Source organism: Coregonus lavaretus (genome assembly GCF_964263955.1).
Source record: "Coregonus lavaretus genome assembly, chromosome: 26".
Taxonomy (NCBI): Eukaryota; Metazoa; Chordata; class Actinopteri; order Salmoniformes; family Salmonidae; genus Coregonus; species Coregonus lavaretus.
Genome location: NC_140013.1, coordinates 23055464 through 23108617, shown reverse-complemented (window position 1 = coordinate 23108617; position 53154 = coordinate 23055464). Strand labels below are relative to the sequence as shown.

The window sequence follows — 53154 nt, the reverse complement described above, 5'->3', positions numbered from 1 at the left end:
AGGCATTGACGAGATTTGTCAGATATCTCCTACAAACACTTTCAATTGTTCAGTTTAACAATGACAAGATGAAACTATTAGAAATCCTTACTATGTATTAATCATGAATGTATTATTAATTATTAATTACAAATAGATCCAGACAACCCAGTGAGGTAGGGCCATGGATTTAGAGCTCATCAGTGTTCATTCTAAAGGGGAATGGACAGATGAGTCGAAGGCAGGCTCGAAGAGAGGATAGAATCACACTCGGTCAACTGCTCACTGAGAAAGAATGACTTTATTCCACCCCTGCTTAAATTGAATTACTTCAAGGTCAGTCTCTCTCTCGATTGAACTTCAATCTTTAACTATATGACTATGGAGGATTCTGTGATTTCTGTGGTCGGTTTCCGAAACATCCATGATTGTGTTTCAATAGAAGTCGTTGTACCAAATGGTTTTGGAATGAACACAGAGAGAGGGTTCCATGATGGACAAATATAACTGCTTTGATGCTGCTTGGGCTATTCATCACCCATCACATTCTGCCTCCATTTTTATTGAGTTTCAAATGGCCATGAACTCGGTCTGTCATTCATATTTTTCTCTCGCTCTCTCTTCCTCACCTCTCTCTCCCACCATTTTTTCCTCCACAGTGCTCTCTTGCCACAGCAATTGATTACTGTGCCAGGGCATTAATTCAGTGTTAATATTCCTCACTAACTAGCACGACTGCCCTTGGTGACGGTTACCAAGGTTACTGTAGTTTTCATTTGCTGTCAAGGTATTGTCATATAAAGTGCACCCCCCCTCCTGTGTGAGGCTTGATTGCTTTAGAAAATCATGTCCCTTTTAGGCAGCTTTCTCTTATGTCGTCAATGGTGTGACAAGCGTGATTATTATTTGTCAGAATATTGTGGCTATGCTCTCCGTCTGTACCTTGTTATTAAATAGAAAAGCATTATATATAATAGGAAAAAACTGAATGAGCTGCTTTAATTAAAAGTAGGCATAAAAGGCAGAATCGAACCGCACCTGTTATACAGATGTAGGATCTTAATTTGATCACTTTTGTTGAATTTTCTTGCACAGCAGGAAACGCAAACTTGTAGTGTATTCAAGTGCTAGCTGTGCCACTAGAGATCCTGGTTCGAATCCAGGCTCTGGGGCGGCGCACAATTGGCCCAGCGTCATCCAGGGTAGGGGAGCGAATGGCCGGCAGGGATGTAGCTCAGTTGGTAGAGCATGGCATTTGCAACGGCAGGGTTGTGGGTTCGATTCCCACGGGGGGCCAGTATGAAAAATAAAAAAATTATGTATGCACTCACTAACTGTAAGTCGCTCTGGATAAGAGCGTCTGCTAAAATATATAAATAGGTGTCTTCATCTGTTTCTGCTGCTAAAGCCACTTTCTACCACTCTAAATTCCAAGCATCTACCTCTAACCCTAGGAAGCTCTTTGCCACCTTCTCCTCCCTGTCTCCGCACCACATGCTCTCACCACTGGTGTCCCCCAGGGCTCAGTTCTAGGCCCTTTCCTATTCTCGCTATACACCAAGTCACTTGGCTCTGTCATATCCTCACATGGCCTCTCCTATCATTGCTACGCAGACGACACGCAACTAATCTTCTCCTTTCCCCCTTCTGATAACCAGGTGGCGAATCGCATCTCTGCATGTCTGGCAGACATATCAGTGTGGATGACGGATCACCACCTCGAGCTGAACCTCGGCAAGACGGAGCTGCTCTTCCTCCCGGGGAAGGACTGCCCGTTCCATGATCTCGCCATCACGGTTGACAACTCCGTTGTGTCCTCCTCCGAGAGTGCGAAGAGCCTTGGCGTGACCCTGGACAACACCCTGTCGTTCTCCGCTAACATCAAGGCGGTGACCCGATCCTGTAGGTTCATGCTCTACAACATTCGGAGAGTACGACCCTGCCTTACACAGGAAGCGGCACAGGTCCTAATCCAGGCACTTGTCATCTCCCGTCTGGATTACTGCAACTCGCTGTTGGCTGGGCTTCCTGCCTGTGCCATTAAACCCCTACAACTCATCCAGAATGCCGCAGCCCGTCTGGCGTTCAACCTTCCCAAGTTCTCTCACGTCACCCCGCTCCTCCGCACACTCCACTGGCTTCCAGTTGAAGCTTGCATCTGCTACAAGACCATGGTGCTTGCCTACGGAGCTGTGAGGGGAACGGCACCTCCGTACCTTCAGGCTCTGATCAGTCCCTACACCCAAACGAGGGCATTGCGTTCATCCACCTCTGGCCTGCTGGCCCCCCTACCTCTGCGGAAGCACAGTTCCCGCTCAGCCCAGTCAAAACTGTTCGCTGCTCTGGCACCCCAATGGTGGAACAAGCTCCCTCACGACGCCAGGACAGCGGAGTCACTCACCACCTTCCGGAGACACTTGAAACCCCACCTCTTTAAGGAATACCTGGGATAGGATAAAGTAATCCTTCTACCCCCCCCCTTACCCCACCAAAAAAAAAAAAAAAAATACATATTGTAAAGTGGTTATCCCACTGGCTATAAGGTGAATGCACCAATTTGTAAGTCGCTCTGGATAAGAGCGTCTGCTAAATGACGTAAATGTAAAATGTAAATGACTAAAATCTAAAATGTAAAAATGTTCAAGGTTTTAAAAGGCTTCTAGTTTGTAATTTCCACACTGCCCTAATGTAAAATGTATCAACCTCTACAAAAAAATTACAATCCACATAATTAATTCACATTTCCTGTTGCTGCATGACTATTTTCCTGCTGTAACAAACTGGTTCAAAGTAAGATCCCACATCTGTAGTGTTCAGGGCATCAATTCAAGTTCAAGGCTGCTGGAATAGGAACACTTTCCTTTTTTCCAGAGAGGCGATGCATCATAACATTACTACTATTACTACTATGTTAGTGTCATGAGAAATATTATTTGCTTGTTCACATCATTTGCATTTGATCATATTCCAATTTAAAATGGAGGATCTTCTAAGAGACAAACCTTCCAAGCTCTGCAGAGCGTAATAATCTGCAGTCAGGCAGGTTGTTGTGAGCCCATTTGCCAGTCACATCTCCTTCCTACAGCCTAATGACATCTCATCCAAGTTTATCAGAGCAGTTTGTTCTGAATGGCATGCACCACGGCACTGTTGCCCAGTCTACTGCCTCCGATGTTCAGGGTGATGTAGATTGCTCTGCTTACTGGTTTCCTGATTAATGGTCATATTCTGCTGCTGCTGCTGAAAGATGTGTTTACTCTAGGATGGCTAACTATTCCCTGAGAATCAGCGAGAGAGAGACATACACACACACATACACAGAGCGTCAATCCATTGGGGGAAGCAAGCTGGTACAGAAACGTATCATTTGGGTCCATCACTCCTGCATCTTCATCATGCCTGGCCTGTCATCTGATGGAGCCAGTGTGTCTGTGTGGTTAATGGTGTTTATTGTGTAAGCCATTCTGGAGATCCCTCAGTAGAATGGGCCACAAGGCATAGTCCCCATCACTGTCTGTCTGGTTCTCTGTGGCCATGCCAAATGAAAATGAATGATATGTTGTTGTGATATCTGAAGACTTCTCTGGGGCAAATGGTTGTGAGTAACATCAATAGTCTGCGTCCCAAATCAAATGACACCCTATTCCCTTTATAGAGCACTACTTGCGACCAGACACCATAGGGCTCTGGTCAAACGAAGTGCACTATATAAGGAAAAGGTGTTCCTAATGTTTGGTATACTCAGTGTATATATATTTTTTATATATACACGCTAGATCTGGATCCGTTTTGTTACTCTGCTTCAGTACTATTCCATATTTAAAGGACAAAGTATAAATTGACAATAATGTATATCAGTAATTTATTTTATTTTGTCATACATTTTCAACACAAACAGTTGCATGAGCTAACCCATTACATTAGCTTGTTTATCATTCATTGCCTTAGTTTCATACCCTAAGGGCTCTATTCAATCCGTATCGCAGAGGTTCAGCATTACAGCGTGATTAAAATGTAAAGGCTGCATAACTGGAAATTACCTTTACATTTCTATCGCACAACCTGTAATGCTTCAGCGATAGATTGAATAGAGCCCTAAATTCATGGAAGCTTGGCTTTCTGCTTATGCCTGTGACAAGGGCATTGTTCATTTCTACAGTAATATTTGCATTTTATTTAAAAGCTTTTCGTGTATAGAGTATACACTTTTTCCAAACCACAAAAAAGAGGAAGGTTTATCAATGAGAGTACACCAGTTAAGCTAAGGACTGTCTGGTTGTATTCTTTCTAGGACCTCTTTTCACTTAAACACCAATACGAGGCAAAAAGAGGTAAATAGAAAGTGTGTTTCTCCCAAGCCCCTAACACAGTACTGTCTTCCTCTAAACAGAGGGTGGTGACATTCTAGAACAGCATAATATTGTACAATATTAGTACCAGTACAGTATATTCTGCATGATCATCCCCATAGTAAATAGGGACTTTATACACTAAGCCTTAGATGTCTTGATTACAAATGTGTATACACTAACAGCTTTAAATATGAATTGTGCACCATATCTTTTCTTTTCTTGATTTCAATTATCTCCCAAGAGCATAATTACATTTGTGGAAAAAAATGTCTGTACAGTTTTAAACAGAGCAGGACTGCTGCTAGTTCTCACATTAAAGACAACAGCAAAACTGGCACAATAGCATCACATGACGTTACGTCGGGACTGGACTTCAGTGAGTCACACCGCTGCCTGTCAATTGCTGAGTCTAAAGCACCGCCTACACCTTCCCAGAATGCTCCTGTTCTTTGGAGTCTGGGGAGTCAAGCTAGACTCCAAAGTGACAGTCTGGGTCTGGCCATTTCAGCTGATCTGTGGTCTGGCTTGGTCGTGGTTCTGTTTCTCCTTTGGTCCTGAGGATTCCAGACTTGAGGTGGCCTTGCTCCCTCTCAGAGACAGACAGACGGGGGTTGATGCAGTGTAGTGTAGCATCACCCACCAGTAACCAGTTTGCATTGTAGTGACTGATTACTAAGACTCCCTCCATCTCAATGCATTCATTAATTAAGCTTCACATAGACAGACAGTCACACGCTTCATCTCACTCTGCATCACTGGCTGGGGGAACATGCATGAACCGGCAGCCCTGGAGGACTGGAGGGGAGAAGGACTGGAATGCAACAGAGTCGGTCATCCGCCCTGCTCACGCTCCTCTCCGTCTCCTTCCCTCCCCCCTTGGCGAGGCCCCAGCCCTCCTCTACAGGCCCCAGTAGGGTGCCAGATTCCTGCGCTCCCGCTCGTAGACGTCAGGTATCACCCCGTAGGGTGTCTGCACCATTTTCACAGAGTTCCTGCCAAACAGCTTCCTCTCGTAGTCGATGAGCTGACGCCAGAAGCCCCCGTTAGGCCGGATGACTGGCCGCCGGGCCTTGACCCAAGCATGGGCCTCGGCCAGAGACACGCGGTGGTACTTCATCAGGTAGGCCAGGCACAGGGAGGCTGAGCGGCTCACCCCTGCAGCACAGTGCACCAGCACGGCACCCCGCTTTCTCCCCACACTGTGGATCTTATCAGCTATGCTGTCGAAGTACAGGGAGAGGGGGGAGTGGGGCATGTCCGCAAGGGGCACCTTCACATACTCCACGTGGGGCCAGTTGAAGTTGGGCAGCTCGATAGTGGCGTTGACCACGCAGGTGATGCCCTTGGACAGCAGCAGGCTGCGGTTGGACGCAACGTTGCCCCGGCTCAGGAAGAGGTTGGGGGTGATCTGGGCGATGCCCCCTAGCAGACTGCCATTCTCTGTCAGAAGCCTGGGCACGGCCGTGGGCACCACCGAGCTGTGGTGGTGGTGGTGAAGGTGGAAAAAGCCACCTTGACTGCGAGAACCCATTGGAGAATAGAGTAGGAGTGACAGGAGAGTGGTACAGAGAGCAGGAGGAGGAATAACAGGAAGGTCTTCAGTAGCCTGAGCTCATGTTGGAACAGCAGAACCAGACAGCAGGAGATTCACCTTGAAACAACAAAGGTACACATCTCAATTTCAGACCAAATTGGGCAACAGTTTTTTCCATTTATAAAAAAAAATCTAATGTTTTCATTCAGACTGGCAAACATACAGGTAACTGTCAAACTAAAGGAAACACCAACATATTGTGTCTTAATAGGGCGTTGGGCCACCACGAGCCAGAACAGCTTCAATGCACCTTGGCATTGATTCTACAAGTGTCTGGAACTCTATTGGAGGGATGCGACACCATTCTTCCGCAATACATTCTATCATTTGGTGTTTTGTTGGTGGTGGAAAAACTTTGTCTCAGGCGCCACTCCAGAATCTCCCATACGTGTTCAATTGGGTTGAGATCTGGTGACAGACGGCCATGACATATGGTTTACATCGTTTTCATGCTCATCAAACCATTCAGTGACCACTCATGCCCTGTGGATGGGGGCATTGTCATCCTATGGGGGCATAGCCATGGTAGCCAAAATAATGGCCTGCCCAGCATTTTTTATACATGACCCTAAGCATGATTGGATGTTAATTGCCTAATTAACTCAGGAACCACACCTGTGTGAAAGAACCTGCTTTCAATATACTTTGTATCCCTCATTTACTTGTGTTTCCATTATTTTGGCAGTTACCCACACAAATACATCAGCAGGGTGCCATTAAAGCTATTTGCAATGACTAATCAAATGAGGTATTAGGGTCTTTTTGGATGACATTGCGCTGTGACAGAACAGTTCTGTGTCTGGCAAATGTTGCGCCAAGTCATCCCTCGCTCTGCCAGCAGAGAGAGACGGGTGTGTGGCTCGCAGTGCCAGTACCAGTACCAGGCAGGGTCTATTTACCCCCTCGGGGAAGGTATGGTGGTGGCTCAGTGGCTGTAAAATGCCTCTAAGGCATCTATGGAGGGGAGCCAGAGAGACCGATGCCCCATCACAGCATAGGAGAGGCTAACAAGAACAAACTGAACAACACAAAAAAAAGTATATTACACTGGGCTAGGGACTTTTTCCTGTAACAGGTCACACAGTGGCTTCCAGTAAGTGGAACCAGAATGGTTGTCTGAAATGTGCCAACCTGCTCAATGTGACTCCCTCCCTTCACTGCACTGGAGCTCCAGAGAGAGACAACACTGTTCCCCTGCACAGTAACAACAGTTACTGAAGCTACTGTCTTACGGAGCCAATCTGAGGAATGTGGCACTCATGCTGTCCCACCGCACCCCACCTAAGCTCCCTCCTTGGACCCACAGCATGCTGAGTCTGACTCCCCTGTCTCCCTCTGTCTGCCTCTGTCTATCTCTCCCTGTCTCCCTATGTCTTCCTGTCCTACTCCCTGTCTCCCTCTCTCTTTCTCCCATTGTCTTCCTGTCTCCCTCTGTCTTCCTGTCTCCCTCTGTCTTCCTGTCTCCCTCTGTCTTCCTGTCTCCCTCTGTCTTCCTGTCTCCCTCTGTCTTCCTGTCTCCCTCTGTCTTCCTGTCTCCCTTTGTCTTCCTGTCTCCCTCTGTCTCCCTCTGTCTTCCTGTCTCCCTCTGTCTTCCTGTCTCCCTCTGTCTTCCTGTCTCCCTCTGTCTTCCTGTCTCCCTCTGTCTAACACAGGCTCCCTCTATCTCCACCTGTCTCCCTATGTCTTCCTGTCTGTCTCCCTCTGTCTGTCTCCCTCTGTCTTTCTCCCTCTGTCTGTCTCCCTCTGTCTGTCTCCCTCTGTCTGTCTCCCTCTGTCTCTCTCTGTCTCCCTCTCTCTGCCTCCCTGTCTCCCTCCGTCTCCCTCTCTCTCTGTCTGCCTCTGTCTACCTCCCTCTGTCTGTCTCCCTGTCTGTCTCCCCTGTCTCCCTCTGCCTGTCTCCCCTGTCTCCCTCTGCCTGTCTCCCTCTGTCAGTCACCCTCTGTCAGTCACCCTGTCTCCGCCTCCCTCTGTCTACCTGTCTCCCTCTGTCTACCTGTCTCCCTCTGTCTACCTGTCTCCCTCTGTCTACCTGTCTCCCTCTGTCTACCTGTCTCCCTCTGTCTACCTGTCTCCCTCTGTCTCCCTCTGTCTGTTTCCCTCTGTCTGTTTCCCTCTGTCTCACCTTGTCTCCCTCTGTCTTCCTGTCTGTCTCCCGCTGTCTGTCTCCCCTTGTCTCCCTCTGCCTGACTCCCTCTCTCTATCTCCCTCTGCCTGACTCCCTCTGCCTGACTCCCGTCTCCCTCTCTCTTCTCCCTTTGTCTCCCTGTCTATCTCTATCTGTCTCCCACAGGCTCCCTCTATCTCTCCCTGTCTTCCTGTCTCCCTCTGTCTGTCTCCCTCTGCCTGTCCCCCCGTCTCCCTCTGTCTGTCTCCCTCTGCCTGACTCCCTCGCTCTGTCTCCCCTTGTCTCCCTCTGCCTGACTCCCTCTGTCTGTCTCCCGCTCTCTTTCTCCCTTTGTCTTCCTGTCTCCCTCTGTCTTACTCTCTCCCTCTATCTCTCTCTGTCTCCCACAGGCTCCCTCTATCTCTCCCTGTCTCCCTATGTGTCTCACTGTCTCCCTCTGTCTGTCTGCCTCTGTCTATCTCCCTCTGCCTGTCACCCCCTGTCAGTCACCCCCTGTCAGTCACCCTCTGTCAGTCACCCTCTGTCAGTCACCCTCTGTCTCCCTTGTCTCTCTCTGTCTCCCTTGTCTCTCTCGGTCTACCTGTCTCCCTCGCTCTGTCTACCTGTCTCCCTCTCTCTGTCTACCTGTCTCCCTCTCTCTGTCTCCCGTCTCCCTCTGTCTCCCTCTGACTCCCCTGTCTACCTCTATCTCCCTCTGTCTGTCTCCCTATGTATTCCTGTCTCCCTCTGTCTCCCTCTGACTCCCGTCTCCCTCCGACTCCCCTGTCTCCCTCTGTCTGTCTCCCGCTCTCTTTCTCCCTTTGTCTTCCTGTCTCCCTCTGTCTTACTCTCTCCCTCTATCTCTCTCTGTCTCCCACAGGCTCCCTCTATCTCTCCCTGTCTCCCTATGTGTCTCCCTGTCTCCCTCTGTCTGTCTGCCTCTGTCTATCTCCCTCTGCCTGTCACCCCCTGTCAGTCACCCCCTGTCAGTCACCCCCTGTCAGTCACCCCGTCAGTCACCCCCTGTCAGTCACCCTCTGTCAGTCACCCTCTGTCAGTCACCCTCTGTCAGTCACCCTCTGTCAGTCACCCTCTGTCAGTCACCCTCTGTCTCCCTTGTCTCTCTCTGTCTCCCTTGTCTCTCTCTGTCTACCTGTCTCCCTCGCTCTGTCTACCTGTCTCCCTCGCTCTGTCTACCTGTCTCCCTCTCTCTGTCTCCCCTGTCTCCCTCTGTCTCCCTCTGTCTCCCTCTGACTCCCCTGTTTCCCTCTGACTCCCCTGTCTCCCTCTGTCTACCTCTATCTCCCTCTGTCTGTCTCCCTATGTATTCCTGTCTCCCTCTGTCTCCCTCTATCTCCCTCTGCCTGTCACCCTCTGTCAGTCACCCCCTGTCAGTCACCCTCTGTCAGTCACCCTCTGTCAGTCACCCTCTGTCAGTCACCCTCTGTCAGTCACCCTCTGTCAGTCCCCCTCTGTCAGTCCCCCTCTGTCAGTCCCCCTCTGTCAGTCTCCCTCTCTCTGTCTCCCTCTGACTCCTCTGTCTACCTCTATCTCCCTCTGTCTGTCTCCCTATGTATTCCTGTCTCCCCCTGTCTACCTCTGTCTACCTCTGTCTACCTCTGTCTACCTCTGTCTACCTCTGTCTACCTCTGTCTACCTCTGTCTACGTTGGCCTCCCTCTTCCTCCCTTTGTTTCTCTCTGCCTCTCTCTGTCTTTCTCTGACTCACCCTGTCCCCCTCTGTTTCTCTCTGACTCTCTATATCTCCCTCTGTGTCTCTCTCTCCCCCTGCCTCCCTTTACCATATGGACATTAGTCCTCTGGAGGCAGATCCACACCACCAGCTCATCCATAGCTCCTGCATACAGATCACATCTGCATTTATTTTGAAGTTAGTTATCTGAGGGGAGCACAGAGCTACCTCACACACTGTTGCACCCGTCATGTGTCATCCCATCCACACCTTGCACACTAGCCGGGGGAGCTGTCTCTCTCCCTCTCTGCCACGGTCTGGTTAACAAGCCACACGGATCAAATCAAACACATTAAATAGGAATTAAATCTGCCGTCTGTGCTGAAAACACCTGCGCAGCCCATGTCACCCTCCACCTCAATGTGGTTGTTCCCTGACGCTCTCTCTGTATGACACACACACGTATCATAATTCCACTAACCAGGACAGATAGCGCCTGCTGTCTACCAGATAGCTTAGTTTTAAATGGCAGTAACAGGAATATCCTTCTGCTTTAGTGCACAGTACAGGAATGCAATTCTCCCTGGGGGCTGAGGCTGCATTCCCATCAATGAACCTATCTGGCCCAGTTGGAGCAAGTTGTCAGTCTCCCTTATCCCCCTGCCTTCCCTCCCTCCCCAGGACTGATACACATCCTGCTATCCTATTCCCCTCCGATGCTAACTGCAAACAAATCTATCCTCTCAGCCCGGCCACGGAATCACTTGTTCCCAAGCTACCATTCACTCTGGTCTACACCTTGCCTGTTCACACATGCAGTGGTTGCCATGGAACACTTAGGTACAGCTGACCACAATCTTTCTCACAGTTGCGTTGGTGATCAACCAAAAATACCTGCAGTGACAGCAATACTAGGAGCAGTCTTTGACTGTGTATAGACAGATAGTGACTGATTCAAAATTACATTTAATGGGAGAAAGGGGACAGGATATACCAGGGGCGTCATGCCCATAGAGGGCACAGATTTGTCCGGTTCTTTTTATTTATTTGATCTTTATAAAAATAAAATTATCTGTAATACTACTATCCACCGAGCAATTTTATGAAGTTGGCTTTAGCTAGCCCAGATAGGTTCCCAATCTCCCAACCTTTCAGGCTATCAATCATGTTAGAGTAGCTAGCTTGTCTAGCTATCTTAGCTGGCATGCCTGCTGGTAAGGTTGGTAGACTTTTGAAGCAATTACTAAATGTACTGAATAAGACTCACATTCCTTTCAATCTTTTACCAGATTTTAGCAGAGAAGCATATTTCGTTTCTTTAAAAAAAGAACCACAGACCGCTCAAGAGGTATGCTTAGATGTGCAGAAAAAGAATGAGGCATTACATAGAATTAGGCATAATGATTATGGCTCTAGATTGAAGGAAAAAGCTGTTTCAGGTGTTTGAAAATGCTAAATTATCCAACCACCCCCTAGCCAAATCAAATCAAATTTTATTGGCCACATGCGCCGAATACAACAGGTGCAGACATTACAGTGAAATGCTTACTTACAGCCCTTAACCAACAGTGCATTTATTTTTAATAAAAAAGTAAAATAAAACAACAAAAAAGTGTTGAGAAAAAAAGAACAGAAGTAAAATAAAATAACAGTAGGGAGGCTATATATACAGGGGGGTACCGGTGCAGAGTCAATGTGCGGGGGCACCGGCTAGTTTTTTTATTTATTTTTTTAGTTGAGGTAGTTGAAGTAATATGTACATGTGGGTAGAGTTAAAGTGACTATGCAAAAATTATTAACAGAGTAGCAGCAGCGTAAAAAGATGGGGTGGGGGGGCAGTGCAAATAGTCTGGGTGGCCATGATTAGCTGTTCAGGAGTCTTATGGCTTGGAGGTAGAAGCTGTTGAGAAGTCTTTTGGACCTAGACTTGGCACTCCGGTACCACTTGCCGTGCGGTAGCAGAGAGAACAGTCTATGACTAGGGTGGCTAGAGTCTTTGACAATTTTGAGGGCCTTCCTCTGACACCGCCTGGTATAGAGGTCCTGGATGGCAGGAAGCTTGGCCCCAGTGATGTACTGGGCCGTACGCACTACCCTCTGTAGTGCCTTGCGGTCGGAGGCCAAGCAGTTGCCATACCAGGCGGTGAATCAACCAGTCAGGATGCTCTCGATGGTGCAGCTGTAGAATTTTTTGAGGATCTGAGGACCCATGCCGAATCTTTTCTGTCTCCTGAGGGGGAATAGGCTTTGTCGTGCCCTCTTCTCGACTGTCTTGGTGTGTTTGGACCATGATAGTTCGTTGGTGATGTGGACACCAAGGAACTTGAAGCTCTCAACCTGTTCCACTACAGCCCCATCGATGACAATGGGGGCGTGCTCAGTCCTCTTTTTTTTCCTGTAGTCCACAATCATCTCCTTTGTCTTGGTCACGTTGAAGGAGAGGTTGTTATCCTGGCACCACACGGCCAGGTCTCTGACCTCCTCCCTATAGGCCGTCTCATCGTTGTCGGTGATCAGGCCTACCACTGTTGTGTCGTCTGCAAACTTAATGATGGTGTTGGAGTCGTGCCTGGCCATGCAGTCATGGGTGAACAGGGAGTACAGGAGGGGACTGAGCACGCACCCCTGAGGGGCCCCCGTGTTGAGGATCAGTGTGGCAGATGTGTTGTTACCTACCCTTACCACCTGGGGGCGGCCCGTCAGGAAGTCCAGGATCCAGTTGCAGAGGGAGGTGTTTAGTCCCAGGATCCTTAGCTTAGTGCTGAGCTTTGAGGGCACTATGGTGTTGAATGCTGAGCTATAGTCAATGAATAGCATTCTCACGTAGGTGTTCCTCTTGTCCAGGTGGGAACCTGGACAATGCTCACATACATTGTGCGCCCTCAGATTTTTGGGGTACATGACTCCCCAGGGATATACCACACACACCAACTGGCCTGAGATTAATCTTGTGCATCTTTTTTAAGGGTGAGTTTAGTCCATAGCCAGGATAAAGGCAAACTGTCTTGCTGCAGTGACCTAAGCCCTGTTTATACCTTCCGTTAACATGCGTCCTTCGTCATGATCATGTCTGTTTACACTTATAAGATCTCATCACAATCAGATTGAAATGCATATTTTAATCATCTACACTTGAAAATCAGGACAAAGGCTGCATGTTAGAAATAGGTATAAACAGAGCTCCTGTGACCAGTGAGGCAGTACCTGCTGGCCAAAACAGCAGGGCAATGGAGGGAATGAAAAAATGGGAGCAAAGCACAAAACCCCTGCCTGGCTCTTCCAAAGTGCTTATGTACCATGACACTGGCTTTGCTGACATTTTCTCCCTCCATCCACATGGCTATTTATATCCGGCTTGGCCTGGGCAGAGGGGCTGAGGAGGCAGGAAGTGGAGAAGAGGAGCAGAGGAGGGAAGGAGGTTATGCATGGGCTATCACCGAGATGAACCTACTGTCTGTTGGCAAAGAGATGTCTCTCTGTCAATCGAATTTGCTCTGCCGTTTAATTCTCCAGAATAAATATGTCAGCGGAAAATGAAGCTGAGATGGAGGGAGCAGCTTGAGACACATTTACAGGACCCTTATAAAAGTGGTTAGCACCTTCCACAGTGTTAACACTAATATCCATCTGTCCATCCGCCTTCAAGGCACATCAGGGCCCGTTCTCACCACACTTGAGGCCTTCCATGTGGCTGGTGATTGGCTCTACTCAGCACGGCAGAAATGCATTCTCCTACATCTGCATTGCAAACACACAGCCCATCACTCAGTGTGCGTTTCAGGGCCTGTCAACACAGGGCCCATCACAGATTCTCTGATGCACATCTCGACTCTCTCTCTCTGCATGGGGAGATTCCGCGCCGGTCTGGTTCCACCTCCGATAGCACGAATGGGGAATGTGAGCGGCGTTGCAGAGAAACCGGAGCCTCATTAATTGGCTCTTCTCCCACACCAAATGTGGACATTCGAAACCAGATCTGAACTGGGCATGTGCAGCTGGCTTAGCAGCTCATTGACAATCACACACGCCGGACAAGACGTGTTTGAAAACACTGAATATTCCTGAATCAACAAGTGGTTGTCTGACTGGAGCAGAGAGGGATGTAAGCAGCAGTGTGCTGTTCTCCCACAATGCAATCCATATTAATTCACCCTCTTAGACAGTGTTCCCACAGAATGACTCTTTATTCTAGAACACTATCACTAAACGGGACCTGTGAGTAACTGTACACCTACCTAGAGCCTTCTATATACAATTAAGGGCTCTGCACCTATACGTTTAGCTGATTCCAATTTTTCTTTTAAAGATAATATATTGTCACATACACCAGATAGGTGCATAGAAATGTGTTGTTTTACAGGGTCAGCCATAGATTAGTGAACCTCTTCAGCCTAACTTGAAGTGCTAGATGAGAATCTGGTCTGGTGGGTTATGTATGTTTTCCAGTTATAAGGGATGACACCTCACACATGAGGCCAGGGTTAGGCTGTCTTGGCACCTGTCTAAGCAGAGTACCACCTCCCTGTGACACCAGCGACTGGGTGCTGCTCATTCACACGACCAATTTCTCACCTGTCTGTGGAAGCTGCCATGTAACTGTCTACACAGGGAGTCCAGTCCTGGGGTTTTAAAGTCCCTCTCTCTCCCAGCTAGAGAAGTGGACCCCAGCCACCTGCAGCACCAGCCCATTTAATGACAGAACATTATGGAGGAGTGACCATAATTGTTTGAGAATTTGAAATCTATATTTTTTGCCTATGCTGTTTGATTTGTTCAATGTATATCATTTGATCCCTCTCTCTCTAGTCGAAACAGACACAAAGACTGAACATATCCGTTGGTTGTTGTGGCAGAATACACAGTATAAATAAAATGATAGGTATCACTGTATTTATAATGCATTTACTAACATGGAGAGCCTTTGTTGCTGCCCTATGGCCAGCTGGCACGATGGGGGTGAGTGAGTGATAAGCAGTATATCCTACCTTCTCTGCCTACTATAAGATATTGTTGAAAATCATTCAGAAAGACATGCATAATATGTGAGTTTTACACAAAATATTATCTTCACAAGAATAAAACAATATCTAGATATTTGATCAGTAGGCTACCATAGAGGATAAAACCAACTTACCAAACCACTTTACTTTGCCTGAGGCGATGATTTTCCAAGCGCGTTGCTAACGCACCACTCCAGGCATGCGGTTGCAGATGATTAAAACTCTGAACATTAGGTAAAGCAGAGAATTCAAACAGTCGTAGTCTTGTGGGAAATAAAATATAATATGAATGAATAAGTATGTAACAATATCACTAAAATGTCAAAGTCAGCAGAGAGAGAACTCCATGCGAATGAAATGTTTTCATCCAGCTCTCCAACGCTCGCGCATCAACGGTGTCGCGCAGGAAAACATTCCGTCCTGAAGAAAAATCCTAAACGGTAGATTGAAGCGCCTCCCCTCTGAACAACGCAGTAGAAGTAGCTCTCAGACAGCTAGAAAGAGATGTTTACACTCCCAAACTGATCTCGGACTCCGAGACATGATTGTAAATTAGGCTACAGTAAGGAAACGTTGAGCTTGGACTACTGAAATACATGCTTTGGTTATTGTCATAATGCTGAAATGTTATTCTTGTCTATTGCAAAAAACGTCAATTTTTCCATCAGATATTTCTTCATTGGGGGGGGGGGGGGGGGGGGGGGGCAAATGTCCTCAATCAGTCTGGTCAGCTTTATTGGGAAAAACAAGATGGCAGGCTAGTTCCAGATGATTGCCTTTGATGATTGTGGGTTCGTTTCCCACGGGGGGCCAGTATGAAAATGTATGCACTCACTAACTGTAAGTCGCTCTGGATAAGAGCGTCTGCTAAATAACTCAAATGTAAAAATGTAAATGCAGGCAGAGATAATCTAGTGCAGTGTAACCTGCAATGGGTTGGGTACAATATGTTCACCATACATAATTTTTCATGAAATGATGGTGAAATCTGACCTGCTACTAGGTAGTCTACAGAACTTCACCTACATTGCCTCACATAGCTGGTCACAGGGGACATCTCACCAAAAGGCAGGTCTCTTTGAAAACATAGACATGAACTACATTTTACATTTACATTTTAGTCATTTAGCAGACGCTCTTATCCAGAGCAACTTACAGTTAGTGAGTGCATACACATGATTATTTTATTTATTTTCATACTGGCCCCCTGTGGGAATCAAACCCACAACCCTGGCGTTGCAAACGCCATGCTCTACCAACTGAGCTACATCCCTGCCGGCCATTCCCTCCCCTACCCTGGACGACGCTGGGCCAATTGTGCGCCGCCCCATGGGTCTCCCGTTCGCGGCCGGCTACGACAGAGCCTGGATTCGAACCAGGATCTCTAGTGGTACAGCTAGCATTGCGATGCAGTGCCTTAGACCACTGCGCCACTCGGGAGGCGCACTGCATCTCTTAAAAAATTTCACAGCCACGGGTCAAAGTAGGGCCATGCGTTAAGGGCAACCGAAAGCAATAAAATGTTCTGCCATGCTCTTTCATGCGGGGTCACAAAGAGCATGGCTGTCATAGTTGACCGATGTCTACTAATAGAACTGAAAGGAAGCATACTTGAACTTGAAACTTTCCGAACCAAGACACAATGCCAGTGTTTGTTGTTTGTCAGAACAGCCAGTTGCCCTCATGGTCGGAGTTTGAAGGAGTAAAAGAAAACAAAGAGGGAAAAGGTCTGAGGAAAACCTGATACCTTTAGCAGGAATCAGATCTGGGATGTCTATGTATGTGTCCCAAATGGCACCCTATTCCCTACATAGTGCACTACTTCACCAATAAGGCTCTAATCAAAAGTAGTGCACTTTACAGGAATGACGGTCCCACATGGGATGCAGACTTTGGCATGCAGCAGCCCTGATAATGTCTGTGTATGGATGTGGTGAAGACAGTGTATATCACAATGGCTTTATGGAAAGCCCTACAGGGGCAGCTGTTCTGCCAAGTCTCAGAGCTGTGACATGGTTGCCATGGGTCATGTACGGTCATCTCACCCAGCCAGCAGACTGCCTCAGCACAGCTCACAGCTTGGGATGCCGCCGTCTGCTCTGCTCTACAAGGAAATCAAACAGATTACTCACAGGATAGGGACAACAAGTGTATTCTTAAACACATTGGCCTATAGCAACAGGCCTATATAGTCCAGTCTTTATGAAATAAATGTACCTACTTGCAGTTCTTGTGTGTTTGTTGTTACATTTCCTGAATCACATAATTCAAATGTAATGTGAAGAACGGTACACTGTAGTGCATGGAATTTTCCATCCTGTGTTCTATCTCTGAGCCTTTTGTTCAATCCCCTAATGTGAGCAGCCAGACCTTCACAGGGGCTTGGTAGCTGTCCAACAGCATTCATAGAACTGGGATGTCTATGGTTGTGTGCGTCCCAAATGTTACCCGCTACCTAATGTAGTGCACTACTTTTGACCAGGGCCCACAGGGCTCTGGTCAAAAACTAGTGCACTAATGAGGGAATAGGGTGCCATTTGGGATGCAACCAAAGTCAATGTTATTTAAAGAAATCTTGCGGGTGGTATTATCCTAGCCATAAACCCAAGCACGGTCCCCGCTCTGAGTCACTCCTAATTACGTTCCATGATGATAATCACCAAACTCAATCAACTGTGAAACAAACAGCAGTCTACCTGGCTGTGCAGCCACAACACAACACAACACTGGCGATTTAGAGCTGGCTGCCTGGCTAGATTGGATTGGCAGAAGGGCAAAGAAACAGGGGGGTGAAAAGCTTTATGCGTCCCATATGGCACCCTATTCCTTATGTAGTGCACTATATCAGGAATAGGGTGCCATTTGGGAGAGAGACAGAGAGTCACAGAGAGGAAAGCGTGTATGAGTGCTGGAGGCTGCAGAGAGAGGGAGAGAGACTCGATTGAGATGGAAATGTCAGATGAGTCACAAGCATTCCGCTGAGATGGTTTAATATCGTTCCAGAGCCTTCTGCAATGGAGGCTAAGAATGTACACTCACTGTCACCCAAAAACAACAAGCACCTGCAACCTCATTTCAATGGAGCTGTCTGGTCCGAATGGGTGGGCGGTACCACTGCCCGCTACTCAGAGAGGTGCTCAGATGAGCCGGAGGGTTCAGGGTGCACTAGGGCCACAAACTTGACTGAGGCTGCCTGCTGTATATACCAGAGTTCGTTTGTAGCAGACTTGTGGAAGCAAAGCTGTTAAGCAAGCACAGGTCTGTCACACCTACCACTGGAGTGTCAAACACTTCACACACAGGCATCTTTTCACATAACATTGTAGTATGTAACCACATAAATAATGAAGACTGGTGAGGTATAACTACTAGATAACAATGCAGTTTGTTTCTCTATGGCTTGTCAATGGTGCCTATAGAGAACCTTGAATCCCACTAATAAATAAAGAACATTAAAACATGGCACGAGAGCCAGGTTCTAATTAAATCATTTAGGAAGAATGTTGGACGTGACAGCTAACCCATTTTAGCGTCCCAGTGAGAGAGAGCGCTACAGCAGAAATAGAAGTGTTGCACCAGAAGCATTGGCAGGGGCTGAGAGAGACCTGCCCCACAAGAGACGTTAGTACACTCGAAAAAATGGTTATTTGGCTGTCCCCATTGGAGCACCCTTTTTGTTTCCAGGTAGAACCCTCTGTTGAAAGGGTTCTACATGGAACCCAAAAAGGTTCTACCTGGAACCAAAAAGGGTTCTTCAAATGGTTCTCCTATGGGGACAGCTGAAGAACCCTTTTAGGTTCTATATAGCACCTTTCTTTTCTAAGAGTGTACTGCTCTCTCCCAGAACCCTCCACACCAGGAGGCCCCTTCAGCTGAGTGGCTTTCCCAGAAAGAGAGACTTCCAGGTGGGTTAGAGTGAGAGGAAACTGGCCTTGGGTATGGGGGTCAGCAAGGGAGCTTCAATGGTTTAGGTGGGCATGTCTCTAGACAGCATGGCATCTTTCCACAGAATTATATGTCGGTACAGTACAGTCTCTACAGTGGAATTAAAGGCCTGTTTAAAGACGGCTTAGTAGGACACAGTTCAGACAGGACCTGATACGCTCTGATAATACTATGATTAATGATAATAAACTAAATCAACAGCCATACAGTCTGATCCACCCTGATCCTCTGCTCTGTCACATTGCCTTGCTGCAACACTATCCCAACCAAAAGGGAAGAGACACTTGCGGATTGTTCTGTCATTTATTTTGGGACTGCCATTGACACATTCTCCCCCTTGGCAGGGAGGTGGTAAGACGAGGCGTGTGGAAAGTGTTTTGTGGTCAGTGATGGAGAGTAGATGTGCTGGACTTGGCTGGCGGTCTAAATTAAGCCCTGGCTGCTGCCATTGATCCCACAGGCGCGTCCCTCCCTGCATCGCTCCATCTGTAACCGCAGTAAATAGACCTGGGATCGTAGGTGTTTGCATTGGCAACAGAGCAGGAGGGGCTCAGCATGGTGTCTCCTTGTCACTGTGACCAGGACTACTCCCACATCAAACAACACATTTAGCTGCTGCTAGCTACTGCAAAGAAAACCATGCAGAATCTGTGATGCCAGAGCATCAAAGTGCTCTAAAGGAGGGAGGTTGCAAGCTTCGTTGTTGTCCTTTGTCCTGATAGGATAAGGATTTGACCGACTGATAATTTATATGCCACTTGGGAGTAAATGTCTCCAATAAGCATGCGACATTGAGTGTAAAAACACTGTGTTATGTGTTAAATGGAATGCAGCTGCTTGCTCTTGTTACAGCGACTCAGTCAGTGAGGAGAAACACGTACAGAGATGTGGGGAGAAAGAGAGGGGTGGGGGTGGGGGGGGGGGGGCTGTCAGTGCTACAGCAGACTCCAATTCTGAGCTCTGCTCTGGTTAGTCACGACTCTTCTGCCCAGCAGATGAGCGTGAGCAACAGGGCAAGAGAAAGAGTGTGTGCGGGTGTGTGCATGCGCGAGTGCGTGGTTGTCGACACAGCTCCCCCCATTGCTCCTCCTTCCCCGAGCCAATTCCCTTTTTAGACTTCAGCTCTAGAATGCCTGAGACCTGGTTGCCAAGGGAACCCAGCGTGTTGACAATGGCAGACAGGTTCACCTCTGTGTTAATCACTGCCTAGCAATAATGGCTGAAAGGGGCCAGGCGGAAGGGCAGGAGGGATGCCAACAGCTAGAGCTTGTCCCTTCAGCAGGAGCAGGGCTATAGTGCATTCGGAAAGTATTCAGACCCCTTGACTTTTTCCACATTTTGTTACGTTACAGCCTTATTCTAAAATGGATTAAATTGTGTTTTCTTCTTCTCATCAATCTACACACAATACCCCATAATGACAAAGCAAAAACAGGTTTTTAATTTTGGCAAATGTATTACAAATAAAAACGGAAATATTACATTTACATAAGGATACAGACCCTTTACTCAGCACTTTGTTGAAGCACCTTTGGCAGCGATTACAGCCTCAAGTCTTCTTGGGTATGACCAGGGGCGGTGTGTTCAATAGGGCGATATGGGCGACGCACTGCCAAACGGGAAAAGGAAGGGATTTTTTTTCTAATCAATTATATCACGGCAACAGTAGTTATCAGTGTTGTAATCTAGACGTCTGATCTGCCACAGTGCCACTAAATGTCCAATCAGGCTAAAGTCGTGCTTCAAATGGCCCCCCCCCCTTTTGGGGCGATTTCAGTCAGGTTGAAAATCGCCCAGAAGTCTGTCATAGACTCCCATGTAAAATCTATTTTTTTCAAATATCAGAGCTTTCAATACAATCTCTATGGGTTTCTGAGGGCTTGCACTTATGCGCTTGTCATACGTAACATAACCATGAACGTAACTAAGAAAAGAGCGGGTAGCAGCCTCAATCAATTCACTACTACTATCAAAATGGCTAGGCTTCAGTGCAACTCGATTGTGTCTTTGAAAGAAGTTCCTTTTTGTTGGCGAACAAATGAAGATAAATTGGCAACGAAACAATTAGGACCTCCCAGACCAAATTTAATAATTCAACAGGTTTCTACTAAAGGGGGGAAGTCCTACACCCGAGGATTTTCCAAAAATTGGTACGAACGAAAAACCTGGCTAGCAGGCTGCGATGTAGCTAATGCAGTCTTCTGCTACCCCCTGCTTACTCTTTCACCCTGAAGGCGGCACGGCAGACAGCACCGCTTGGACAGCGACTGGTGTGTAACGGACATGCACCATCTTTCAGGAAAGATTAAGAAACATGAGCTGTCAAAGACCCACATGGATAGCTGTTTGAGATTGTCTGCTTTGGGGAGAGTGAACATTCCCACTCAACTGGATGAGGGATACAGGCTAGCTGTCCGCCGCCACAACGATGAGGTTAGTGTTGATAATCACAAGTTTACTGGAGAACTGAAACTGACAAGGCTGACAAGATAGGACCCTTTTGTCCATTGTTATTGGATAGGAACAGAACTTATAACCAGCTCCTGACCTAAATAGATCTTAGCACAACATTTTACTCAACATATCATATTCCATATTCACTATAACAAATATATTTACTACGACATTAGCAAGAACCGCCACATCCTCAGCCGGCTAATCCAGTGTGTGAAGTTTTGCGGAGTGTTTGAGTTAGCTTTGCGAGGCAAAGATGAAACTGAGGGCTCCACCAACCCTGGTAAGCCAACACTTTTGAGATCAGTCAATAAATGCTTCTGGTATTGACTTATATGCTGCCCCTGTCTTCATGTTGTTGCTGGACATATCTTTTTTAAAATGTGTGTAGGTCACCTAAATCATCAGAAAAATTGCCCCCCCTGAGAATTTTTTCAGGAGCCGCCACTGGGTATGACGCTACAAGCTTGGTACACCTGTATTTGGGGAGGTTCTCCCATTCTTCTCTGCAGATCCTCTCAAGCCCTGTCAGGTTGGATGGGGAGTGTCGCTGCACAGCTATTTTCAGGTCTCTCCACAGATGTTCGATCGGGTTCAAGTCTGGGCTCTGGCTGGGCCACTCAAGGACATTCAGAGACTTGTCCCGAAGCCACTCCTGCGTTGTCTTGGCTATGTGTTTAGGGTCGTTGTCCTGTTGGAAGGTGAACCTTCGCCCCAGTCTGAGATCCCGAGTGCTCTGGAGCAGGTTTTCATCAAGGATCTCTCTGTACTTTGCTCTGTTCATCTTTCCCTCGATCCTGACTAGTCTCCCAGTCCCTGCCGCTGAAAAACATCCCCACAGCATGATGCTGCCACCACCATGCTTCATCGTAGGGATGGTGCCAGGTTTCCTTCAGACGTGACGCTTGGCATCCAGGCCAAAGAGTTCAATCTTGGTTCATTCAGACCAAAGAATCTTGTTTCTCATGGTCTGAGAGTCCTTTAGGTGCCTTTTGGCAAACTCCAAGCGGGCTGTCATGTGCCTTTTACTGAGGAGTGGCTTCCGTTTGGCCACTCTACCATAAAGGCCTGAATGGTGGAGTGCTGCAGAGATGGTTGTCCTTCTGGAAGGTTCTCCCATCTCCACAGAGGAACTCTGGAGCTCTGTCAGAGTGACAATCGGGCTCTTGGTCACCTCCCTGACCAAGGCCCTTCTCCCCCGATTGATCAGTTTGGCCGGGCGGCCAGCTCTAGGAAGAGTCTTGGTGGTTCCAAACTTCTTCCATTTAAGAATGATGGAGGCCACTGTGTTCTTGGGGACCTTCAATGCTGTGGAAATGTTTTGGTACCCTTCCGCAGATCTGTGCCTCGACACAATCCTGTCTCGGAGCTCTACGGACAATTCCATCGACCTCCTGGCTTGGTTTTTGCTCTGACATGCACTGTCAACTGTGGGACCTTATATAGACAGGTGTGTCCCTTTCCAAATCATGTCCAATCAATTGAATTTACCACAAGTGGACTCCAGTCAAGTTGTAGAAACATCTCAAGGATGATCAATGGAAACAGGATGCACCTGAGCTCAATTTCAAGGTCTCATAGCAAAGGGTCTGAATACTTATGTAAATAAGGTATTTCTGTTTTTTATTTTTAATACATTTGCAAACATTTCTAAAAACCTGTTTCCGCTTTGTCATTATGGGGTATTGTGTGTAGATTGATGAGGGAAAAAATGTGGAAAAAGGGAAGGTGTCTGAATACTTTACGAATGCACTGTGTGTCCCAAATGGCACCCTATTCCCTAAATAGTGGGATACTATATAGGATTTAGGACCCTATTGGTCCTGGTAAGAAGTAGTGCACTATATACGGAATAGTGTGTAATTTGGCACACAGCCTAGGACTCCACTGACCAGAAAAAAAGCCAAGAGTGCTTGTTTACTCAACCAACTGCAAGGAAACATCTCTCTTCCCTTTTCACCGAATAACACTGCAGTTCAAAGCGAAGTTGAAAATCGATACTGAGGAAGACGAGGGATGCTTTAAAACCAAGACGCCCATTTCTTTAGGAGAGCTGTGTCTCTTCAGAGTTTACACAATACTTAGGGCTCTGTAAAATGCATCCTCACTTTAACACTGAGAACTGCACAGAACGAGATCATGTGAGGTGAGACCTGACAGGCACTGAACAATGCCTCTGCAAATAAGCAGCAAATAAATATTACTTCCTGTGCATGATCCCTGAAGAGTCAGTTTATCTTATCTTACAGTGTCTTGTGCTTACTGTGTATGCATACACAACAGAGCTGTGAGTACTATTCATCCGAATACATGTTTGTCAGATGTATTGTGGGCTATTGATTGATCATATCTCCTTGATCACTGAACATAGGCAGACAGAATTGAACTGATTGATCTGGTAGTTGTGCATTAGAAATGCTTTAGATTTGGCACAGAGTAGAGAGTACTAGAACAAGGGTACTGATGCCATCCAATGCATCTCATTCACACAAAAGTATGTGGACACCTGATCGTCGAAAATCTCATTCCAAAATCATGGCATTAATATGGAGTTGGTCCCCCCTTTGCTGCAATAACAGCCTCCACTCTTCTGGGAAGGCTTTCCACTAAATATTGGAACATTGCTGCGAGGACTTGCTTCCATTCAGCCACAAGAGCATTAGTGAGGTCGGGCACTGATGTTGGGCGATTAGGCCTGGCTCGCAGTCAGCGTTCCAATTCATCCCAAAGGTGTTCGATGGGGTTGAGGTCAGGGCTCTGTGCAGGCCAGTCAAGTTCTTCCACACCGATCTTGACAAATCATTTCTGTATGGACCTCGCTTTGTGCACAGGGGCATTGACATACTGAAAGAGGAAAGGTCCTTCCCCAAACTGTTGCCACAAAGTTGCTCGTGGTGATCTTAGGCTTGTGTGCGGCTGCTCGGCCATGGAAACCCATTTCCTGAAGCTCCCAATGAACAGTTATTGTGCTGACGTTGCTTCCAGAGGCAGCTTGGAACCCGGTAGTGAGTGTTGCAACCGAGCACAGGCGATTTTTATCTGCTACGCGCTTGAGCTCTCGGTGGTCCTGTTCAGTGAGCTTGTGTGGCCTACCACTTCGCAGCAGAGCCGTTGTTGCTCCTAGACGTATCCACTTCACAATAACAGCACTTACAGTTGACCGGGGAAGAAATTTGACGAACTGACTTGTTGGAAAGGTGGAATCCTATGACGGTGTCACGTTGAAAGTCACTGAGCTCTTCAGTAAGGCCATTATACTGCCAATGTTTGTCTATGGAGATTGCATGGCTGCGTGCTAGATTTTATACACCTGTCAGCAACGGGTGTGGCTGAAATAGCCAAATCCACTCATTTGAAAGGGTGTCCACATACTTTTGTATATATAGTGTATATTAACAGCTGTTGTCAGCAAAAATGAAAAACAACAGAAGGAGTGTGTGCTGGGGAAAACATGTTCCACTTGCATTCTGTACTTTATGCATAATGTAGAAAGTGGCGCTATTCCATCACCTGCACTTTAACTTCAATGGATAGTGGTAGTGTTTCCCCCAACGGAAGTCAGTATCACTTCACCTTTGTAGGGAGGGATGGAGGGATGGATGGGGGAAGGGAGGGATGGTGAGTGCATCTGAACAGACAGTGTGTGGGTGAGGAGAGAAATGGCAGATCTCTGCCCACACACAGAGCACTGACACTAACATCTGCTCTATCTGCCTGCTGCCAACTTGGTTTTATACTTTAGCTAAACCCAGCCAGCTTGGTTTTACACTGTAGCTGGGCCCAGCCAGCTTGGTTTTACACTATAGCTGGGCCCAGCCAGCTTGGTTTTACACTATAGCTGGGCCCAGCCAGCTTGGTTTTACACTGTAGCTGGGCCCAGCCAGCTTGGTTTTACACTGTAGCTGGGCCCAGCCAGCTTGGTTTTACACTGTAGCTGGGCCCAGCCAGCTTGGTTTTACACTGTAGCTGGGCCCAGCCAGCTTGGTTTTACACTATAGCTGGGCCCAGCCAGCTTGGTTTTACACTATAGCTGGGCCCAGCCAGCTTGGTTTTACACTATAGCTGGGCCCAGCCAGCTTGGTTTTACACTATAGCTGGGCCCAGCCAGCTTGGTTTTACACTGTAGCTGGGCCCAGCCAGCTTGGTTTTACACTGTAGCTGGGCCCAGCCTGCTTGGTTTTACACTCCCCCCATGACTAGCAACAGCTCTTGTTGTAATTTGAACAATTAACCTTGATGAGTTTTTTATTATTCATTTCTATGTCTCGCTTATTCCAAGAAAACCATCCAGCCGTTGTATACCGCAGGGTCCTGGGGACTCCCCTTGGTGCACATTTCGTTTTTTTCCCCTAGCACTACACAGCGTATTAAAATAATCAAAGCTTGATGATGAGTTGGTTATTTGAATCAGCTGTGTAGTGCTAGGGCAAAAACAAAAACGTGCACCAGGACTGAGTTTGGGAAACCCTGGTATACAGCACTCATCTAACTCAACTGCTGCAATAAATCCATAGAGAGAACTCCAGACAACCCAACAAATGAAATTGTTTACCTGGCCATGAGACCCTGGTTTCAAAATGAATATCCCAGAGCTTCTTACTGCCTGATAAATGTTCTCTCTCGCCCACAGAACCTGATCCTGATTTTCTCCCATGACACCTGCTGACAGCTGCACTCTGTCTACGCCCCAAACGACACCCTATTCCCTTTATAGTGCACTACTTTTGACCAGGCCTGGCCTATGGGCTCTGGTCAAAAGTAGTGCACTTTATAGGGAATAACGTACCATTTGGGAAACAGTCGCTCTTTCCTGTTTCACACTCCTCCTCCTCAATCTTTTCACCAGGAGGTAGGCGGGTGGCAGAGTGTGTACGTCCGAAATGGCACCCTGTTCCCTATATAGAGCACTATTTTTTTACCTGGGCCCACTTGAAAGGCAGATAAGGGCTCACGTGGCCCCACAGTCACATTGATCGAGAGCCCATCCATTGTACCTGGGAGGCAGCGCTCACACCAACATGCCCTGCGGCGGAAAGAAAGTGAATTAAATGCTGACACCTTTTTTCAAACTCCCACAAGAGAAATAACAATAGGCTGCGAAACAGACTTTTTGGCTTCTTCATCCCTGTAAGCTGAGCACATTTCCAGGCCCAAGGCCTCCATTTCAGGAAGCAGCCTCCTCCTTATCATCAAAGGGGGATCTGGAGCAGTAATCAGACTATTAGCGCTGGCTGATGTGACGCCGCTGCTCTGATAATGCCATCAGAGTAGAGAGAGAGGAAGGAGAGGCCACTGGGCTGGCTGACTGGGTCTATGTGGTAGTTAGCATTAGTTACATCTCTCCCTTGTCACACCTGGGCTTGTATTCATATAGCATCTCAAAGTAAGAGTGCTGATTCAAGGATCAGTTTTGCCTTATACATCTTAAAGAATAAGATTACATGGATGGGGGTGATCTAATCCTTGATAAGCACTCCTATTCTGAAACACTTTATGTATACGACCCCAGACCCACTCCACTGGCAGAGAAGGAATCGAATCAGAGATGGAGCCCATTGTCAAACTGGGAGTCTGGGAGAGGTGTCACTAACAGAACCTGCTTTGATAGAGCAACTCAGCACTGATGCTATGATGGAAAGTTGGTTATCATGTAATAACATGAATAACAGGTAACTGTGCTATTACACATTCAGAATAAGTAAAATACTACACCATATACTGTAATACTTTTTACATAAACCATTTTATAACAGGATAAATAAATAGTCATTTTCTTATCTGCTCCTGTGTCACTGACAAAGTACTGTACAAATAGGAAGGTATGTCTGTTTGGTTAGAAGTTAGAACATATACAAGGCAAGACTGATGCAAAATGTAGAACCTGAAGTTGATGACAAATTTAGAGACACGATAGAAAAACAAACATTCAAACAAAGGAGGGCCATTGAAACTTAGGTCTCACAGCACGTGACAACATCATTTCACCAAGACAACATGAGTATAAAATGTATTAGTTAGTGTCCAGTCCAGCCATGATCCCTGCTGGAACAGTCCTGACTCTGGATGTGTCCCAAATTGCACCCGGCTCTGGTCAAAAGTAGTGCACTATATAGGGAATAGGGTGCCATTTAGGACACATCCTATGTCCCAGGCTGAGCTAGGCCTTGTTGATGTAGCCCTCCTTGATCAGGAAGTCGTAGATCTTGCGTGTCTTGTTGACGTCGATCTTGATGAGTGCCCGGGCCTGTGCCAGCCGTAGACCACCCTGCCGCCTGCACTCGTTCAGCAGGGCCTGCTTGTACTCCAGGTAGGCACCTGGCACCAGACGCACCACCTGGCACAACTGCAGACAGCCACAGGACACAGAGAGAGAGAGAGAGAGAGAGAGAGAGATGCCATGTTACATCAACACAATGCCAGTCACCATGACCCCAACCCACTGTTTATGACTGCGTCCCAAATGCCACTGTATTCCCCATAGAGCATGGCTCTCCAACCCTGTTCCTGGAGAGCTAATGTAATGTGGATTTTTGTGCCAACCCTAATCTAGCTGGCTGATAAGATGAATCAGGTTAGTTACAACTGGGGTTGGAGTGAAAACCTACAGGAGGGTAGCTCTCCAGAAATAGGGTTGGAGAGCCCAGCCATAGAGTGTATTACTTTTGACTTGGTCAAACGTAGTGCACTATGTAGGAAATAGGGTACCATTCTGGTCAAACGTAGTGCACTATGTAGGGAATAAGGTACCATTTGGGATGCACTCGAACTGTTTAACCCTTCATGTACTGCCCTGGTGGGGCTAAGAGCCTTACATCCATAGAGATCCTAGAATTCATATGTAATAGAATGGATTTTAGATGTAATTCTATATGTACCTCTTTTTCCCTGTCGTTGAGCTTCTCTGTCCCTGGCAGGCCAGTCAGGTTGAGAGGAGGGGCGCTTCTCCTGCCTGTTGCTGTGGAACAATCAATCACACACATTTAAACAGATGTAAAAACCTGACTGTTCTCTGTTTTAAATGACAAACTGACAGGTTGATGAAATCCAGTTAATCCATTTTGTTGGAAAATAAAGATAAATATTTACAATAGGCAAATTAGTGTAAATATAGCTGTGTGGAAATGACTGAGTGTACATAGATGTGTCCTACTTGTGCACTAGAGGTTACTGAATGACAACGGAAACGGGGAAGATAAAGCTAGAGACAGATATGCATAGCGGTCCTGTTTGTCGAGCGTATTTCTGAATGAGCGTCTCTGAGAATACATTAACGTGACTCCACCTGGGGCCATGACAAGAAGAGAGAACGCAAAGGGAGGGAGAGGAAGAGACCCCTTACCTGATGTTGTTATGGTGGTGACAACAGGAGTGATACCTGCGTCACTGTGAAGAGAGAGAATAGTGTCACTACAAGCAGTGCACACACACACACCACACTTCTCACAATCCGGATCCTCGTCCACAGAGAGAGTGAATCACACACTAGCAGTTCTTTTTTTTTAATGAAGAATAATTATCAGAACTTGGAGAACCCCCAAGAGCTGGGCTTAAGATAAATAACAAAACAAGAACAGCTCTACATAAAAAAAATAAACAATCATGAACTGCTTGTTGCAGTTAGTAATAAACTGGTGGGTGGTATCTAAATTATAGCCCAGCCCATCAAGCCCTTGATTAGTGCAATCAGGTGGGCTAGTGTTTGACTTGAACATGAATGTACAACCACGGGGTCCAGAGGAATTGATTGTGGAACATTGGACTAAAGGTTAAGAGGACGGGGCTCACATGGCAGCCTGTTTGCTGAGCCACTGCTGGCAGGCCCGTCCGTCCTGAATGTACTGCAGCACATCAACTAGCATGGTCCTCTTCCTCCGCTCATCCTCCCGCACGTGCTTCACACGCTCATACACCTTGGCACCTGCAGGGGGGCACAGAGGAGCGGAGGGGGTTACTGGTGCAGTCAGTCAGCCCTGGGTCCTGGCTGACACAAGGGAGTTACTAATGAGGCTCCGGCTCTGTCCCAAAATGCACCCTTTTCATACAAAGTGTACTACTTTTGACCAGAGCTGTATGGGGCCCTGGTCAAAAGTAGTGCACTAAATAGGGAATAGGGTGCAATTTGGGACACAACATATGAGGGGGACTGTCTGGCAGTAGGGGTGACAGGGTTAGATGGGTAGACTGGACTCACTGCAGAAGGACTGGATCCCTGCTCTCCTGTACTCCTGCAGCCTGCCGATCTCTCTCCTCAGCTCAAACTCCACTGAAAGACAAGGAGGACATGAGGTCAGAGAGGCCTGTCCACACTCACCTCACCGGTCTCTACTGCAGACAGGCAGGCAGGCGGACGAACAGAGAGGGAGACAAACCCTTTACCCCTCAGACAGAGAAAGCTGAACTCTTTACCCCTCAGATCTGTGCTTCCCAACATCAGAGCTGAACATCAGATCAGAGTTGTAGCCCAGGCAGGGCCTCTACCTCTACTACTGCTCTCTCTGACACAACAAAGGAGTAGCGCCACAGCCCTTTAATCAGAAGGAGATGGTGTCTCAGCCACAGACACACGCCTCTCACTCACAGGGAGTTCACACATCCAGTCATGTGACCTCCAGCAGGCCAGCCGTTGGGAGTCTGCTGCTGCTTAAGGACAGGAGATAATCTGACAGGTTCATTACCACGACGATGAGCTTAGTGTTACCCACAATATTAAACACAGGGGAATCACAGGATGTGTGTCTGCTCCCTGTGTAGACCAAAGGGAGAGGGGTTGTAAGAAACAATTATATTGGTGTTAACATCAAATGTCTACTGTGTGTGCATGTACAATATAATAATGTCATCCTCACATGCATGACTCTCTATGAACTTGTCGTGTTCGGTGGAGCCCACCACCCTGGCGAAACGTCTCATAGCATCATACAGATCCTGTACCTCCTTAGGGTAGCGACGCTCCAGGACTGGAAGACAAAAACACAATGGTCATGAGACGTAGCTGTTATCGTAAAGCAGGACTGCCCAACTCTCTTCCTGGAGATCTACCATCCTGTAGGTTCAGTCTAACCCCAACCTTACATTCAGCTAGTTAAGGTCTTGGTGAGCAGCTAATAAGTAGAATGAGTTGTGGTAAATTAGGGTTGGACTGTAAACCAGTAGATCTCCAGGAAGAGGGTTGGGCAGTCCTGTTGTAGAGAATATGACAGCAGTGATCTGTATTGGAGATCTGTATCACATTCAATCTTGTTAAATTAGAGGCTTTTCAGGAACACCAGAGGAGGAAATGTCCAGACATCACACATTGAGTGATCCCCTTGCATCAGTGAGATACCCTGCCGTGGCCGTGAATGGTGTAAAAGCTCCCCCGATGGACATTTCACCCCGTACCACCCTACTCACCCCTCCTCAAGGGCCGGTGCTGCTCTCCTTTCAAATCATTGCCACTATGTTTGCGTCCCAAATGGCAGGATATTCCCTATTTAGTCAAAGCCACTTCATACTTTATGCCATAAGAATCTACCTGTATACCCAAGGTATATATTGAGTGGACTCTGGTGGCTTTGCAGACATTGTGATTGCTTGGATAGATCTATATTCTGTACACAGTGAATGTGGGGTAGTATGACAGCAGCTCAAGGCTGGCGGCCCGCACATCTGTGTCTGTCTGCAAACTGGCAGCTGAGTTCCTCATTGATTTGGAGGCTGTACAGTGATAGGAACGTGTAGATAGCAGAAAAACACACACAGGTAGAGTCAATGTCCTGCTGAGCAAAGTCAAAGATTTGAAACATTCCATAACAGGAATGGGCTGGGTTGGGGGTCCTGAGGTACTGATGCCTATAAGGAGAGTGAGACTGTTGGTCAAACTGCCTGGAGCAACAGCATGATCAGCCCAGGCACGACACTGTGAGTCACCAAGGCTTGGACACAGCTTCCATTACTGTGTGACACAAACACACACACACACACTTTGACAGTCTCCATGACAACCAGGCTGCAGCTCCACGGCAACTCTGGGTTCTCTTTTGTCTTGAAAGACTTGAGAGATTAGAGGAGAGAGGGGGAGGAGGAGGGCAGTGGAGACTGGAGGCTGGTAAATAATAAATAAAACATAAGGGTATCCTCTTCCACCCCTAAAACCCCAGCCAATTTCACAGGGCATCACCTGGAAATAGCACTGCACTGGGCGGTAAAGGAAAAGGAGGAACTGATTGGATAAATATATTCAGGGAGTGTCTTGTCTTCCCATCTCCCATGAATAAAAAGCTTGACATGAAAATGGATTATATTACCAAGCTAGACGAAACGCTGCCCATGGAGAGGGGATCTATAAGAGCTCATAAAGCTCCAATACAGTTGGTCATTAGACCTGCAGTGTTCATTTCATAGGCATCTATTCATAGTGGAGCAATAATTATGATGCGGCACTCTGGCACACTGGGCTAGTCTCAGCTTCCATCGTAAATAAGAGCACCGGCAGTGCCTCCGGGGTCACACAGGTTACTGTTGATCATTATTGCAACTGAGTTGTTTACATGCAACCATGGATACATAATGCATATTCAGTCTGGGTGTTATATTAACGCCTGGTCTCCTGGGAGTTCTACAGCCCAGCACTAATCTGTTAGGAGAGCACTTACTCTGGAACTTCCTCAGGTTGATCAGTCCATGGTCCCGGATGATCCTGTAAGACACACAACATTAAGACAGCAAAGCCAAAAATATCGTCCATTGGTAAATACCAGGCAACTCTCAGGTAGGTAGAGTGAGTGAAAAGAGCAGAGGGTTTAGACTGACATTTATTGAATGAGTGATGGTACCATATAGCTGCTGAACCTGAACCACATAGCTTGAAGGTGTGATTGTGACATAGAACAGCTTTGCAACAAGTAGCCTTCCTGTGATGTGAAACAGGACCTGACAGTGAGGCCTACTGCGTCTGTGAACTCTGTGGCCTGCAGGTCAAGGGTCACTGCTTTGGGCCTCTGCCATGTCACCAGCTGGGGGTGGGGGCAGCTTGAGGGGCAGTGGGCAGGCTAACAGTGTTTGCATCCCAAATGGAAACCTACTCCCTACATAGTGCACTACTTTTGACCAGGGCCCACCAAAAGTAGTGCACTATGTAGGGAATAGGGTGCCATTTGGGACACATCCAGACATGCAGGGTCCTGGGAGCTCTGGCCAGCTAACATACCATACCTGCCCCACATGCCATTCCACAGAGTTAGGGGAGCAGCAACTCGTTAAGTTTGATTTAGTGATGGATGTATTACCACATTAATGGTATGACCACCGTGGCCAAGACCAGTACTGACACACACTGAAGGGGGCAGAGGACGGAATGTGACAATCCATGACCGTCTCAAATTCATCAAAGAATACTCAAATTTGACAGTTGTGTAATGTTTAAGCCTTTCAGCATTCATAGCAACCGGTGATTCTGAACCAGTGCTTCAGTACTTATCCTAATAGGCTAGTGTTAGTAGAGTGTTGTGTTACTTGTGTAGGTATCACATTTTTGATTTTGGAAAGCAATTAAATGTTCTTGTGGCAACATTTGCAAAGTATTATAGACATATGATGAAGGGCAAAGATTATAAGATATTTGAGCTGAATAAGTCCAATACATCTTCATTGTTAAATGCAAAACATTTCAACTTACTTCTTTCTTCTTCCTCTCTCCTTTAACCTTGAATGGTATATGTCAACAACGGCAACCTTCAGCGCTAGAAAGAACCAGACAAATATGTCGGACAAGGCAATTATGATATTAAAACACAGTACATGTACAATAAACATACACTCCCAATCTCTATTGAAAGCGGGGTTTGACTTTTCTCTCATTTCAAATACAATGATAGCACTTTCAACTCACCATGTAGTATGTCTGAGTCGTCATCCACAAAATCTATGTCTTTCAGATCCCACTCAGCATAGTTGTCAAATTCCTAGACCGGATGACAAATAACAGGAGAGAATCACAGAGGTACAAGGAGATGAGTCAGAGTTCAATAAGACTGCAGTGAGGCGGCCATCTGGAGAACTAATATTTCATTCATGCATACAAAAGCAGGGTGGCAAGGTTCTGTCTTGGTTATCTTTAAGTACTTCCTATGATTCCAATCATAATGTGCCAGGAGTATGAGGACATACTCATTATGACATGGGGAAATGTTCTTTGAACATGCAGAAGAACAGAAAAATTGAATGTCTATGTCTTTGACTATGGCTTGTGAGATTGGAACTACTAAACGCATGGATGCTTTAAGGCCCTAGTTCCTCTCACCTCCATGAAGTCTGCTCTGGCAGGCATGTATCCAGCCATGTCTCGAGACAACAGGGAGTCAAAGGTGGGCCTGGGGGGGTCGTCAGTGGCTGGGAGGAAAACCAATATAGTATTTTTACCTAGTGCTCTGAAAGGGCCCTCTTGACAAACATGTGTAGGTAGACCTTACGGTGAAATGCCTACATACAAGCCCTTAACCAACAATGCAGTTCAAGAAATAGAGGTAAGAAAATATTTACTAAATAAAAAAATAAAAAAAGTAACACAATAAAATAACAACACCGAGGCTATATACAGGGGGTACAGGTACCGAGTCAATGTGCGGGGCTACAGGTTAGTCGAGGTCATACACAAAAGTATATTTTCTTTTAAAGCCTAAATTGTATGTTGTAGTATGGCTTCAGAATTCTATGATAACTTGTGTGACAAACAAACTCTCCTTATCACTATGGAGGGAGAAATCCAGAGGAGTAGGTGTGTTGTGTGTATACTGACGTTTGAAAGGAATGGTTGTGTCTGCAGTACGGGCCTCCTCTATCTGTCTGAGATTGAGCAGGGTGGAGGAGAACAGGGGGTTGTTGATGAAGTTCTTCATGTAGTGGGCCTCACACTCCTCCTTGTTTTTGGTGCGCATCTGATACGCCACATCCTGCCTGTGCAGAGTCAAATGGGAAAGTGACAGTTATGTTTTTGTTATCAATTTGAACATGTTTATATTGATATTGGCAGACAGTGAAAGTGAGGGCTGCTACGAAACAAATCACAGACTGCAAATGGCCTCTAGTCTGCAAGTTTGTAATATATGACACTTGAGAGAGTCAGATAGAGTGTGTGTGTGTGTGTGTGTGTGTCTACGTGTCTACTTCCCAGTTCCCAAAGCCACAGTCCATGACTGCTTCCAGCAGGGCTATTTCCTCCTGTGCTGTCCAGCCAGGTTCAAGCACAGGGAAGTCTGACGTCTGTGTGAGGGAGGAGGCATGGTATTGAGCATGGTCACTATTGTTTTGCCAGAAGCATACTTTTGGTAAATAATGGATAACTGAAGAGTAAATATTATAAATATGCGTTAATCAGATGACAGCACAATTAACACCAATATCTTACCATGATTTCATACTTGTGATTACTCTCATGTTTCTTGAACTCAAACCCTCTGGTAAAACACTGAAACATATTTGAATAAACCAATTCTAGTGTCAGTAGAGATGCAAAGTTACCAAGCTAGGCAAAATGTATCAACGGTTTTATGCGCATGCCCGAGGAAGCAATGTGCGCCCCTCACCTGGAGACAGAGAAGGAAAGGTGAGGGTCCACACTCTGCACATTTTATGTAGGGTTCCACCAGGTTAGATGAGCAACCTCGACATGGGGGCTTGTCAGAAGGGTCATCTGAAAATAAGTCAGAGTAATGTCGCAAAACGTGCCAATTATACTGGTAACGATACGTACAGACTTTAGTTACTAGAAATCCTCTGTTAAAATCTGTGTTATTGGTCAGATTTAAAGCCAGCATCACAGGTTTCCCACAGGGTCCAGAATGAAATAATAATAATAATAATATATGCACTCACTAACTGTAAGTCGCTCTGGATAAGAGCGTCTGCTAAATGACTAAAATGTAAAATGTAATGTTTAGCAGTAGCTAACAACAGAGTTAGCGAGATAACGTAGCTAGCTAGGTACTTCAAGACGGAAGCTAGCGGACAATTAAGTGATGGATTAGTTAGCTAGCTGGTTGAATCGATTAGCTACGTGAAAGAAAATGATACATATAGTTTAGCTAGATGGCTAACTCTAAGCTAATTGTTAGCTAGCTTAGCTGTGTTGCCTTCTAGCTAGCTAACGTTAGCTAGCTATGTAGCGCGACGAGCTGAGCAGTAAGCTAGTTAGATGGATAACGATATCTTATGCAAACTCTTTTTAAGCCGTGTTTGTACGCTGTATTCAACTGTGCATTTTAGCCAACACTTACTTCCAAAAGATGCCAAGCGGTCCATAAGATCAGCCAAACAGCTGAAGGCCGAATTTGTTGTCAATGTGTATTGCTTCGCGTTCGATTAAGCTTGCCTGAAAACGCAGCGTTTGCGCAACTTTGTTGATTCTACACATGGAACACACCTACAGTGTCCTTTAGAAAAATGGTACGCAGCATCATCTGGATATGTGTGCAACAAAACTTCAACATTCACCTTCTGCTACCATTTCTGTCAAGCCGTCTACGCATACAATTTGATGCATAGGTTCGATAAATCCAACATATATACCACACAGAACGCGCTGAGAGTTAAACGCAGCGTTCCATTGAAAACGAATGTAATTCTGGTGACCCAAAACGCAAGCACTGTCGGTGTGATCGAGGTGATAATATGGCTCGATCGGTGCACTGTATTCGCGCAAATGCTGCACCGTTCATGCTCAAAAGTAAAGCATTTTGAAGGCTAACTAATGTATCAGAAAAAACTATTATCTGCAACCAGAGTGGGACCACCAGGGTCATTCCTGTTATGCTGTGCCTTTTAAGAGTGTGCGCCTAATCTCAGCTCATTACCTGTATAAAAGACACATGGGAGCCAGAAATCTTTCTGATTGAGAGGGGGTCAAATACTTATTTCCCTCATTCAAATGCAAATCAATTTATAACATCTTTGACATGCGTTTTTCTGGAATTTTTTGTTGTTATTCTGTCTCACACTGTTCAAATAAACCTACCATTAAAATTATAGACTGATCATTTCTTTGTCAGTGAGCAAACGTACAAAATCAGCAGGGGATCAAATACTTTTTTCCCCTCACTGTATTAGAGCAAAAACCAAGCCATGAGGTCGAAGGAATTGTCCGTAGAGCTCCGAGACAGGATTGTGTCGAGGCACAGATCTGGGGAAGGGTACCAAAGCATTTCTGCAGCATTGAAGGTCCACAAGAAAACAGTGGCCTCCATCATTCTTAAATAATGACTCTTCCTAGAGCTGGCCGCCCGGCCAAACTGATCAATCGGGGGAGAAGGGCTTTGGTCAGGGAGGTGACCAAGAACCTGATGGTCTCTCTGACAGAGCTCTAGAGTTCCTCTGTGGAGATGGGAGAATCTTCCAGAAGGACAACCATCTCTGCAGCACTCCACCAATAGGGCCTTTATGGTAGAGGGGCCAGACGGAAGCCACTCCTCAGTAAAACGCACATGACAGCCTGCTTGGAGTTTGCCAAAAGGCACCTAAAGACTCTCAGACCATGAGAAACAAGATTACCTGGTCTGATGAAACCAAGATTGAACTCTTTGGGCTGAAGGCCAAGCGTCACGTCTGGAGGAAACCTGGCACCATTCCTACGGTGAAGCATGGTGGTGCCAGCATCATGCTGTGGGGATGTTTTTCAGCGGCAGGGACTGGGAGACTAGTAAGGGTCGAGGGAAAGATGAACAGAGCAAAGTACAGAGAGATCTTTAATGAAAACCTGCTCAGGACCTCAGACTGGGGCGAAGGGTCATCTCAAATCAAATCAAATCAAATTTTATTGGTCACATGCGCCGAATACAACAGGTGCAGACATTACAGTGAAATGCTTACTTACAGCCCTTAACCAACAGTGCATTTATTTTAAACAAAAAAGTAAGAATAAAACAACAACAAAAAAGTGTTGAGAAAAAAAGAGCAGAAGTAAAAATAAAGTGACAGTAGGGAGGCTATATATACAATAGAATAAAGTGACAGTAGGGAGGCTATATATACAGGGGGGTACCGTTGCATAGTCAATGTGCGGGGGCACCGGCTAGTTGAGGTAGTTGAGGTAATATGTACATGTGGGTAGAGTTAAAGTGACTATGCATAAATACTTAACAGAGTAGCAGCAGCGTAAAAAGTATGGGGTGGGGGGGCAGTGCAAATAGTCCGGGTAGCCATGATTAGCTGTTCAGGAGTCTTATGGCTTGGGGGTAGAAGCTGTTGAGAAGTCTTTTGGACCTAGACTTGGCACTCCGGTACCGCTTGCCGTGCGGTAGCAGAGAGAACAGTCTATGACTAGGGTGACTGGAGTCTTTGACAATTTTGAGGGCCTTCCTTCTTCCATCTTCCAACAGGACAACGACCCTAAGCACATAGCCAAGACTACGCAGGAGTGGCTTCGTGACAAGTCTCTGGATGTCCTTGAGTAGCCCAGCCAGAGCCCGGACTTGAACCCTATCTAACATCTCTGGAGAGACCTGAAAATAACTGTGCAGCAACTCTCCCCATCCAACCTGACAGAGCTTGAGCGGATCTGCAGAGAAGAATGGGAGAAACTCCCCAAATACAGGTGTGCCAAGCTTGTAGCGTCATTCCAAAGAAGACTCAAGGCTTTATTCACTGCCAAAGGTGCTTCAACAAAGTACTGAGTAAAGGGTCTGAATACTTATGATATTTCAGTAAATCAGTGAACATTTCTAAAAACCAATTTTTGCTTTGTCATTATGGGGTATTGTGTGTAGATTGAAGAAAAAAAACAATTTAATCCATTTTAGAATAAGGCTGTAACCTAACAAACTGTGGAAAAGTCAAGGGGTCTGAATACTATCCGAAGAAAATTCTGTCAAAAGCATCAACTCTTCTTCCACAGCTAATGGAGCTCTTCATCCCTGATATGTTTTGACTGCTGCAACAACAGGACAGAACATGTTAGAAGCCGTCATGACATGACAGCTGTTTATATCTGACTGAGAGTGACTCCATGCATATACAGTGAGGGAAAAAAGTATTTGATCCCCTGCTGATTTTGTACTTTTGCCCACTGACAAAGAAATGATCAGTCTATAATTTGAATGGTAGGTTTATTTGAACAGTGAGAGACAGAATAGAAAGAAAAAAAAACGCATGTAAAAAATGTTGTAAATTGATTTGCATTTTAATTAGGGAAATAAGTATTTGACCCCCTCTCAATAAGAAAGATTTCTGGCTCCCAGGTGTCTTTCATACAGGTAACGAGCTGAGATTAGGAGCACACTCTTAAAGGGAGTGCTCCTAATCTCAGTTTGTTACCTGTATAAAAGACACCTGTCCTAAGAAGCAATCAATCAGATTCCAAACTCTCCACCATGGCCAAGACCAAATAGCTCTCCAAGGATGTCAGGGACAAGATTGTAGACCTACACAAGGCTGGAATGGGCTACAAGACCATTGCCAAGCAGCTTGGTGAGAAGGTGACAACAGTTGGTGCGATTATTCGCAAATGGAAGAAATCTCCCTCGGCCTGGAGCTCCATGCAAGATCTCACCTCGTGGAGTTGCAATGATCATGAGAACGGTGAGGAATCAGCCCAGAACTACACGGGAGGATCTTGTCAATGATCTCAAGGCAGCTGGGACCATAGTCACCAAGAAAACAATTGGTAACACACTACGCCGTGAAGGACTGAAATCCTGCAGCGCCCGCAAGGTCCCCCTGCTCAAGAAAGCACATATACAGGGCCGTCTGACGTTTGCCAATGAACATCTGAATGATTCAGAGGAGAACTGGGTGAAAGTGTTGTGGTCAGATGAGACCAAAATCGAGCTCTTTGGCATCAACTCAACTCGCCGTGTTTGGAGGAGGAGGAATGCTGCCTATGACCCCAAGAACACCATCCCCACCATCAAACATGGAGGTGGAAACATTATGCTTTGGGGGTGTTTTTCTGCTAAGGGGACAGGACAACTTCACCGCATCAAAGGGATGATGTACCGTCAAATCTTGGGTGAGAACCTCCTTCCCTCAGCCAGGGCATTGAAAATGGGTCGTGGATGGGTATTCCAGCATGACAATGACCCAAAACACAGTGGCCTAGCCAGTCTCCAGACCTTAATCCCATAGAAAATCTGTGGAGGGAGCTGAAGGTTCGAGTTGCCAAACGTCAGCCTCAAAACCTTAATGACTTGGAGAAGATCTGCAAAGAGGAGTGGAACAAAATCCCTCCTGAGATGTGTGCTAACCTGGTGGCCAACTACAAGAAACGTCTGACCTCTGTGATTGCCAACAAGGGTTTTGCCACCAAGTACTAAGTCATGTTTTGCAGAGGGGTCAAATACTTATTTCCCTTAATTTATACATTTTTTGTTCATCCCAATCATAAAAAAATACAGACAACTCACAAGACGATTGTGGACTACAGGAAAAAAAAGAGGACTGAGCACGCCCCCATTCTCATCGACGGGGCTGTAGTGGAACAGGTTGAGAGCTTCAAGTTCCTTGGTGTCCACATCACCAACGAACTATCATGGTCCAAACACACCAAGACAGTCGTGAAGAGGGCACGACAAAGCCTATTCCCCCTCAGGAGACTGAAAAGATTTGGCATGGGTCCTCAGATCCTCAAAAAATTCTACAGCTGCACCATCGAGAGCATCCTGACTGGTTGCATCACCGCCTGGTATGGCAACTGCTTGGCCTCCGACCGCAAGGCACTACAGAGGGTAGTGCGTACGGCCCAGTACATCACTGGGGCCAAGCTTCCTGCCATCCAGGACCTCTATACCAGGCGGTGTCAGAGGAAGGCCCTCAAAATTGTCAAAGACTCCAGCCACCCTAGTCATAGACTGTTCTCCCTGCTACCGCACGGCAAGCGGTACCGGAGTGCCAAGTCTAGGTCCAAAAGACTTCTTAACAGCTTCTACCCCCAAGCCATAAGACTCCTGAACAGCTAATCATGGCTACCCGGACTATTTGCACTGCCCCCCCACCCCATCCTTTTTACACTGCTATTGATAATGTCAAATTAACAGCCACACAGAAAGACTCATGTGAAGGTGAAATTACAGAGGAGGAACTTCTGGATGCAATTAAAGACTTTAAGTCTGGGAAAACTCCAGGGTTGGATGGCATACCAGTCGAGGTATACCAAACCTTTTTTGATATACTAAGAGGACCGTTATTAGCATGTTTTAACCACTCCTATGTAAATGGTAGATTATCTGACACTCAAGAAGAAGGACTGATCTCATTATTACTGAAACAGGATACAAGTGGAAAATATAAAGATCCAGTCCATTTACAAAATTGGAGGCCCCTTACACTTCAGTGTTGTGATGCAAAAATCCTAGCAAAATGTATAGCGCATAGAATTAAAAAGGTATTGTCGGATATTATTCATTCTAATCAGACAGGTTTTTTACATGGAAGATACATTAGAGATAATATAAGGCAAGTATTGGAAACAATAGAACACTATGGAAAATATGGGAAACCAGGCCTGCTATTCATAGCAGACTTCGAAAAGGCATTTGATAAAGTTCGACTGGGGTTTATATATAAATGCCTGGAGCATTTCAATTTTGGAGAATCTCTTATAAAATGGGTCAAAATCATGTATAGTAACCCTAAGTGTAAAATAGTAAATAATGGCTATTTCTCAGAAAGTTTTAAACTGTCAAGAGGAGTGAAACAAGGTTGTCCACTATCGGCATATCTATTTATTGTGGCCATCGAGATGTTAGCTATTAAAATCAGATCCAATAATAATATCAGAGGATTAGAAATACAGGGCTTAAAAACAAAGGTGTCATTGTACGCTGATGATTCATGTTTTCTTTTAAATCCACAACTAGAATCCCTCCACAGCCTCATAGAGGATCTAGATACATTTTCTAACCTCTCTGGATTACAACCAAATTATGACAAATGTACTATATTACGTATTGGATCACTAAAAAATACAATTTTTACATTACCATGTAGTTTACCAATAAAATGGTCTGATGGTGATGTGGATATACTCGGAATACATATCCCAAAGGAAATAAATGATCTCACTTCAATAAATGTTAATAGAAAGTTAGCAAAAATAGATAAGATCTTACTACCATGGAAAGGAAAATACCTGTCAATTTGTGGAAAAATCACACTGATTAACTCTTTAGTATTATCCCAGTTTACCTATTTGCTTATGGTCTTGCCTACGCCTAGCGAACAGTTTTTTAAATTATATGAGAAAAAAATATTCAATTTTATTTGGAACGGCAAGCCAGACAAAATTAAAAGAGCATATTTATATAATGAATATGAATTCGGAGGACAGAAATTATTAAATATTAAAGCATTAGACCTATCACTAAAAGCTTCAGTCATACAAAAGTTATACTTAAATCCGAACTGGTTCTCAAGCAAATTAGTAAGATTGTCTCACCCAATGTTCAAGAAAGGCCTTTTTCCCTTTATTCAGATTACAACCTCTCACTTTCAGTTATTTGAAAAGGAAATAATCTCCCAAATGTCACTATTTCTAAAACAAGCTATAGAAAGTTGGTTGCAATTTCAATTTAATCCTCCAGAAACGACAGAACAAATAATGCAACAAATATTGTGGTTAAATTCAAATATACTTATTAACAAAAAACCTTTATTTTTTGACAGAATGTTTAAAAAAGGTATAATCTTCGTAAATGATATCATCGGTAGGACTGGTGGAGTTATGACGCACATGCAGCTAACAAAACATGTGGAAATGTCTGCTCTACCCAAAATTACAACCAAATAATTGCAGCCTTACCGCAAAAGTGGAAGAGGAAAGTGGAAGGGGGAGAAAGTAAGGAACTTGTCTGTCGGCCTTGCATTAAAGAACATAATTGGTTAAGGAAAACTGTGATAAATAAAAAAGTATATCAGTTTCACTTGAGGACCAAAGGATTGACAGCCGTTCCATATAGATTGCAAAATAGTTGGGAAGAGATCGTTGACGTACCTATCCCATGGCATAGTGTTTATGAACTGACACGCAAAACGACACCGGATTCAAAAATTAGAATCTTTCAATTTAAATTATTATATAAAATTCTTGCTACCAATAGAATGTTATTTATATGGGGGATACAATCTTCCCAGCTCTGCAGATTTTGCTGTGAAGAGACAGAATCATTAGATCATTTGTTTTGGTTCTGTCCATTTGTAGCTTGTTTTTGGACACAGGTCCAGGAATGGCTAAAGGATTGCAATATTTACCTGGAACTAACCTTGCAGATAGCATTACTGTGTGATCTGAAAAGTCATAGTCAATCAATCAATAATATAATAATACTTTTAGCAAAAATGTTTTTTTAAATTCACAATCTGTAGAAGCAATGAGAATAGAAAGGTTCAGAACTTTTGTAAAACATCACAGTACGGTTGAAATATATATGGCAAATAGAAATATTATATGGATGGTGTTAAGAGATAGATGGGAGGTATTGAATAGAGTTGAAGGATGGGACTAATAACAAATAACAACAAATAATAACAAAGATAGCTAATAATGTAAGCATACTGTGTCCATAATAAGTATATAGGTTGTATGTTGGGAGCTTTTGGGAAAGAGCACAGTTAGAAAGATATGGCATATAGAAGCAAACCGGATGGACATCATGAAAATGATCGGAGAGGTTGAGAGTAGAAGAAGTTCAGGAGCAAAAAAATAAAAAATAAAAAATAAATAAATAATATATATATATATATATATATATATAATAGAATTATTGTAAAATTAACTCTGTCCATAAGGTGTAGATAGTAAGTATAGACCGGAAGTAGAGGCCTGGGCATTGTTGTTCACTAATTTACTCCAAGTAGGGAAAGGATGGTGGGGTTGAAAAGTAATAAAGGGGAGTATATATATAAAAATAAATATATAAAAAAAAAAACATGGGGGATTGGAAGTGATGCAGACAATTACATTGATAGAAGATACAATCTATCTGCAATATTAAGCTGATTCATCCCCCCCCAGAAAAAAATAATTAAAATAAATAAATAACAAAAATAACAAAAAATTATAATAATAATAATAATACTGCGCTAATTAACTCTTGCCAAAAATATGTTCTGGTTTTATAACATTGACTGTGCTCTGTGAAATAATGCTTAGTTCCCATTTGTGTCATGATTTAGTTAAATCTGTAGCTAGTTATGTTACAAGAGGAAATGAAACTTGTTCAGAATTAAACCACCATAGTCATCATTATTGAGAAACAAACAGGGTTTAGGTTTACTTAGATTATTTTAAAAGACTGGGTTGTATAGACAATATGATTGTGGGACCAGAAGAGAACTGTGGAACCATTGACATTTTGCTGATCATCATTCATTGTTTCATTTGACTTGATGAGGTTTATAAGACTCCACGTATTTGTTTTAATGCCAATAAGAAGGCATGGGGAAACAATTCATATTAAGTTAACATACATAACTAACTCCAACTCCAACCTTGGCAGTAAACTACTTGTCTGTCCTTCTGTGACCATTCTTGTTCTCGCCACAAGGTGAGGATCTCATACCACTCTTGAAGTCAATTGAGAAAATGGCACAGCACAGTGGTGTTCTCACACACGCGTACGCACACCCTCACACTCATGCTCACGCTCACTCAAAACCTAAATAAATGCCCAGGTTTAGCGTGAGAGGCTCCCTTCCTTTCCCCCTGAAGTTGTACTCTAGGCCCACACTGACATTGCATTATGCCTGAGTCTGCTATTTCACAATCGTCTGACGTATAATGCAAAATGCTAGCCTGGGTACCAATCTGTTTAGCTAACATTCTACTCCTTGTATTCGGTGTCATATGCCATATGTTAGTGGCAAAGAGTGGAATGATAGCTAAACAGACTGGTACCAAGAATAGCTATATGCTTGTAACTGTTTACTTATGAATAAACATTGTGTTTGGCAAGAATTATTAGGGGTGGTGAGTCAAAATAGCAAATGGCTTTTAAAGATCTAATGACAGCTATCCCTAGGAACCAGAGGGACAAAACATTAACATTTTTGTTCTTTATTAACTTAACTTAAAATAGTTTTTTTTTAAATTATTTACAGGAATGTTACAAACAACACAGGAGCAGGAAGCAAAGAAAATAGGAAGGCTATAGTATGTGTTTGATATGGTAAAACGTTTAACATGATGTCCTGCGTGACATCAGCACGCTGTTGTGTGACAACCACCACTTCCTGACCCCCTTTCTTTGCTGATGAACATCATTTTGCTGTCTGTGTTGTTCAGGTATGCTGATGCTCAAGAAACATCACTCCACTTTAATTCATTCTTCCTCCCGATCCTGTTTGTCATCGTCCACCATGTTCAGTTCTTCATACCAACGCTCGATCAGTCCTGAGGGCTCCATATCTACCAAGACATGCAACCAGACATAGCAGGTTGGCTTTAGTTATTTGTTCTCCGGACAGCGTCAAAGCTAATGAAAATGCAGAGCTTAGCAACATATATTGCTTGACATAATTTGGACTGATTGCTCAGTGGACCATTTGGCTTCTGTGTATTGGATTGTATAACAACACAAATTATTAAGTAATTTAGTTTACTATACGTTTAGATATTTCAGGCATCATTCGTAGTAACAGTTATAGTTCAATGATTATTTATTTAGGACACAGATATTGTTGTGGCTGTATGTACCTTGTTGTAGTGAGTCATACCCCTTACCTTGAGTGATGTAGTTGTTCACACTAGGATATGTATGAGGTAGATGCACATGGTCAAATGGTCTTGGAGTGAAGTTTGGAAAATATTGTTCTTCTACTGCCACCAGATCCAATATTTCTGGAGGGGAGATAAAAATCTTGATGATCAAACAAATCTGGCACAGCATAATACCTTCTCATATTAAATATGTTAAACTACATTTAAGAAGAATGCATAGGAAACAGTGCAGACATTGGGAAAAAAACATTTTTGATTTGCTCAATCATGCTTGATCAAATGCTCCATATTTACCCTGACATACAACTGCTTTAGTTATTTGTACTGCAGTCTGGACAGCTCCAACGCTGAACATGGAAAAGCATAGCTACATTCACTCACTGGCCAGTTTATTAGGTACACCCATCTAGTACCGGGTCAGACCCCTCTTTGCCTCCAGAACAGCCTGAATTCTTCGGGCATGGATTCTACAAGGTGTCGGAAACATTGTTGCTCAATTGATATCAAAGGCCCTAACGTGTGCCAGGAAAACATTCCCCACACCAGTACACCACCACCACCAGCCTGTACCAGGCAGGATGGGTCCATGGACTCATGCTGCTTATGCCAAATCCTGACTGTCATCAGCATGACGCAACAGGAATCGAGATTCGTCAGACTCCTCAATTGTCCAGCGTTGGTGATCGCTTTCCCACTGGAGCCGCTTCTTCTTGTTTTTAGCTGATAGGAGTGGAACCTAGTGTGGTCGTCTGCTGCAATAGCCCATCCGTGACAAGGATCAACGAGTTGTGTGTTCTGAGATGGCATTCTGCACACCACTGTTGTACTGTGCCGTTATTTATCTGTTTGTGGGCCGCCTGTTAGCTTGCACGATTCTTGCCATTCTCCTTCGACCTCGCTCATCAACGAGCTGTTTGTTGCACCATTCTTGGTAAACCTTAGACACTGTGGTGCGTGAAAAGCCCAGGAGTCCGGCCGTTTCTGAGATACTGGCCCCCTGTGCGCTTGGCACTGACGATCATACAATGCTCAAAGTCGCTTAGTTCACTAATTTTGCCCATTCTAACGTTCAATCGAACAGTATCTGAATGCCTTGATGCCTGTCTGCCTGCTTTATATAGCAAGTCATGGCCACGTGACTCACTGTCTGTAGGAGCGATCAATTGTCGTGAACGGGGTGGTGTACCTAATAAACTGGCTGTGAGTGTGTATTGCATCACATAATTCTGACAAAGATTGTTTAGTACAAAGCTATTCTTGTGTCTGTACTGTATGTGCTGATTGAAGTCCCTTGCCCCTTACCTTGAGTGAGGTAGTTGTTCACACTAGGATATGTATGAGGTAGATGCACATGGTCAGATGGTCTTGGAGTGAAGTTTGGAAAATATTGTTCATTTACTGCCACCAGATCCAACATTTCTCCTGAATATGAGGGAAGATCAAATCTCAATGATCAAGCACAAACCTGGCACAGCATAAACCTTCTCATAAATTAGATCAGAGTAATATCATAGGAATTGTTATAATGGATTCATAATGCAGTTCCAGGCAAAAAAATGTGCTTTATAAGTATCCATGTCTTGCCAAATATTGGTTTGATATATATTACATAACTGTTTCCTGATAATAATTGGTCAACTCACTATTATTTCCAGACAGACCTCTGTCTGCTTCTGCAAGGTTGTTTGGTCTAAAAAGAAAAAAATAACCTTAAATGTCAAAGTGTTTATAAAAGCAGCACCACATAGTCCTACCTGCTCATCACTGTTTCCCTCCAAGTTGAACAAACCTCATACATTCGTTTTATCAAATTTGACACTTCACTTGGGTCTCCATCTTTTAGTTATCTGGTAATTGAAATATAATGTACAGACAACTCACCTGTTATAGCTTAGAAATGGAGTACATCTCCGTAAAGGAAAAGACACCTCTTCGATGACCACGACCGCATTGAAACCAAATTGGTCATCCTCACACTGCAATGAAACCTATAAAAAATAACCATCTTTAGTTAAATATTTTGTTAGTGTCCTGACATTACGGTCATTCAAAGAAAGTATTTTATTATTTCAATAAGTCTATGATAAATCAATGTAAAACAAACTTATACCAGTGCATCTTGTGAGTAATGGTAGCTGTCAGTTTCATAAACTACTACATATGAATTGGCCTCTGCATTGTCCTCACACTGGATAGGGTTCTGTAATATATCACAATGTATCTATAATTAGATATAGACAATACATGGTGTGTTTTTTAAAGAAAGACCAAAGGATTAAATAGCTATGCTTCCAATCTAACAAAAAGGTAGTAATACAACTGAGCAAAAACATCACAGTATCATTCTGAAGTCTGAAGCGGTTTCACAGCATATTGCGCCACTCACAGTGTTTTTGAAATGTTATGTTATGGTCACGCTGGTCAAATTAAGATAATTCACATTCGGCACTACTTCTTACTTTTGCTGTTGTCGTCCTTAAGACATCCTTCTAAGAACAAATATGCACAATATATTTGAGTCAAAATTGATTGTAATAACTAAATTAAGGTTTGCAGTGCACTATACTGAACATAGTCATGTTATTATCAAGCTGCTTATTAGTGGTTTATTCAACTATGTTTTGCCGCTATGATGGTAGATTTAGGTTTGAGAGGATGAGCTATAGAGGCCCCATAATGTACACCCGTGTTCCAATAATGTACAATCCAGTAGGTTAACCTATTCTGCCTAATTTTTCATTCATTTAGCAACCAAAATAAGCATCATATTTCTTAAGTCAAAACTTTACAATTTCTTGAAGAAGACTCTCGTGCGCCATTGTTTTTGTACGGATGCAAAAGGGTGTCGCTATGAAAGTGTGTCACTGTGACCTACGTCATCAATGCGACTACTGTAGTCTGAACTCATGCTAATTTGTAATTTGTTTCTAAAGCTGAAAAGTGTATATATATAAATAAAATGTACCTGTTTTGAATTTGCATGTAAGGTAAGTGTTTGGTTGAATTAATTATTCAAGAAATGCTGAGGTCACACTTGGCTAGGCTAAGGGTTAAGGTTAGGGCTAGGGTTAGTGGATAGTTAGTTGAAATGTTGTTCAACATCTACTGAACATCTACAAACCATCTACTTGAGACTATCCAAAGAAAGTGTTACTAATGCTGAAAATGAAGATGGTATGTAACCACAGTTTCCTTACCGTAGGATAGTGCCCTTTAGTAAAACTCGACTAGTTATTGCATAGATGCACTTTCAGTTCACACTGACTCAGTTAAACATTATTATTATCTATCCAAATGTTGTCCATGTTCCTTTTCTCCGGTTAAACAAAGCTTGAGATCATGAGCCTGTTGATCAAAAGTTTTTCAAGACTTCCTTTTCATACTCTGAATTCCAAGGAGTGTCCAGGAACAGATACTTAAGAACAGGAACGGATTCGTTTCATGCATGTGGTTATGTAATTAGATTACTCACTGCAGAATGTAACTCTTTAAAAAAAATTGGGCTTGTTTATAACTCCCACTTATGGTCAGAAGGCTGGCTTAAATCTGTAATTTAGACTGATTGAGAACATTGTCCACAAGCTACACTATCTTGTCAAACCATGGCATTCGATTTGATCATAACTGAAAAGCAGTGGGAAACTTGGTATCTTTTAGTTTTCATTAACAAATAATGTAAATACTAGGAATGGGAGACCACCGAGCCTGGTTGTCCCTGCCGTTCTTTCGGGCCATTCTCTTTCTTACCACAAGGTGATGATCCTGCACCAGTCATTATTTGATGTTGCACCAGTTATCTCACCAGTCAGAGAGCAGTGAACTACAACTCAAATGGAAGAAGTTTGGAACCACCAAGACTCTTCCTAGAGCTGGCCGCCTGGCCAAACTGAGCAATCGGGGGAGAAGGGCCTTGGTCAGGGAGGTTACCAAGAACCCAATGGTCTCTGACAGAGCTCTAGAGTTCCTCTGTGGAGATGGGAGAACCTTCCAGAAGGACAACCATCTCGGCAGCACTCCACCAATCAGGCCTTTATGGTAGAGTGGCCAGACTGAAGCCACTCCTCAGTAAAAGGCACATGACAGCCCGCTTGGACCATGAGAAACAAGATTATCTGGTCTGATGAAACCAAGATTGAACTCTTTGGCCTAAATGCCGAGCATCACGTCTGGAGGAAACCTGGCATCTTTCCCTCCGTGAAGCATGGTGGTGGCATCATGCTGTGGGGATGTTTTTCAGCGGCAGGGACTAGGAGACTAGTAAGGGTCGAGGGAAAGATGAACAGAGCAAGGTACAGAGAGATCCTTGATGAAAACCTGCTCCAGAGCTCTCAGGACTTCAGACTTGGGCGAAGGTTCACCTTCCACAGGCTAACGACCCTAAGCACACAGCCAAGACTACGCAGGAGTGGCTTCGGGACAAGTCTCTGGATGTCCTTGAGTAGCCCAGCCAGAGCCCGGACTTGAACCCGATCGAACATCTCTGGAGAGACCTGAAAATAGCTGTGAAGCAACTCTCCCCATGATGTTAAATAAATACTGTTAGAGGTTGGTGAGGATGCCAATCATCACGATTCTCATTCTCAGAGGGGCCGATGCCTGGATTGTCCTCATACTGAGCCTCACTCTGGGTCTGCAACATCACAAAATGAGTTCATATCTTTAATAACCACTGTACTGAATAAAACATAATAAAAGTGAAAAAGTCAAGTTTCTCTATCATAGGGTTAAATTGTTGTAGTTTACTCCTTTGGAACTCAATGGATATTGTAGCAGGTCTGCTTGTGCTACCCTCGCCAAAACTAACTTTGGCTGTAGTATCCGAGGCTGTACCCTGTGCTATGCCCTGAGGGACGAATGATCCCTATAGTCTACACATTTGTCAAACCTTCTGTCTACACTATGGCAACACATATTGTACAATTATAGCAAAAATGATTAACAGTTTCGTAATTATCTTGCTCTTGTTGAGTAGCATAGCACACAATATGTTGTTGACCTCCTTCTTGCCGAAAATCTACATGTATGTATGCACATAGCCTATGTTGAATGTAGGTCGACATTGTTCATTTCTATATGTATAGAGAAATAAATAAAAATGGTATTTCTAAAGACAAAACACTACCTTTTCAGCATCGAAACATGTATTCTTCATGTTTGTAGTCGGTGCGGAGGAGGAAAGGGACTTCCCACCAACCTACGTCAGTACGTTGACTGTACGTTTGGCGCCACTGTGCCTCATTTACTTAATCTTAACTATTAGCATTAGTATTTAGTAACTATAGAATAAACTGTATATCTTTTGAAGACAATTCAGTATTTTGAATGTTTAAGATATTTCACTGATTGAAACCATGCAATACATCCGTTTCCTTACCGTGGGGTTGTTCCCTTCTGCAAACTTAGTCTCATTGACATGAATCCTTGTATAAGTTACTTACTGTGCCAAATGTTGTTCATTGTCCGATTCCCAAGTCAAATAAAGGCTTAATATGCTGTCAGGGAGCTTTTGAAAAAGTATTCTTCCATCTAAAACCTGTTTTAGTGTCCTCCTTCAAAGATCGATAAATAAAAACCGGAAGGCACTTATAGGATGTTGAAATGCCTGCATAATTAATACTGCGCTAATTAACTCTTGCCAAAAAGATGTTCTGGTTTTATAACATTGACTGTGCTCTGTGCAATGCTGCTTAGTTCCCATTTGTGTCATGATTTAGTTAAATCTGTAGCTAGTTATGTTACAAGAGGAAATGAAACTTGTTCAGAATTAAACCACCATAGTCATCATTATTGAGAAACAAACAGGGTTTAGGTTTACTTAGATTATTTTTAAAGACTGGGTTGTATAGACAATACGATTGTGGGACCAGAAGAGAACTGTGGAACCATTGACATTTTGCTGATCATCATTCATTGTTTCATTTGACTTGATGAGGTTTATAAGACTCCACGTATTTGTTTTAATGCCAATAAGAAGGCATGGGGAAACAATTCATATTAAGTTAACATACATAACTAACTCCAACTCCAACCTTGGCAGTAAACTACTTGTCTGTCCTTCTGTGACCATTCTTGTTCTCGCCACAAGGTGAGGATCTCATACCACTCTTGAAGTCAATTGAGAAAATGGCACAGCACAGTGGTGTTCTCACACACGCGTATGCACACCCTCACACTCATGCTCACGCTCACTCAAAACCTAAATAAATGCCCAGGTTTAGCGTGAGAGGCTCCCTTCCTTTCCCCCTGAAGTTGTACTCTAGGCCCACACTGACATTGCATTATGCCTGAGTCTGCTATTTCACAATCGTCTGACGTATAATGCAAAATGCTAGCCTGGGTACCAATCTGTTTAGCTAACATTCTACTCCTTGTATTCGGTGTCATATGCCATATGTTAGTGGCAAAGAGTGGAATGATAGCTAAACAGACTGGTACCAAGAATAGCTATATGCTTGTAACTGTTTACTTATGAATAAACATTGTGTTTGGCAAGAATTATTAGGGGTGGTGAGTCAAAATAGCAAATGGCTTTTAAAGATCTACTGACAGCTATCCCTAGGAACCAGAGGGACAAAACATTACAATTTTTGTTCTTTATTAACTTAACTTAAAATAGTTTTTTTTAAAAAATTATTTACAGGAACGTTACAAACAAAACAGGAGCAGGAAGCAAATAAAATAGGAAGGCTATAGTATGTGTTTGTTATGGTAAAACGTTTAACATGATGTTCTGCGTGACATCAGCACGCTGTTGTGTGACAACCACCACTTCCTGACCCCCTTTCTTTGCTGATGAACATAATTTTGCTGTCTGTGTTGTTCAGGTATGCTGATGCTCAAGAAACATCACTCCACTTTAATTCATTCTTCCTCCCGATCCTGTTTGTCATCGTCCACCATGTTCAGTTCTTCATACCAACGCTCGATCAGTCCTGAGGGCTCCATATCTACCAAGACATTCAACCAGACATAGCAGGTTGGCTTTAGTTATTTGTTCTCCGGACAGCGTCAAAGCTAATGAAAATGCAGAGCTTAGCAACATATATTGCTTGACATAATTTGGACTGATTGCTCAGTGGACCATTTGGCTTCTGTGTATTGGATTGTATAACAACACAAATTATTAAGTAATTTAGTTTACTATACGTTTAGATATTTCAGGCATCATTCGTAGTAACAGTTATAGTTCAATGATTATTTATTTAGGACACAGATATTGTTGTGGCTGTATGTACCTTGTTGTAGTGAGTCATACCCCTTACCTTGAGTGATGTAGTTGTTCACACTAGGATATGTATGAGGTAGATGCACATGGTCAAATGGTCTTGGAGTGAAGTTTGGAAAATATTGTTCTTCTACTGCCACCAGATCCAATATTTCTGGAGGGGAGATAAAAATCTTGATGATCAAACAAATCTGGCACAGCATAATACCTTCTCATATTAAATATGTTAAACTACATTTAAGAAGAATGCATAGGAAACAGTGCAGACATTGGGAAAAAAACGTTTTTGATTTGCTCAATCATGCTTGATCAAATGCTCCATATTTACCCTGACATACAACTGCTGTCACACTCTGGCTCCGGGACTGTGTTGTTTGAGCCAGGGTGTATTCATTTGGTTGTGTTGGGTTAGGGTGTGTTCATTTGTTGTGTTTGGTTTTGGTTTTGTTTCCGTGTTTGGTCAGTGACTCCCAATCGGAGGTAACGAGTGTCAGCTGTCGGCTCGTTATCTCTGATTGGGAGCCATATTTATACTGTGTGTTTTCACCTTGTGGTGGTGGGTTTTTGTTCCAGGTTCAGTATTTGTCACTGTTGGACTTCACTATCGTCTTTTGTTTTGTAGTTACGTGCTTTATCAATTAAAGTCATCATGTTCACTCAACGCGCTGCGTATTGGTCTGCTCCCTTTATAGACGGTCGTGACAGAAAAACCCACCATCAAAGGACCAAGCAGCGTATACGGGAACACCCGCAGGAGAGAACGCTGGTGGATGTCCTCCTCGGCTGGGGACATATTACGCAGGAGGAGGCCGTCCGGTACCGGAGGGCGATGAAGGGGGAGAACCTGGCAGGAGAGGAGCAACGGCGTCAGCAGGGCCATCGTCGGAGGGACGAGAGGCAACCCCAAAAAGTTTTTTGGGGGGGGCACATGGCTTAGGCGGTTGGGCAGCAGGAGGCTGCCACAGGGAGATGTGGAGAGAAGGCTATCGGATTACGGGAGCCATTGGCGAGTAGAGGAAGGGAAGTTGTTGCGGCACGGCGTGAGAGACTGATGTGTGTTACCAGTCCGGTCCGGCCCGTTCCTGATCCCCAGTTAAAGCCAGTGGTGTGTGTTCCCAGTACGGACCGG

General features: G+C 44.6%; 2 protein-coding genes and 1 long non-coding RNA gene across 4 annotated transcripts; all 3 read right to left on the bottom strand.

Moving 5' to 3' along the window:
* Nucleotides 1–5229: 5229 nt before the first annotated feature.
* Nucleotides 5230–5862, bottom strand: LOC311101616 (dual specificity protein phosphatase 14-like; the record flags this gene model as incomplete). Its single annotated transcript, XM_084142742.1, has 1 exon — nt 5230–5862. The coding sequence occupies one exon, from the start codon at nt 5860–5862 to the stop codon at nt 5230–5232; it is 633 nt and encodes a 210-aa protein (XP_083998868.1).
* Nucleotides 5863–26852: 20990 nt separating this feature from the next.
* tada2a (transcriptional adaptor 2A) lies at nt 26853–35481 on the bottom strand. The gene is made up of 15 exons (XM_084142425.1): nt 35373–35481; nt 34683–34789; nt 34505–34564; nt 34264–34359; nt 33896–34049; nt 33401–33489; nt 32990–33062; nt 32777–32840; nt 31755–31798; nt 29967–30077; nt 29312–29383; nt 28906–29038; nt 28460–28503; nt 27996–28075; nt 26853–27463 (listed from the first exon to the last, which is right to left on the bottom strand). Exons 1-15 carry the CDS (start codon nt 35395–35397, stop codon nt 27278–27280), a joined length of 1338 nt encoding a protein of 445 aa, XP_083998551.1. The 5' UTR covers nt 35398–35481; the 3' UTR covers nt 26853–27277.
* Nucleotides 35482–43332: 7851 nt separating this feature from the next.
* LOC311101588 lies at nt 43333–48228 on the bottom strand. Of its 2 annotated transcripts, XR_014609931.1 has the most exons (7): nt 47998–48203; nt 46911–47000; nt 46682–46788; nt 46444–46490; nt 46103–46222; nt 44804–44920; nt 43482–44488 (listed from the first exon to the last, which is right to left on the bottom strand). It is a non-coding gene; the product is annotated as an uncharacterized lncRNA (long non-coding RNA). The 2 variants fall into 2 exon arrangements; XR_014609930.1 differs by lacking the exon at nt 46911–47000 and having other exon boundaries at nt 43333–44488; nt 47998–48228.
* Between the last annotated feature and the right edge of the window lie 4926 nt (nt 48229–53154).

Bases quoted from the DNA above. Each gene is read 5' to 3' on its own strand.
- tada2a (XM_084142425.1), bottom strand. From the start codon at position 35,397: ATGGACCGCTTGGCATCTTTTGGAA. The intron at 32,841-32,989 runs GTGAGTTGAAAG...GGTTCTTTCTAG, and splicing joins CGACTCAGACATACTACATG to CGCTGAAGGTTGCCGTTGTT. The intron at 31,799-32,776 runs GTAAGTTGAAAT...TGTGTCTTACAG, and splicing joins GAGAGAGGAAGAAGAAAGAA to GATCATCCGGGACCATGGAC.